General features: G+C 36.9%; 1 protein-coding gene across 1 annotated transcript; it reads right to left on the reverse strand.

Moving 5' to 3' along the window:
• Positions 1-11,101: 11,101 nt before the first annotated feature.
• LOC127125694 (enolase) lies at positions 11,102-15,472 on the reverse strand. The gene is made up of 17 exons (XM_051054497.1): positions 15,284-15,472; positions 15,068-15,131; positions 14,691-14,755; positions 14,463-14,510; positions 14,238-14,324; positions 14,069-14,149; positions 13,761-13,862; positions 13,588-13,668; positions 13,227-13,301; positions 13,068-13,130; positions 12,892-12,969; positions 12,129-12,323; positions 11,990-12,040; positions 11,803-11,891; positions 11,652-11,703; positions 11,499-11,555; positions 11,102-11,417 (listed from the first exon to the last, which is right to left on the reverse strand). Exons 1-17 carry the CDS (start codon positions 15,347-15,349, stop codon positions 11,337-11,339), a joined length of 1,335 nt encoding a protein of 444 aa, XP_050910454.1. The 5' UTR covers positions 15,350-15,472; the 3' UTR covers positions 11,102-11,336.
• Positions 15,473-72,089: the final 56,617 nt, after the last annotated feature.

A 72,089-nucleotide genomic window follows, 5' to 3' on the forward strand; every position in this document is an offset into this window, starting at 1 on the left:
TGAGTTGGCCCAGGTAGGTCTCCTAAAGCAACATGCACCAAGTATGAATGTGACACCATGAAGAACCATCTGATATACCCTTCAAAGTAGCTCCAGTCATTCACGACTATGATACTCCATGCCTCCTCTGGTACCAGATGACTCTCATAATCATCAAACATGTCATTTATCTGTCTACTTTCAAAGCAGAAGGAGCAGAGGCAATAGGATGTCTGTGAATGTTCTGAGTGTAGCCAAACTTCCGCATGAAGTGCTCAGGAAGATGAGGACCAGTGAGACGTGATTCATATGCTAACCATCTAGAGTATATCATTATCTCGTCAAACTGTCGTGTCTGATGGTGATCGACATAGTTGTTGAAGTGCATGTACTCAACAACCAAATGGTCAAGATACACTTTAAAAGGATTAGTCGTCTAGCTCCCTTTGAACATAGGAAAAGCAGTAGCACGTGACATATCCTCAATGAAAGTCTCATCGCTCGCCCAACCAGAGATGCACGAGAAGTGCTGGAGGATCCAAGCCTGAAATGAAAAGTTTAGATCACACGAATTATCAGTAATGGCTTTGCAAATATGAAATGAAAATGACAAAGAAACATTAAAAGACCAATAATTATTACCATCAGTAGTGGGACATTGTATTTTACCTGCCTCGTCTTCCATATATAGCCCTCTCGTAACTTCGAGTACATGTAGACCAAACAAGTGCCCCCCGGTTGTACTCATGGATCCGTTCGAAATCCTAAAAGTACCGTAGGTAGAGGACATCTGTATAAGTGGCACTTTTGTCCATAAAAGCTGCAGTTCCAACCAAATATAACATGTATGCTCTCATAGCATGCGCTTTGTGGAGCCTCGCCTGCTCATTATCACCTATGGCCTGATGTGCTATTTATAGCTCATTTACATATACCTTTTTCAGGTATTCAAATCTAGTATGAGCCCCACTGGTCCCATCCAACTCCTTATTCGCCTCCCTCAGGTCATCCTTCAGATGGTCTACCATCATCTCGAGTGTCTCATCTTTGGTAATCCTCCCATAATCTATGAGTCTCCCCTTGATTAGAAGATGTGGCAAACACGAGACATTATCGAGTGTGATAATCATCTCACCAAGCGGGAGACGAAATGACGAGGTCTCTGAGTACCATCTCTTCATGAACGCATTAAGCATCTCGTGGTTGACCATAGTATAATCGATCATGCATAAGTCCTTCAGGCCAGATAAGGACAAAAAAACCTGAAATCAATCCTCATTCGGCTGAGGCAAACCCGTAATCTTTCACCCGTGGTTAATAAACTTATGTGGATCACGCTCTTGAAAAAATAAAAAACAATGTCAAACATTTGTCAATTAAAATTAACGTAAATAAAAAAATGAATCCAATTAATGATTCATCTTCGTCTCAGTTATGTCTGACAATATGGTCTGGGTACAGAGACAATAATAACAAATATATAGGGCCTCATCCAAATGCCTCTAGCTATGCATCCACAACAGCATCACCCTTCGGAGGTGGCATTGTATCAGCAGCATCAGTAGTAGGAGGTGGCATAGACTTAGAAGCATCTAAAGTATGAGGCAACACTGGAGAGTTAGGTACCTCATGAGCCTGAATAGGGGAAACCTAGAACCTACAGGAGGATGGATTGAGTGATGAGTCAATAGGTGAATCCCGTCTCATACGAGAAGAAGATGATGAAGTAGCATAAGGAGAAACATGAGTCCCATAAGTATATGGCTCTCCACGGCCAGAGGGACCAGGAGCCTCTTAAACCTGCTGACTATTCTCCTACTGCACTAATGCGTGTTATGCAACCCTCATGTGCCTTAGTCTATCGTGTTTATCAACCATTATGCTTGTAAGTTAAAGTAAATCAGACAATTAGTGCAGGAAAAAATACCACAAGAAAGAAAATTAAAATTAAAAAAAAATACTGAGAACGTTCAAGAGATGCATCTCTAAAATCTGGGAAACTAAAACGTTAAAAAATTCTGGAGATGCATTTATGGAATTCTCTACAACTCAACAGTTGCGTCAACGGCCCCAATGTAACCATGCAATAAAAAAAAAGCTTTGATCATCCATTTCACCCAACAAACGTGTAATACACTATATCTAAATTATCATACATGCAATTTCTACTCAATTTTAACCTTAGTAATCAATTTCTACTCATTAACACAAACTCAAATACTTATCAAAAACTCAAAAAACTTACAAATTTCAACTTTCCTTCAGGGTTGAATGATGTTTTTGATGTTGATTGAAGTTTCCTTGAGCTTTATTGATTGATTTTTGAGTTGGTGATGATAAAAAAGTTAAGAGTGTTCGAAGTTGGTTTTAATCAAAATGAGAAATGAGGAACGAGAAGGGTCTGACGCGATTTAACCTCCAAAATATTCTGGAGATGTATCTCAGGAATATTTTAACGTAACTCAGCCTTGGGTGCGTCCGGAGATGCATCTTTGGAAACTGAGGGCAATTATATATTTTTGCATGGTGGCAAAGAAACATATATGATGCATTAAGAAATCCCATAAAATGAGCTCGCTCCATTGAGCATTCTTGTAAGAGTCCACTAAAAAAAGTTTAGCCGCTAAAGTTAAAATACATTTAAATCTTAAAAATTATTTTTTTACGATTAAGGTCATAATACCTTTTCTCTAGGAGATTTGTTGAAAAAAATTGGATTTTTACAAGTAATGTTTTCTCTTCAACTTTATGTATGTTTATCGAAATGTTTGCAATTATACCAAAAATTTCATTTAAAGTATACATTTTTACAGATTTTTAAAATTTGTTGGTATCAAATTTATAGAGTTATACTGAATTTATTAGGAATATATGATATAATTCAAAAAAATAATGTATTTTTACGACATTTCTCTAATAACATGGTATAAACACTATGAGTATTTAGTGGATTTTTTAAAATAGAGGATAAAAATACTTACTACATACCATATATTTACAAATTATTGATAAAACTATATAGTATGTCGAATATTTCAAACTTTTCGATATGTTTATGGCTACTAAGGTTTTCAAAATTTTGGTATAGGTACGAGTGTGATCGAATTTTTCAAAAACCTGGTAGCCAAAAAATGTTTTTTTTTAAAAACATTTTACTCTTTTTATGTGTGTTTAGTGAGAAAAAGAGGAAGATATGGAAAAATCATACCTAGATTGGCCGAGGGACCTGTTGTAGAGAGTTTTGGTGGAGGCGACGAAGATGATGGAGACAGTCATTTGTTGACTAGTGCGGGTAGAGTAATTCTCATTGGTTCTCACTATAGGAGGATCAAGCAGTCTCATGGATAACATACTCTCCAACATATAGGATGTATAAATGGTTGGTTCAACAAACATGATGTTGAGTCAAATGATGTTATTATTGATGATGTCGAGGAAGAGGAGTTTGTTCAGGATGATACAATGATGCTGATTCAAAATGATACAGGGGTGTTTGTTTAGGCACATACAAAGGTGTCGATTCAGACTGATATAAAGGTGTCTGTTCAGGCAGAAACGAAGGTGTTGATTCAGACTGGTGCAGAGGTGTTGTTCATGTTGATATATAAAAGGGGTTCCTTGAAGGTCCCTCTTACCCTACATTGCTCAATGGGTAATCTGGTCATGTGGCATTTAACTTATGGCAGGGGAAGGTATAAATACTTTAATTTAAGTAATTTATATTTATTAGTGGTTAATTTAAAGTAACTTGTGATTTATGCTTCATTTGTTACATGATCGCGCTCCATTGAATGTCCTCACTCATGAGTTGAAGTTGAAGAAATTCTCGAAAATGCAGATGTCTGATGAGGTTATGACGATTATTATTGATGATGGCTGGCTTCCGCTGGTGGATTGTTTGTTCACCATGCTTGACACTCCCTTTCTATCTGGTTTTGTTGAGCGATGACATAAGGAGACATATTCCTTTTGGTGATATGTTGATAACCCTGGATGATATCTCCAAGCTCTTCCATCTCCCTCTTGTTGGTAACTTCTTCACCATTCTGTTGCTGAACCATGAGATAACATGTATGGATGTTGAGACATATTTGAGTGTTAAATTGGGTATGGTATTGGAGGAGTTAAAGGTTAACAAGGATTTGCAATTATGTCCCTCTTAGCTCTAATATACTTATTAGTCACTGGTGGTTCATTCTATGTATGAGGCGGTCGCTAGGGTATACTTGTTATGTGGTATTTGGATCGAAATCTAGCCTCCATAAGGTTAGCTCTATGGTTCGACAAGTAGTCTAAGATGCACATGTTGTAGTTGAAGTTTGTTCTTGCATGCAGAAATATGTTAACTTGTTGTTTAAGTTAGCATGTTGAATTGAGCCGTTATGTTGGGCCAATTGTTTAGTATACTAGTTGAAAGTTAGGGTTTAGTTTTCTTATAAAGAACATATTAGTTCTCACTTCTCTATTAATCCCTAATAATACTAATCAGAGGGATAAAGTGGTGTGTTGAAATTCAATTGTAAACATTGTACCTTAATGTGTAACTGAATCAAGAATCCATTTTTTAACCACTTTGATTGTTCTTTCTCTTCTCTTCTCTCTTTTTATTTTCCTTTGTGGTTTTCTTATTAATCAAAAATCCGACCATACTATGTTTTCTGGGGCATTAATTTCACAACAAATTGGTGCGGTGAGCATGGAGAAGAAGATGTCGTCAACAAAGTATGAGATTGAGAAATTCACTGGTGTGAATGATTTTGGTTTGTGGCACTTGAAGATGCAAGCCTTACTGGTTCAATAGGGTTTGTTAGAAGCATTGAAAGGATCAAAGAAGATGGATGTTTCCCTAATAGAGAAGGAGAATACGATGATGATTGAGAAAGCCCACATCACCATCATATTGAGCCTTGGTGATAAGGTTCTATGGAAGGTTTCAAAGGAGAAAATTGCAACGAGTGTGTGGAGAAAACTCGAGGGTTTGTATATGACCAAATCTTTGGTCAATCGCCTCCACCTGAAGCAAGCTTTGTATTCATTCAAGATGAGTGAAGACAAAGTATTGGTTGAGCAGCTGGATAGATTCAAAATGTTGATTCTTGATCTTGAAAATATTGAGGTCAAGATTGATGATGAAGATCAAGCATTGTTGTTGGTGTTGTATGCTTTACCTAAGTCTCGTGCTCATTTCAAATAAACTTTCTTGCATGGAAGAGATTTGTTGACCTTTGAAGAAGTTCAATCAACCTTGTACTCTAAGGATTTGAACAAACAAAAGGAGCACAAGTCATCATTTGTTGGTGAAGGTTTCTCCATTAAGAGAAAATTCTCAAAGAAAGATGATAGGTTTGAGAGGAAGATGGGTAAAGTTCTACATAATTCTTATGGTGGTAATGCTCGTGCAATTAGGTGTTATCATTGTAACAAGGAGGGTCATACAAGAAATGTGTGCCTTAATCGACTGAATAATCACGGTGGAAAGGATAATGGTAATGCAACCATTGTGGAAGATGATTATGAATCATATGATGTCCTGGTGGTTTCAAAAATTATGAATTCAGAGTGTACTAGGGACATGACTCCAAACAAAGACTTGTTTGAGGAATTATGTGATCAAGATGATAGATTAGTGTTGTTGGGAAACAACAAAACTTGGAAAATTGCAACTATTGGATATGTGAGATTCAAGCTCCATGATGACTCAATAAGGCTATTGACTAATGTCAGGTATGTCCTTGAACTTAAGAGAAATTTGATTTCTCTTGGTTGATTCGATAAGAAAGGAAATGTTTTCAAAGAAGAGCGAAGTATCCTACGGGTAATGAAGGGGTCGAAGGAAGTCTTGAGAGGCGTAAAGAAATAAGGTTTGTATACCCTTGAGGTTGAGGTTGTAAGTGGTTCAACATATGTGGCATCCACAAAACTTATGTTGAAGACTGAGCTATGGCACAAGAGACTTGGACAAGTCAGTGAAAAAGGCTTAGTCGAATTGTCGAAACAAGATCTACTATATGGTGACAAGGTCGAAAAACTGGAGTTTAGTGAACCTTGTGTATCTGGTAAATCTTATAGGGTGAAGTTTAACAAAGGTAAACAAAGAACACATGGATCCCTTTATTACATTCATGTTGATCTTTGGAGGCCTGCAAGGAAACCTTCACACTCAGGTGCAAAGTATTTCTTATCCATAGTTGATGATTATTCTAGAAATTTATGGGTACTCATCTAGAAAGTTATAGGTATTCATCCAGAAGACTAAGGATGAAACTTTTGAAAATTTTAAAAGTTGGAAGACTTTGGTAGAAAACCAAATTGGTAGGAAGGTCAAGAGGTTGAGGACTGACAGTGGTCTTGAATTTTGCAATGAGGCTTTCGACAGCTATTGTGATGTGTCTAGTATTGCAAGGCATATAACTACTTCATGGACTCCTTAACAAAAGGTTTGACTGAAACACTTAATCGAACCGTTTTGAAAAGAGTGAGGTGCATGTTGGTTAGTGCAGGATTAAAGAAGGTGTTTTGGGTAGAAGTTGTTGTGACTGCAGAATACCTGAAAAATAGGTGTCCTTCAACTACTTTATGGATGAAGACACCTGAATAAGTCTGGTTAAGATATCCACCCAATCTCGAAAGACTTAGAGTATTTGGTTGTGTAGCCTATGCTCACATTAGGCAATACAAGGTCGAACCCAAAGCTATGAAATATATGTTCCTTGGATACTCTGAAGGAGTAAAAACTTATAGGTTATGGTGCCTATAGCCATGTCATCGGAGGTGTACCATAAGTTTATATGTAGTTTTCAGTGAAGTTGAGAAGGCGTTCAAGAAAACTGATGATGTTGGTCGAAATGCAAAGATCTCTACATAAAACCTAGAACAAGAAGAGATTTTTATTGAGGTGGAGCATAGTGATGCTGAATTGCATGGCCTAGATGAATTCGAAAAATAATCACAAGTTGCTGATGAAGAAGAGGAGACTGATAATGACTACCTATTATCAAGAGACATGTCGAGAAGAGTCATCAAGCCACCTCAAAGACTTGGTTATGTAGATCTCATAACATTCACCTTAATCTCGGCAAGTGAGGTCCTTGACGAAAAACCTAGTGATTACAAGGAGGTCGTGAGGAGTTGAAACAGGACTGGATGAATGAAAGCCATGGATGATGAGATGAAATCTCTTAATGATAATCACCATTAGGAGCTGATCGAGAAACATGCAGGAGCCAGTTTAGTCAACTGTAAGTGAATTTTCAAGGTTAAAGAAGGAATAAATGAGTGATGTCGAAGAAATTTAAGGCAGGATTGGTTGCTAGGGGGTTCACTCAGAAAGAAGGTGTCGACTTCAATGATATGCTCTCACCTTTTGTAAAGCACAAATCCATTCGAGTGTTGCTTGCTATGGTGGCAAACTTAGACATAAAACTTGAACAAATGGATGTGAAGACAACCTTCCTATATGGTGATCTAGATGAAATAATCCTGATGGGACAACCTGAAGGGTACACAGAAAAAAGAAAGAAGGATTATGTGTGCAAGTTGAATATGTCTTTGTATGGCATGAAACAATCTCCTCGACAATGGAATAAGAGATTCGACAATTCATGGCACACATATGTTTCACTATAAGCCAATTCTACCACTATGTTTACTTCAAATTTTGACCTGGAAATTCACTTGTTACTTTGTTGCTTTATGTGGATGACATCCTCATAACAAGAAATAATGTTGAGGATGTTATGAAAGTGAAGGTTGGACTCGATAAGGAGTTCTACATGAAGTATCTGGGAGCTTTCTCCAGGATTCTTGGGATTGACATCAGAGAGATAGAAAGTAGTCGAGATTATGTTTATCTCAAAATACATACCTACTGAAGATTCTCAAAAAGTTTAGTATGTTGAATTCAAAGACTGTGGTAACACCGACCAATCCTCAGTTCAAGCTAATTACAAATTAAAGTCCTGGTACTAAATTCGAAAACTCATATATGAATTTCATTTTATATGTTAGTATAGTAGGTTGTTTGATATAAGTTATGGTTTATACGAGGCCAGACATAGCATATACAGTGAGCCTTGTGAGCAGGTACATGGCTAATCCTGGAAAGGCACATTGGCAAGCATTGAAGTGGATTTTAAGGTACATAAATGGGTCTATAAGCAAATTTCTAGTTTATGGTGGAGTATGTGGTGATGATAACAAAGTCGAAATTGAAGGAGTTGTCGACTATGATTATGCAGGTTGTATGGATTCTAGAAAATCTATTTCTGAATATGTATTCACTATGTTTAGCACAACAATCAGTTGGAAAGCAACACTTCAGAAGGTTGTTGCCTTATCAACCACTGAAGTGGAGCATATTGCCCTCACTGAAGTTTTGAAAGAAGCATTGTGGCTTGAAGGTTTTGCTAAGAAGTTGAAACTTCAAGGTCAATTTATCACTGTTAAATGTGATAGTCAAAGTGGCATACATCTGCCGAAGAATTCAACCTATCATGAGCGAACCAACCACATCGATATGAGGCTGCATTTTGTCAAAGACATAATTGAGCATGGAGAATTCCAAGTGCTAAAGGTGTCGACTGATGACAACGCTATTGATATGATCACTAGACATTGCTGAGTAGCAAGTTCTTCCACTATATGCGGTTGATAAAGCTACTTTGTTCCCTTGTTAGATTAGAGTTTGTTTCAAGGTGAATATTTTTGGTATTTGGATTGAACTATAGTCTCGACAAGGTTAGCTTCATGGTTCGACAAGTAGTCGAAGATGCTCATGTCGTAGTCGAGGTCCGTTCTTGCATGCAGAAAATATGTTAGCTTATTGTTTAAGTTAGCATGTTGAATTGGGTCAGTCTGTTGGGTCAATTGTTTAGTATGTTGGTTGAAAGCTAGGGTTTAATTTTCTTATAAATAACATACTAGTTCTCACTTCTCCGTCAATCCTTGATAAACCTAATCAGAGAGAAAGTGGTGTGGTTGAGATTCAATTGTAAACATTGTACCTTAATGTGTAATTGAATCAAGAATCCATTTTTAACCACTTTGGTTATTCTTTCTCTTCTCTCTTTTTATTTTCCTTTGTGGTTTTCTATTAATAAAAAAACTTATCATACTTTATTTTTTGGACATCGATTTTACAACAACTTGCATCTTGATGGATGTACTATTTTAGCAGATAAGTATAATGTATACAACGATGCCAAATGCATATCTCTTTTTGCTAACTTTGAGTCTCTCTATTGGACATGCAGTTGTGTTGCTAAGACGATACTATATAATGTCATTGGAGAGGCAACTACCTTTGAGATGAGACAACTTGCAAGTTACATGAGTCTATTTCAGGTATAAATATTTTTGATGTTTTATTTATTTTGTGAGTATTTATTAAAGATATTTAGTATATCTAATTTATTGTATACTTATACATTTTATGCCAGTGTTGGATATACGAGCATTTCTCATCCATTTGTAAAGGCGTGATTGTGGTTTTATCACATATGGCTTCCAACAGACCATCAGATGGAGCTCAAGGCATCTTCATAAAGGTGATCTTCTGGAGTACAGACAAAAGGATCAATGCTTTAACACTGATGATGTCATCTAGACACTGTACACTGACCATATAGTGCATCAGAAGTTCAATGAAACTATCATTTTTTATTATCTACAATCAGAGAATGTTATTACTGCCTATTCACCTGAGAGGTTTTTGCGTCAGTTTGGATATGTTCAAGGCATTCCTATATCAATTTATGTTGTACCATTTGGGTTAATTGATAGATTAGTTTAGGCTAACGTTGTGAGCAATGCTCATGCTATTAGAGAAAATGCAATAAATGCGTCACACCCTCACATCATCCCACATATCAAGCTTGCAAATGTTACTGGACCTTCAGATGATAAAGGACATTCATATGACACACCACCGCCTTCACCTCCTCAACATGGTGTGACTGGCCAGCAACATATGCAAATGATAACACTTTTTCTAATAACATGATGTGTTTGATAAACACATATGGTGAGGTCTGTGTGTGTCAAGTCATTGCAGATACCACACAATACACATTGTTCGTGGTGGACTCGTTTAGATTTTTTTATGTTTGTTTATTATTTGTTATTTTTGACATATTTTGAGTTGTTTTGACTATTTTGAGTTTTATTGAGTTATTTTATTTTGTTGAGACTTTTAACTTGACATATCAATATATGAAAATTAATATATTACTTCAGGATGAACATAACTTAACATAATATTATGTAACATGAACATAACTTAATCATGGATAGATGATTCGGGATATTTCATCATCTTCAGAATATCGTCAATAGATCTTACAAGCTTCACATTCATCTCAATTGAACCATTCTTGTGTAATAATAAAATGTACTTCACATAACTCTTAAATCTTCATTCATCTTTAATTCAAATTTATTAAACGTAGAAATGAACGATACTTGATCTTGACCATCATTTGATCAAAGTAATTTTAATAGATGTCAAAAAAAATCTCTTTAATTTTAATAGATGTCAAAAAAAATCTCTTTTTAAATAGTTATAAACACATCCAATAAGATAATATGTGTGCATAAGTACTTTAGTATACTTAAATTGTACGCGTTACAGGTGGTGTTTTTTTTTTTTAAGATTTCAAATTTTTTGAAAATGGTGATATAAGATAATTCATTTTGAAAAAAGAATATGCACAGTAAAATATTTTTATACGAAACACAAATTCCACCGCATCACACTTTATCAATATATAATATTTTGAATGGATATAAATATAATATTTCTTTATTCTTTAATTTTGGATAATTATATTTTGATTTTTACAAAAAAAAGCCAGTAATTTGTGTATGTGTATTAGTGTATAAGTGTAACTTCAGTCAGAATGAGAATTGTATACAACAATTAACTATAAAAGAATGATTTCAGTTAAATATTTTCTGTTGAATTTGGAAAGCTCGAGCATATACAAAATTGAGCATATACAAAATTGAATTTGATAAATTGGTATAAAATTATACTTAAAATAGTATAGAAAAATAAATTGATAAATTTTTAAAAAAATATACTTGATAATAAGAATTACTCAGATTAATGGAAAGAAATTGAAAGTAGGCTGCAAGCATCATCGTAATATCATTATAAATTGAACAACTTTGAAAATCCAGGGCAGAATTTCTCAGCCCCGTAAATTAGAGGTCAAAATTTATTGGCATCAAGTCTTTCAAAAGAAGACTGACTAGCAATCTAACTATAGTTTATTCATCACAACTAAAACCCGCTGCAGCCAAATCTCATTGCTCAAAACTCAGGTTGGATATCTGGTTTTTCCCCTTTCAAAACCTTTTTAGTAGGGCTCAACAGGAGTACGGAAGTTAACTCCAGCATACACTGCTTCAGCACCGAGCTCCTCCTCAATTCTCAAGAGCTGTGAAATCAGTTACAAACATTTAAAACATGCTTAAGCTTAACAGTGAAAACTGAACCTATGTAATGAACAAACACTAACCTGGTTATACTTAGCTAGACGCTCTGACCTGCATGGAGCTCCGGTCTTAATTTGACCCTGTTCAAGAAACAATTAACAAAATGGGAAAGTTATTATATTGCACATGGTAACTATGGTGTGGTGATAGATGGTTGAGCTGAGGTAAGGCAATACCGTTGACAAACCAACAGCAAGATCAGCAATGAAGGTATCCTCAGTCTCTCCACTGCAACCAAAATATAAGAATTGTCAGTACTATTGTAAGTGATTGCCTTACGAAAAAAATCTTAACAGTTGTTATATATCATATAGGCAAGGTTCAAACCTTCGGTGGCTGGTCATGACACCCCATCCAGCCTTTTTGGACATCCTCACGGCTTCAATACTTTCAGTCACTGATCCAATTTGGTTCACCTGTTTGTTTCATGTATGTCAAGCAATAGTGTTTTAATATATTTATCTACCTAGGCCCAATAACTTCTGTAGAAAAAATTCACTAGTAGAATGAGTACCTTGAGAAGAAGAGCATTGCATGCTTTTGAGTCAATTGCCTTCTGAACCCTCTGTGGACACAATGGAAAAAAGCAAGTCAAAAGGACAATCTTTCTAGAATCCCAACCAAAATATAAAAGTTTTGTATAATATGCAGACCTTGGGGTTGGTAACCAAGAGATCATCACCAACAATTTGCACATTGGTTCCAATCTCACCAGTCATCTTGGCATAGTGCTCCCAGTCATCCTGGTCAAAAGGATCCTCAATTGAAACAATTGGGTACTCTGACACAAATGACTTGTAGAGATCTTTCAAAGCCTCTCCTGAGATCTTCTGTGAGCCGTCGTTGTTCTGGATTATCAAACAGCAAAATGCCAAAGAGATAAATAATCTAAATAGACATCATCATAAATGTTACCAGCTTATACTGTATGTTCATAATTACTTTAATAAAAATGATGCATCTGTCAAGTTGAACAAGTACGTGAAATGGCTACCAAGACAGCAAAATTAATAAGACATTCAATTCTTAACGAGGATTCTGATAGAACCCCTGGTACTAAGGTGTATATACTACATAAAACAGGAGGGGAGGAATAGGATCAGCAAGTGTGGTTTAGGGAGAGGACAAAATGGAGAATAATCAAGATAATGATCAGCCTCTAGAATGAGAAAGGGAAGTCTGATGGGGTAAGTTAGAATAAGTAATTTGGTAGAAAATTGTGTGAAGGTTTTCGAGACCTTTGAGCATATACATTTTTTTGCTATTTCTGAGTGTCTTTTTAATACCATGCTTCTTTACTGCGAGTCACTATGATGTGAATCAAATTTTGTAATTAGATATCAGGTTCCCATCACTTGACAACTAGACTAACATGTAGAACTTAGGAGTATTACAATAAAAAGAAAGGGAGCTCACATCTTCCTTGAAGTTCAAATCATATGACTTGTCTTCCTTGTAGAACTCGGAAGCTGCAACATCCATTCCAATGACAACCTAAGAACATTTAACAAAATGTCAAACTTCCTTAAATGAAGACATTTGAGAAGCCAAAGCACCAAAATAAAATTTTGGTAAGAGGGTAGAATTCTAACTTTGCCAGTGTATCCGGCTTTGTCAATGGCAGATTTTAGCAACTCCAAACCTTCTTTGTTCTCCTGAAAGCCAAAGAGCACATCAGCCACAGATCAAAAAATTGAGGCGGTACCCACATACAATGCATATAAGGAAATAAGTTAAAAACCATCATTAACCTGAATGTTAGGGGCAAAACCACCTTCGTCACCAACATTGATTGCATCTTGACCATATTTCTTCTTAATCACAGCCTGAAATGACATCAGCATAACCTAACTTTAACAACTACTAAAAATACACTGGTATAGCTCTACAATCAATTTCACGAACCATATGCAAATAGACACCAGGGCTGGCAGGCCATGATACAGGAAACTTTCATATGTTATGTTTCCGGTAAAAGCGCCCACTTAATTACTGGTAAAAAACAAAGCTTAGCAACAGAATAATGAAAAGCTTCATTTGGTACTATAAAGGTTCGAAAAGTTTTAGATGATATAATTTTATAAGGTAACTGCATGTAAGATGCAAACGGACCTTCAAATGGTGATAGACTTCCACACCCATCTTCATGGCTTCCTTGAAAGAGGAGGCTCCCACAGGAAGAACCATAAACTCCTGCATATGCATTATATATCAATTATTCAATGTGTGTTTTCTATCTCTTAAATTAATGCAAACAAGAACACAAGAGGTCTTTGAAATCATACCTGCATGGCAAGCTTGTTTCCTGCATGTGATCCACCATTAATGACATTGAAAGCTGGAACAGGCAAAACCAAATTCTTGTTGCCTGCAATGTTTGCAATATGCTGCACCAAAAGAAAGTCAGATACAATAATAGTAAATAAATATGTTTTTAAATGCCAAATATCAACAAAAAAAATGAATACAAGTTTGACGTAAAATAGTAAATATTTTCAATAATGAACACCTTAATTAGAATACCATGGTTCCATCATCTAATTAACAGAGGAAGCTAAATATAATTTAGTACCACAGTTCATGGATAAATTACCTTGTAAAGAGGGGTTTTTAGGACTCCAGCACCAGCTTTGCAGACTGCAAGAGACACTGCCAATATGGCATTTGCCCCAAGCTAAAACAAAAAAAAAACATTAGAATTATAAAATAAAAATCAGTTAAAACTTAAAAGAAAAGATTTACAAGCAGAGTATGCTAAGCACCTTCTGTTTACACCAACCCCACTCATTAACAGTTCCATCGAGCTGCTGAACCATGAAGTTGTCAATCTCAGTCTGCTTAGTTGGGTCCTGCTCATTGCAAAAAAAAAAAAAAATTAGTACCGGAATTGATCTTTAAATCTAAGATTTTAAATTCCCTAAACTATACAATCATGGTCATAATTAACTACTGGGGAAAACACTGTTGTTAAATAAATTTAAACAAACCTTGCCGATCAATGCTGGGGCAATGATGGTGTTCACATTGTCAACAGCCTGCAGGTGCCACAAAAGGAGATCAGGTGAGGATTTTTTTTACCAAAAGCTCAAATAAATTCCTAAAACACTAGTAATGATTTTGAAACAAAAATACTCAATTAATTAAAAATAAGTGAGGCTTATTTTGTTAGTATTTCACAAGTATGAAGTATAATGAATGAGACACGAGTCTTATACCTTTGATACACCTTTTCCAAGATAGTCAGATCCTCCATCTCTCAACTCAAGAGCCTCGTAAATACCTATCAATTCGTTTCAAAGATAAAGTTAAACAGAGTTTCACATATCTAATTCAAGTAAACAATTTATCATCAGCACCGGAGATATCACATCAAGAAAGCTACCAAAAATATTATTGAAAATTTCAAAATACATTTAATAAAACATTCCCAAACAAGCAAGATATCAAAATATTAAACATCACAGATAAAAAAAATCAATCGAAAATAGTTATTTTATTTTCAAACATGATAACAGCACCTTCTCAATTCTGACACAGAGAATAACAAATATGGTGATAAAAACGAGAATCGAGAGAAAAGAGTGTAACATACCAGTGGATGCACCGCTAGGAACAGCGGCTCTAGCGAAAGTGCCATCGGAGACAGTTATATCAACCTATAACAATCAGATTCAAATTCAATTTACAGAAATGAAAACGAAAACCTAAAACCACCGGAAAATAAACAAAAATAGAAATCGCGAAACCAATTGATAGATCGGAGATTAATCGAAGCATAGAAAGTATCGAAGTGGAAGAGAAGATGAACCTCGACGGTTGGATTGCCACGGCTGTCGAAGATCTGACGAGCCTTGATGGAAGTAATAGCGGCCATGGAGGAGGAGGAGAAATCGATGTGAGCGAGAAATGAAATTTGAGATCTGAAGAAGAGTGAAGATAAAATTAACGTGTTGTGTGAGAAACTCAGACACCAGTTTCGGGCTTATTTATAGTCCCGATTAACTCTCCTCTTGTTTAGGTTTAGACAACTTTAATCCCTTTTTTTTTATTTTTTTTTATTTTTGGTAATAGCTAACTTTAATATTTGTAGGTAAAATCAAAATAAAGTAACTAAATCTAATTATTTAGAATTAAATTCTTAACTTTTTTAATTTTGCTTTGTTTTTGATAATCGTGAGTCTTTTTGAGTTTTTTTTTTTAAAAACACGTGAAAACGCCTGTGGTTTGTGTTGAGTGGTTTGGTAGGTAGATGCGGCATCGTCGCATATTCGCATTTACAAAGCATATGGTTTGTTGAAAAGTTGAAAGTTCAAACATGCTGGTTTGGTAGTGTTAACGTGCTCACATGTGGCCCCAAACCAAATTAAATAACGGCTATAACTTAGGTAAAAGAGATAATAAGACCTGATTTTAATTAGTCTATAATTTTGTATGGGATTATTTACTATGCAGTTATGCACTCTCAGCTAAAAACATTTATAGTGTCTATTCATCATTATTCCCGTTTGAATTACTTTATAATATTTTAAAATAAAAATTATATTTATTTTAATATCCAACGTCTAAGATTAACTGACAGTGTAAAATTTTTTTACACGTGTATTTCAATTAAATCTATTTTTTATTATATAATTTTTTTATTCTCTAAATAATATATAAGTACATCTGTTATATTTTTATTTTATTGAAAAATATTAAAATCACACCTAAAATATTGTATCTAAATTTTTTTATAATGTATTCAAATAGTTAATAATTTTTACATATTATTTAAAATTATTTTAATTTTTTATTTTAAATTAAATAAATTTTATTTATTTTTGTTTATTTTTTTAACTAAACTTTATATCATCATAATTGGTTTGATAATCACTGAGATAACATAACCAACAATAAAAAAAAAGTATTTGAAAAAAAATAATTATTTATGTATTTGTGAATTTTAATATTATAAAATTATTTTAGGTTTAAATACATTTTTGGTTCTCTTAATTTTGGTGTTTTAAATAAGTGGTCATTTATTATAAAATTAGTGATTTTGATCCCTTAATTTTGATGGTCTTTGGATATTTGTGGTCTCCCTTGCAATCGTGACATTAATGATTGGGATAAAAAAATACTTTTTAATTATAGGTCATTGATGACTAAGATAATTTATTAATTAATAATTTTAATAAAAAAATAATTATTAATTATTTTAATTAATATTTTTATAATTAATTATTTAAAATTTTGAAAATAATTATTGGACTTAAGCCCAATTCATAACAACATTCATTTCAAACATGAGTCCAAGAAGATATTGGGTATTGTATTGTTGACTTTTACAAACACTAAAATTATTTATGAGAAAAACAATGTAGGACTCTATTTCGCCCTCTTCCTTGGCTTCATCTAGAACAATCATCACATCTAACAAGTGAAAGATCTTCTTTGTGTCCCATTTTCATTTCACCTTCTTCTTTGTAATGGGAAATCAAATTATAGTCAATTTCCTTACCTCATATTCAAAGGTCAAAGCATCATCTTGTTCTGATATGATTGATTAAAAGAGTGTCTTTTTTCTTTCCTTTTTTTGAAGTTAACGACAATAATTTCATATGTGCATGAGTTAAATTGCAAAGCATACATAGAGAAGAAGAAAAAATATCTCCATATTCATAATATTTCTTAAGCTAATTGTGTCAACCTCATGCACATCATTTATATGTATATACTGGAAAAGTGGTTGTTCTTGAACAAAGATACATGCAATTGTTCTTATTGATATTGCTCATGATTTTTAGGGTGCACAAGTTTTGCTAAAACAATAACCAATGCTTGTTGGTTTACTTTTGTTAGTATTTTCTTTCAAACTACACAAGGAAATCAAGCCATGTAGAAGGTACAACCGAGAGCTCCAAGCGGCCGGTCCATTCTTCTTCCGAATTAAGGTTATCATACTTTCAACTGTTGTGTCATCCACGCAGAGCATTTGCGTGTACTTTTCGTCTCTGAAATTCACTATTGACTTAGATTTTTTCTCCCAAGGTCCAAACAATTATGCATTATCAAAATCGACATAAATGGTTAGTTTTAGTTATGTTGTTGGTATAATGCCATATTACTTAAATTTTAAGCTAAAAGTTTTGTTAGTTGTTGCCAACAATGGACACTTACCAACATCTGAAAGACCCTCCTTTTGTATCACGAATGTTCGCTTCTTTTCATGATCTAGAACAACTACCATGTTGCAGGAATCAAGATAAACTCGATCCACCTAACGCATAGAGGAAAATAAGACCTTAGCATGTTAATACAATTTCAAGACTTGCTGAATAATTGAACTTGATAACTATAAAGGTTGGTTTGAATGAAAATTATAATCATTTTCCTTACCTCAGATTCAAAGGTCAAAGCATCTAGAATAGATTTTGTGATGCCAAAGAATGGTTGTTCTAGATGAAACAAGGAAGAGGGTGAAATAGAGTCCCACATTGTTTTTCTCATAAATAATTTTAGTATTTATAAAGGTCAACAATATAATACCCAATGTCTTCTTGGACTCATGTTTGAAATGAATGTTGTTATGAATTGGGCTTAGGCCCAGTAATTATTTTCAAATTTTTAAATAATTGAATTTTAAAAATATTAATTAAAATAATTAATTACTAATTTATTCTAATAAAAATATTAATTAAGAAATTATCATAGTCATCAATGAGATATCATTAAAAAATATTTTTTTATCCCAATCATCAATGTCACGTATGCAAAAGTGGAGGGAGACCACAAATATCTAAAGACCATCAAAATTAAGGGACCAGAATCGTTGATTTTGTAATAGGGGCCCATTGCTTAAAACGCCCAAACTAGAGGACCCAAAAGTACATTTAAGCCATTATTTTATTTAAAAAGTGATATCGTAATTTATGTACTCAGCTTCACACGAAGATAGGGCTACAATTGTTTCTTTCCTTGAGCTCTAAGTAACTGGTGCACCACCTAGCATAAACACATAAGCAGTTATGTATTTTTCATCCTTAACATCACCACGCCAATTTGAGTCAGTGTATCCCACAAGTTTGCATTCATTTCTTTCATTTGCTATAGAAAACTAAATGCCATGGTCTAGTGTTTCTTTGAGGTACCCCGATATCGTCTTGGTGGCTGTAAGATGAGATACCTTTGGCTTTTGCATGAACCTACTCACCATACATACACTCTATGCTATATCAGGTCTCGTGTGACACACATATCTTAATGGTCCAATGAATCTTTTGTATTGTGTTGGATCAACATCATCTTCATTTGAATCTTTCATCAATTATAGTATTAGTTCAACTGGGGTCGAAGTTGCATTGCAATCTTCCATCTGAAATCTTTTGAATATCTCACTTGCATATCTTATTTGGTGCAACATCAAAACTCTACTACTCTTGTAGAGTTCAATACCAAGGAAGTATGAGATGTTGCTCATGTCAGACATTTCAAACTCCTTGCTCATATCACATTTGAAGTATTCAATATCCTTCTTGCAGCTTCCTATTATCAATAGGTCATCTACATAGAGACAAAGTATGAGCAACTCACTTTTGCTTCTTCTAACATATACACCAGGCCCAGTTGCATACTTTACAAACTCATTGTCCCTTATAAATCCATATATCTTTTTGTTTCAAGCTCTTAAAGCTTGTTTGAGTCCATAAAGGGCTTTATGCAACATGTATACCTTGCATTATTAGCATTGCTTCACAAAACCAATTGGTTGTGCTACATTAACTTCTTCATCTAATTGGCCATTCACATTTCACACCCATCTGACACATTAGTTAGTTATTTATATTTGTTAGGCCAATAATCAACCTGATTATTTCAATTCTAGCAACCGGTACAAAGACTTCATCAAAGTCGATTCCTTCTTTTTGAAGAAATCCTTTGGCTACAAGTTTTACATTGTGTCCAGTTACTTTTCCTTTTGGATTCAACTTCACTTTGTACACCCATTTCACATTAATTTCTTTCTTACCATGTGGCAATTCCTTAACACCCCTTTTATACCCCAAAATACTTAACATATAATCAGAGTGAATAAGCACGCATATAAACAAAAGGGCGTCACATCGACGTTTTCAAAAACTAAAAGCTTTCAAAAACCAACATCATTCATCATCAATATACAATACACCTGGTCATTTAAAATAACACATTTCAAATATCATGAATATATAAGTATATGCGTTCACAGCGGAAAATAGTGAATATTCATGTATTTCATACAATGATTCATGTCCCATACCATGATCATCTCTCAATAATCTCCTCAAGATAAAATAAAACCATATCCAGAATATTTGGCACTATGGCCTCTCAAACGGCAAATTGCAATTAAACATATTCGCCAGTAATAACATAATACATGTCCAAAAAGATATGAGTTCAATACTACTAATCTACCCCGTGTTACATGACCAGAGCATTGACTCACTACCTAGTCTCTAAGCTAAAACACAGAAACTCTCCGGCTAAATCTCGAGTAAACTACCTTCCACTTACTTCAGCAATACTACTCTTGAATATCTGCATGATGCCCATGTAAAGGCAACATTCAAACAGAAGGGTGAGAATTCGAATCATTATGAAGAAGTATAATAAAGAACAATGATTAAATCAACAATTAAAGGAATTCATCACACCTTGTATAACCATGTAAATAATACTAACCAATATTTATTTCACATGTTTCAAGCACACATCAAAACTCAAGGAGTATAATATTAAAATCCAATGCTATATTCCCAAATATAGACATAACCATAATTATCACATAATCACATATTTTACCAAGTTATGTATCCAAACATCACCAAATTCAATTACCATATCTCATGCACACATAACAATCACACCAATGCATATATTCAATTATCACATAACTCTAATGTGACTCAATGCAAGACATGTGACTCTATGCATGTGGTACCGCAATGTGAACCCAACGTTTCACCGCTTTCCGATTCAATATCTAGAATCCAAGCCACGCTTCAGATCCGGACAAGATCAAAGCCACTACATCTATTTCCCATTTAAGGATCAACGTCTGCTACGCCTATTTCCATTTAAGGATCAACGTTTGCTACGCCTATTTCTATTAAAGGATCAACGTCTGCTACGCCTATTTCCATTCAAGGATCAACGTCTATTACCATGTGAACCCACAGTTTCACCGCTTCCACCATAAAGTCGGCTATGCCATGAATGAATGTACAAATACCAACAATATATGCAATTAAGATCATCTCTACCATCTTAACATTCCACATATAACCATAATTCAACTCTATGAATTATCCACCAATGGTACGTATACACATTCATAACAAATATACTATTCACATATATAGGCTCATCATCAAACACGCACACTTAGATTTTATTTCAAAATGGTTACAGCATTTAAAATCCTCAATTTTTCCCTTTTGCAACAGTGGTAACCGGTTAACGCTTTTAGGGTAACCCGTTAACCCGAAACAAAATTCAATTCCTGGGCAGATTTTTTCAGCATGTAACCGGTTAACACATTTTGGTTAACCCGTTAACACGAAAACATAATTCAATTCCTAGGCAGATTTTCAGCAAGTAACCCGTTAACCCATTTTGGTTAACCCGTTAACACGAAAACATAATTCAATTCCTAGGCAGATTTTCAGCAAGTAACCCGTTAACACATTTTGGCTAACCCGTTAACACGAAAACATAATTCAATTCCTAGGCAGATTTTCAACAAGTAACCCGTTAACACATTTTGGTTAACCCGTTAACACGAAAACATAATTCAATTCCTAGGCAGATTTTCAGCAAGTAACCCGTTAACACATTTTGGTTAACCCGTTATCACGAAAACATAATTCAATTCCTAGGCATATTTTCAGCAAGTAACCCATTAACACATTTTGGTTAACCCGTTAACACGAAAACATAATTCAATTCCTAGGCAGGTTTTCAGCAAGTAACCCGTTAACACATTTTGGTTAACCCGTTAACACGAAAACATAATTCAATTCCTAGGCAAATTTTTAGCAAGTAACCCGTTAACACGAAAACATAATTTTTCTTAACGTTACCATTACTGTAATGAAATTTAATAAACTAAGTGGTTTCTCAATCTATCCCTCAATTTCATCCATATATCCATTCCAAACGCAATTAAACATCACAAATCGAAGATTACTCATCAAAACCTAACAATTCCAAAATCATAAAAAATTAGGGATTTCAACCTAAACATATTTCTACCCATTGACCAAATTATACTAACCCATAATAAGAAGGATTCTCCCCAAGTTAATTAATATAATCAATTATTACACTACCTAACAACCAATTAATTAATTAACACTCCAAATAAATAAAATAAAATATAATAGTAATATAAGAAATAAATACTAAAAATTGGATTCTTACAACTCTCCCCCACTTAAAAGATTTTCGGCCTCGAAAATTTACCTCAAACGAACAACTCCGGATACGATTCCTTCATCTTATCCTCGAGTTCCCAAGTGATATTGTCATTGGCGGCTCCGCCCCATATCACTTTCACCAAAGCAATCTCCTTACCACGAAGCTTCTTCACTTCTCGATCTTCAATTCGCATCGGTGATGTATCAACCATCAAATTATCCCTCACTTGAACATCATCTAATGGAACAACATGTGATGGATCCGCAATGTACCTTCTCAATTGAGACACATGGAACACATCATGAAGATTAAAAAGTGACGGTGGAAATGCAATCTGATATGCCACTTCCCCTACCCTCTCGGAAATCTGATAAGGACCAATGAAACGGGGCGTCAACTTACGCGACTTCAAAGCTCTACCAACACCCGTTATTGGTGTAACTCAAAGGAACACATGCTCATCTTTCTCAAACTCAAGAGCCTTTCTCTACTTATCATGATAACTCTTTTGACGACTCTGAGAAGCCTTCATCTTCTCTTGAATCATCTTAATCTTATCTGTAGTCTCTTGAATCAACTCGGGTCCAACCACAACACTCTCTCCCGATTCGTACCAACACAAAGGAGTTCTACACCTTCTACCATAAAGAGCCTCAAAAAGTGCCATTCCCATATTCGAATGGAAACTGTTGTTATACGTAAACTCGATCAAAGGCAAGAAACTATCCCAATTTCCTCCTTGTTCCAAAACACAAGACCTCAAAAGATCTTCAAGTGACTGAATAGTCCTCTCCGTTTGACCATCAGTTTGCGGATGATATGCCGAACTCAAACGCAACTTCGTACCCAAAGCACTTTGCAAACCTTCCCAAAATCTCGAAGTGAACCTCGGATCTCTATCCGAAACAATGCTCGACGGAATGCCATACAAACACACAATCCTCTCGATGTACAACTTAGCAAGTCTCTCCATCGAATAATCCATCCTTATCGGAATAAAATGAGCACATTTCGTCAACCTGTCCACAACGACCCAAATCGCCTCACAATTACTCGATGTTCTCGGCAAACCCGAAACAAAATCCATAGAGATACTATCCTACTTCCACTCGGGAATAGATAACGGTTGCATCAAACCAGACGGCTTTTGATGTTCAATCTTTGACTTTTGACAAGTCAAACATGAATACACAAATTCCGCTACATCCTTCTTCATACCTTGCCACCAAAACATCTTCCTCAAGTCTTGATACATTTTAGTAGCACCAGGATGAATACTCGACCACTTCTATGCCCTTCCTCAAGAATTCTCTTTCTCAAATCCGCAACATCCGGAACACCAACTCGATCACGACACCTCATGATACCATTCTCATCAATCCGAAAGTCACCACCTTTGCCTTGATTAATCAATGTCATAACATCGACTAATTTCAAATCTAACTTCTGACCTTCTCTAATCTCGTCAAGAATGCCACACGTAAGCTTCAACATACCAAGCTTAACACACGAAGACGTCGCTTCACAAACCAAACTCAAATCTCTAAATTTCTCCAACAATTCAAACTCTCGAATCATCAACATAGACATGTGCAATGACTTCCTACTCAATGCATCGACTACAACATTCTCCTTTCTAGGATGGTAATTCAAACCAAAATCATAATCTTTCAAGAATTCCAACCATCTCCTTTGCCTCATATTCAATTCCTTCTGATCGAACAAGTACTTCAAACTCTTGTGATCACTAAACACTTCAAATCTCGATCCAAACAAATAATGTCTCCAAAGCTTCAACACAAACACAACGGCGGCCTACTCTAAATCACGCGTCGGATAATTCCTCTCATGAACTTTAAGTTGACTTGAAGCATAAGCTACCACTTGCCCTTTTTGCATCAAAACACCTCCCAAACCCAACAAGGAAGCATCACAATACACAACGAAAGGTTCTAACGGATCCGGTAAAATCAAAATAGGAGCCGTAGTCAATCTTCTCTTAAGCTCTTGAAAATTCGCTTCACACTGCGAAGTCCAAATGAAAGCTTGACCTTTCCTAGTCAACTGCGTCAATGGTAACGACAACTTAGAAAATCCTTCAATGAACTTCCTATAATAACCAGCCAAACCAAGGAACTTCTAATCTCAGCAATAGACTTAGGAGCTTCCCATTGAGATACAACTTCCATCTTCGTAGGATCCACAGAAATACCACCACTCGAAATCACATGCCCAAGAAAACTTGCTTCACTCAACCAAAACTCACATTTAGAGAGTTTAGCAAACAACTTCTTCTCTTTCAACACCGATAACACAACCTTCAGATGCTCGGCATGATCCTTTTCACTCTTAGAATAAATCAATATATCATCGATGAACACAACAACAAACTTATCCAGATAATCATGAAAATTCTATTCATATACTCCATAAATACACCAGGTGCATTAGTCACACCAAAAGGCATCACATAGTACTCGTGGTGATCATACCTTGTCCGAAAAGCAGTCTTTTGAATATCCTCAGCCTTTACACGAATCTGATGATACCCAAACCTCAAATCAATCTTGCTAAACACACAAGTTCCAACCAGCTGATCCATCAGATCGTCAATCCTCGGAAGTGGATACTTGTTTTTAATCATCACTTTGTTCAGTTGTCTATAATCAACACATAATCTCATAGAACCTTCTTTCTTCTTGACCAACAAAACAGGTGCACCCCACGACGACACACTAGGACGAATAAACCTCTTCTCAAGAAAGTCTTCAAGTTGACTCTTCAACTCTTTTAACTCGGAAGCAGACATTCTATAGGGAGCCGTCGATACAGGACTAGTTCCAGGAACTAAATCAATCGAAAACTCAACATCACGTTCCGGCGGTAAATCACTTATATCTTTAGGAAATACCTCCGCAAACTCACAAATTATTGGCAATTCTTCAATTGTCCTCTTCTCACGAATATCTAAAGTTGCCAACAACATAAACAACTCGGCACCACCTTGCACCGATTCATCAACTTACTTAGCAGACACAAACCAATCTTCCTTAGCACCAACCTCTAGAAACATAACCGTCTTCTCAAAACAGTTGATATACACCCGATTAAATTCTAACCAATTCATACCCAAAATCACATCAAGCTGCTCTAAAGGAAGATAAACTAAATCAATTCCAAAATCCCTACCAAAGATACTCAACGGACAAACAGTATCGATCGTGTCAGATACACAAATCAAATACAACAGGATGGAAAACATTAACGACTATTGACCAACTGGTCGACCATGCTCTGATACCACTAATGTAACACCCCTTTTTATACCCCAAAATACTTAACATATAATCAGAGTGAATAAGCACGCATATAAACAAAAGGGCGTCACATCGACGTTTTCAAAAACTAAAAGCTTTCAAAAACCAACATCATTCATCATCAATATACAATACACATGGTCATTTAAAATAACACATTTCAAATATCATGAATATACAAGTATATGTGTTCGCAGCGGAAAATAGTGAATATTCATGTATTTCATAAAATGATTCATGTCCCATACCATGATCATCTCTCAATAATCTCCTCAAGATAAAATAAAACCATATCCAGAATATTTGGCACTATGGCCTCTCAAACGGCAAATTGCAATTAAACATATTCGCCAGTAATAACATAATACATGTCCAAAAAGATATGAGTTCAATACTATTAATCTACCCCGTGTTACATGACCAGAGCATTGACTCACTACCTAGTCTCTAAGCTAAAACACGGAAACTCTCCGGCTAAATCTCGAGTAAACTACCTTCCACTTACTTCAGCAATACTACTCTTGAATATCTGCACGATGCCCATGTAAAGGCAACATTCAAACAGAAGGGTGAGAATTCGAATCATTATGAAGAAGTATAATAAAGCACAATGATTAAATCAATAATTAAAGGAATTCATCACACCTTGTATAGCCATGTAAATAATACTAACAAATATTTATTTCACATGTTTCAAGCACACATCAAAACTCAAGGAGTATAATATTAAAATCCAATGCTATATTCCCAAATATACACATAACCGTAATTATCACATAATCACATATTTTACCAAGTTATGTATCCAAACATCACCAAATTCAATTACCATATCTCATGCACACATAACAATCACATCAATGCATATATTCAATTATCACATAACTCTAATGTGACTCAATGCAAGACATGTGACTCTATGCATATGGTACCGCAATGTGAACCCAACGTTTCACCGCTTTCCGATTCAATATCTAGAATCCAAGCCACGCTTTCGATCCGGACAAGATCAAAGCCACTACATCTATTTCCCATTTAAGGATCAATGTCTGTTACGCCTATTTCCATTTAAGGATCAACGTCTGCTACGCCTATTTCTATTTAAGGATCAACGTCTGATACGCCTATTTCAATTCAATGATCAACGTCTATTACCATGTGTTGATTCTAAGTGTTGGCAGCAATTTTGGTAAAACAAAGAGTGTTCACAAGATGTCATGTGTGATGTCTTAACATGAGATATCCTATGTACCTGCTGGAGTTCAAGAACATGTGCATGCAGGATTGTTTCAGAATGCCACATACAATGACAAGGCTTCTGATATTGGATGTACCTGCTGGAGCTTAAATGAAAGACATGTTCATGCAGGATTGTTTCAGATGACATACACAATGTCATGGCATCTGATATGGTTGTACCTGCTGGAAGTTATAAAAGGAACTATTGGATTATGTAGGATTTTTCCAGGATGTCAGACCCGATGTCATGACATCCTGTACACAAAACATTCAGTATGAATGTCTGGTGTTTTGTGATTGCACAATTAATGGAAATCTTTGGATGATTGAAGATATGGCTAGCTAGCGCATTCAATCATGGATTACAACCAGATTTACTTATTTTCCAAGGAGATCTATACAGCTGTTATAAAAAGATTTGATTGGAAAATAGATTTAGGATTTTCAAGATGTCCAAGCCCAGCTGAGAGCTTCTATAAAAAGGGACTTAGAAAACCTGTTTGAACACACAACCAAGACTGAGCGAAATACAGAGAGAGAGCTAGGGTTTGTGTATGTTTAGTCGTAAGACTTGTAGGTCATTCAAGTCATCCATTGATGATTGAATTGGACTGATTTGTGGTTGTAATTTGTCACTCTAAAGTTGTTAAGCAAGAGTGTGTGTCTTCTTGATCAAAGATGTGAAGCAAGATCAAGAGTGTGTCTTCTTGATTGAAACTGTGAAGTAAAATCAAGAGTGTGTAATTGAAAAGTATTTTCTTTTCTCAAGGGATTATTGTTTAAAATCACTGATGTGTGATTGTAAGGGAAGTGAGTGGGTTCTCATATCTAAGAATGCTTAGGTAGAAATTGCACGGGTAGAGATTAGGTGAGAAATACTGTAACTTGTTGAAGTGTACGGAGAGTCTTTGAACTAATTCTATTTTAGTGAATTTCCTTCCTGGCTTGGTAGCCCCCAGACGTAGGTGAGTTGCACCGAACTAGGTTAACAATTGCTTGTGTTATTCGCTTTACCATTCTGTATGTTTTATCCATTGTGCGTTAACATATATTAGTTTCGTGAAATTACCTTTGACATCTTATATCTGACACCAGAATTTCAATTGGTATCAGAGCAGGCATCCTGCTCTGGTTCTGGGTGAGATCTAGGGGCAATACTTTCTGGTACAATGGAGAGAGATGGAGGATATGTTCATAGGCCACCAATTTTGGATGGTTCTAACTATGACTATTGGAAACCTCGAATGGTAGCGTTTCTGAAATCCCTTGATAACAAGGCTTTTGGAAAGCTGTGTTAACAGGTTGGGTACATCCTGTCATTACTAAAGAAGGAGAAGCCACCACTAAGAAGCCTGAAGAACAATGGTCCAAGGAGGAGGATGACCTTGCTCTTGGAAACTCTAAAGCCTTGAATGCCATATTCAATGGGGTAGACAAGAATATTTTCAGGCTGGTAAACAACTGTGAAGTGGCCAAAGAGGCTTGGGATATTCTCAAGACCACTCATGAAGGCACCTCTAGGGTAAAGATGTATAGACTTCAGCTGCTCACCTCCAAGTTTGAAAACTTAAGGATGAAAGAAGATGAAAACATTCATGATTTTCACATGAGTATCCTTGAAATTGCTAATGCTTCAGGAGCCCTGGGAGAGAAGATGACAGATGAAAAACTGGTAAGGAAAATACTCAGGTCACTTCCTAAGAGATTTGCAATGAAGGTGACTGCCATAGAAGAATCTCAAGACATTTCCAACATGAGGGTAGATGAGCTAATTGGTTCCCTCCAAACCTTTGAGTTGGGATTAAATGATGGTTTTGAAAGGAAAACAAAGAGCATGACCTTTATGTCAAATACAGAAGAGGATAAGAGTCAGGAGGATGATGAAGATCTTGTCAATGAAGTAGCAATGTTGGGAAGGCAGTTCAATAAACTGTTGAAAAAAATGGATGTAAGATCAAAGGCAAATGTCAAGAACATCTCATCTGACATCAGTAAATCCAACAATGCTGGAAGAAGAGCAAGATCAGATGAGAAGCTCAAAGAAGGAAAAGAGGTTCAGTGCTATGAATGTGATGGGAATGGACACATCAGGACTGAATGTGGAACTTACCTCAAGAAACAGAAGATGAGTTTTGCTGCCACTTGGTCTGATGAGAGTGAAACAGAGGAGGCTGCAAATCTTGTGACAGTGATGACAGGAAGATGGGGATCTGATGAAGACTCAAGTGATGATGAAGTAACCTTTGAAGAATTGGCCTCTACCAACAGAAAGTTATGTCACAAGAGTCTAGAGTTGTGCAAACAGGTTGAAAGCCAGAAGAAGGAAATAACTCAACTTGAGAATGAGAAGGCAGAATACTTGGAAACCATCTCCAAGTTACAAACAGAAGCAGTGGTTCTGAATGCCAAGCTAGATGAAAATCCACAAGTTGAAAATCAGAAGATAGCACAGCTGGAAAGTGAGAAGGCAGACCATGCAATAACCATCTCTAAATTGAAAACTGAAGTCATGTTTCAAAATTCTAAATTAGAAGAGATGACCAAGTATGTAAGAATGTTAAGCAATGGGTCTGATTCCCTAGACAAGATTCTTCAAACTGGACAAATAACAGGAGACAAATCTGGCATTGGGTATAATAACTCAAAACCTGAGAGCAGTTACACTGGTGTCAAACCTCAAGCCAAACTTAAGTGTATCCAAAAACCTGTGATGTCACATCATATGTCTCAACACCAGGGGAGAAAACAGTTGAAAGGGAAACACCAAAGATGGAGATGCCATTACTGTGGGAAACTTGGTCATCTGAAGCCTTTCTGCTATAAACTGTATGGCTATCCTAGGCCTGCTCATCAGGATCACTATCAATTCAGACCCAAATAGCACATGCCTATCATCGAGAAGCAATGGGTCCCTAAGACTAATGTCACAAGTCTGATAGCTCACATTCCCCTCAAAATCTCAGCCAAAGAAGAGTGGTACTTTGATAGTGGATGTTCTAGACACATGACTGGAAACCAAGATCTGTTAACTGATCTGCATCACCATACCAAAAGTCATGTAACCTTTGGAGGTGGAGAAAAAGGTGAAATCAAGGGAACAGGTAAGCTTGATTGCCTTGGAGTACCTAAACTTGACAAGGTTCTACTAGTTAAGGGCTTAACTGAAAACCTAATAAGCATCAGCCAACTATGTGATCAAGGTCTGAATGTTAACTTCACCAAAACTGAATGTCTAATCTCTGGCATAAATAGTGAAGTAATTATGAGAGGAATCAGGACCAAAGACAATTGCTGCATATGGAGCTCTCAATTGGATTATCCCTTAAAGTATTGGTTGAGTACAGATGCTCTCAAGAGTGATGAAAAACAAGGCTGGGGGAAATGTCACACAAAGATGTCACACCAGAAGATCAGAGGAGAAAAGGTTATGATGGCTCAAAAAACTGAGAGGTTAGATCAAGCAGGTGAACATATGACCAGTCATAGGCAAAATGGAACTGTTGGGACTAAGCAACAAGGGACTCTATGTTTATCTCGATGTAAAAAGGCCAAGGACAATATGAAGAAGATTTGGATGACACCTGTGAAAGGTAAAGAAGATGATAGCAGTTGGGCTCAATAGGGTTGGATGAAACTATTACTAATTATATATAATGTCACACACGATGTCATGACATTATATTATGACACCCTGAATGCTGAAACTAGGTCCAAAAATCAGAATCAGCACAGATGGATAAAGTACTGTTCTTGCTATTATCACCCCATTAGAAAATTTGTGGAAGACAAATTCAAAAGTCTAAAGCATGGACTGGAACTAGCAGACAAGGGAGCAAGGAATTTGGGTAAAATTAAAATTGAATATGAGGGAGGGAAATTAGGGATTTGTACTCTTGAGAAATTATGGCAGTTAAAGTGGAAAAATAAAGAAAATAAAAATAGTGTCTGCCCTTTTAAAAGAAAGAGCCACATTAATGCTAAATCATTCCCTGGAATTGAAAATAGTATCTATTCCCTTAGCACACGCTACCTAAACACATCAATCTCCCTCTCCATTCATCTTCTCAGAGAAGCTCAGCTAGGGCAAATAAACTTTTCTCAAAAGTCTTACAACATGTCTCAACATTCATCATCATCTAGTTCAGAATCTTCTCACCATGGAAAAACTCCCTCAATGGAGTTTGTAGATGAAGACGTGATGGACGTCACTCCTCTTTGCATGATACCAGGCGACACCCCAGGTCCCTCCTCCAAAGCTGGAGATAAGCAAGGCAATACCTCTGGTAACTCCTCTCTTCCAAAAGACATGCATTATGTTGATCGTGCCATAAGGAACCTAGTCACTAGGATTCTAAGAGAAAGGCATGAAGTCAAAGGGGTTTCTACCCCTCTATCTAGAAGGGACCCCTCTCCTGAGGAGGAACCTCATGCTGATAAAGATGATGACTCATCTAAATCAGAAAAAGAAGGTGCTACTGAAGGGCTATGCTCTCTAGGTAAAACCCTACCTAGAAAGAAACCAGCAAATATGTCTCAGGAGAATGTTATTGACCTAGAGGAAGAAAGCTCTGAAAAGGAGGATGATCCTTTGGTTAATCTTGTAAAACCTAGTGTTGCTGAGAAATTGAGAACTAGGCAAGGGAAAAGTGTGGCAAGAATGAGAACAGGAAGAGTGAAAAAGACTGCTGGTATAGGACCCTCAAAAGCTTGGAGCAAAGTTGAGGTTAGGAAAAGGAAAGAAAGAGATAGCTCTGACTCTGAGGAAGATGTCAAAGACGATGTCCCAGATATCTCCCCTGCAAAAAGGCAGGCTGTTCAGAAGTCTCCTGGCAAGGCTGATGCTGTGCACCTAGACAATATCTCCTTTCATTTGGAAGATGGGGCAGCAAAATGGAAATATGTCATTCAGAGGAGAGTAGCTATTGAAAGAGAGCTTGGACAAGAAGCTGTAGAGGTAAAGGAGGTAATTGAGTTGATCAAAAATGTTAGACTCATGAAGACTGTGGTAACTCTACCCCAATGCTATGAGGGGTTGGTAAAAGAGTTTATTGTTAATATCCCTGAGGATATTCATGAAAAGAGCAGCAGGGAGTTCTGCAAGGTGTTTGTAAGGGGAAAATGTGTGAAATTCTCACCAAGTGTCATCAACAAGTTCCTAGGAAGAGGAACAGATGGAGGAGTAGACCTAGAGACTACAGACAATGAGGTCTGTAGGGTTATCACAACTGGCCAAGTTAAGGAATGGCCTAGTAGGAATCATTTATCAGCTGGAAAGCTCAGTGTTAAATATGCCATCTTGCACAAGATTGGCTCAGCTAATTGGATTCCTACTAATCATGTCTCTACTATCTCCATTAACCTTGGAAGAATCATTCATGCAATTGGAACAAGGGTTAACTATGATTTTGGCAAGTTCATATTTGATCAAACCATTAGACATGCTTCTACAAATGCTGTGAAGTTACCCATTGCCTTCCCCTCCGTTATTTGTGGCATTATCTTGAGCCAACAACCAGGCATTCTGAGTACAAGTGACATTCCAAGTAGGAGAAAATCCCCTCTGTCCATTCATTATAAGCTGTTTGAGGGAAGTCATGTCAATGATGTCATGACATCTGCCAAAAGGGAGTCTACATCTCAAGGGAGCTTGGTTGATTAACTAAAAGAAACCTGCAAGGAATTGGAAAATGGTATAAGGGTGGCCAAGGCTAGAAAAGAAGCTTTAGAAGTTCTTATCTGTAGCCTGGAGAAGGAGAAGTAGAGAAGGTTGGGAAGGACTCAAATACAAGATCAAAATCCCAATCCAATGGAAGTTCTGGAAGCTCAGAAGACTCTGAAGGTGCAGGTGAAGATACAAGTGAAGGTGAAGATGATTCTTCTTCTTCTGATTAATGGTTCCTGGCTGAATTGAAGACTGGGAGGTGTGCTGGAAAGTTTGGTGGAAGCTGGTCTGCTGTTTGAAAGACTGATGTTTTTACTGTTTTTTATTTTGTGGCAGTCCTTATTGATGCCTGTTATGTAATATTTAGGGCTCTTAATGAGTTCCTTGAATTTGTTCATTATCTCAGCTATCAGCTGTGTATAATGATGGTGTGTACTTCCTGAATATTTTGTTTTAACATGCTTAATGTTATAACATCTGATCTAACATTCTCTGCTAGGCTAATAGACATTTATTTTGTCTAATTGGTCACCTTTGGTCAATTTTGACTAAAAAGGGGGAGAAGTGCTTGATATGGAAGCTGATGTGTGGAAGTTGTATATGGCTGGACAAAAGGACAGCTATTGTTGAAAGAAGTGCATAGGTGCTAAAACAGAATGGTGTTTTGTTTACAAATGTTTATAGATTTCAAAGAGGATGTCTGATATGGTGCACATGTGCTGATGTTGAAGCAGATGTCAGAATGACATTTTGGCTGGTACAGGTGCTGGAGTTACAGTAGCTGTTATTTGATGAATGCACAGATTTAGGGGGAGAAGAAGTACCCTTGTGCATTGTGCATTTGTGCGTCTTACTAGTTGCATCCATAACTAGTAATTATGTTGTTTGTTGCACAGATTTAGGGGGAGGAGAAGTACCCTTGTGCATGTGTGTATTACTAGTAACCATAGCTAGTAATTGTTTTGCTTCTGCTGCTGATTAAACTTCTGTTATATTGTTTAAACTGCTGATAGTTTACCTTGTGAACAAAAAGGACATATATATGTTTTAGCCAAAATTTGCTAAAGGGGGAGTTTGTTGATTCTAAGTGTTGGCAGCAATTTTGGTAAAACAAAGAGTGTTCACAAGATGTCATGTGTGATGTCTTAACATGAGATATCCTATGTACCCGCTGGAGTTCAAGAACACGTACATGCAGGATTGTTTCAGAATGCCACATACAATGATAAGGCTTCTGATATTGGATGTACCTGCTGGAGCTTAAATGAAAGACATGTTCATGCAGGATTGCTTCAGATGACATACACAATGTCATGGCATCTAATATGGCTGTACCTGCTGGAAGTTATAAAAGGAACTATTGGATTATGCAGGATTTTTCCAAGATGTCAGACCCGATGTCATGACATCCTGTACACAGAACATTCAGTATGAATGTCTGGTGTTTTGTGATTGCACAATTAATGGCAATCTTTGGATGATTGAAGATATGGCTAGCTGGCGCATTCAATCATGGATTACAACCAGATTTACTTATTTTCCAAGGAGATCTATACAGCTGTTACAAAAAGATTTGATTGGAAAATAGATTTAGGGTTTTCAAGATGTCCAAGCCCAGCTGAGAGCTTCTATAAAAAGGGACTTAGAAAACCTGTTTGAACACACAACCAAGACTGAGCGAAATACAGAGAGAGAGCTAGGGTTTGTGTCTGTTTAGTCGAAAGATTTGTAGGTCATTCAAGTCATCCATTGATGATTGAATTGGACTGATTTGTGGTTGTAATTTGTCACTCTAAAGCTGTTAAGCAAGCATGTGTGTCTTCTTGATCAAAGCTGTGAAGCAAGATCAAGAGTGTGTCTTCTTGATTGAAACTGTGAAGTAAAATCAAGAGTGTGTAATTGAAAAGTATTTTCTTTTCTCAAGGGATTGTTGTTTAAAATCACTGGTGTGTGATTGTAAGGGAAGTGAGTGGGTTCTCATATCTAAGAGTGCTTAGGTAGAAATTGCACGGGTAGAGATTAGGTGAGAAAGACTGTAACTTGTTGAAGTGTACGGAGAGTCTTTGAACTAATTCTATTTTAGTGAATTTCCTTCCTGGCTTGGTAGCCCCCAGACGTAGGTGAGTTGCACCGAACTGGGTTAACAATTGCTTGTGTTATTCGCTTTACCATTCTATATGTTTTATCCATTGTGTGTTAACAGATATTAGTGTCGTGACATTACCTTTGACATCTTATATCTGATACCAGAATTTCACCATGTGAACCCACAGTTTCACCGCTTCCACCATAAAGTCGGCTATGCCATGAATGAATGTACAAATACCAACAATATATGCAATTAAGATCATCTCTACCATCTTAACATTCCACATATAACCATAATTCAACTCTATGAATTATCCACCAATGGTACGTATACACATTCATAACAAATATACTATTCACATATATAGGCTCATCATCAAACACGCACACTTAGATTTTATTTCAAAATGGTTACAGCATTTAAAATCCTCAATTTTTCCCTTTTGCAACAGTGGTAACCGGTTAACGCTTTTAGGGTAACCCGTTAACCCGAAACAAAATTCAATTCCTGGGCAGATTTTTCAGCATGTAACCGGTTAACACATTTTGGTTAACCCGTTAACACGAAAACATAGTTCAATTCCTAGGCAGATTTTCAGCAAGTAACCCGTTAACACATTTTGGTTAACCCGTTAACATGAAAACATAATTCAATTCCTAGGCAGATTTTCAGCAAGTAACCCGTTAACACATTTTGGTTAACCCGTTAACACGAAAAGATAATTTTTTTTAACGTTACCATTACTGTAATGAAATTTAATAAACTAAGTGGTTTCTCAATCTATCCCTCAATTTCATCCATATATCCATTCAAACACAATTAAACATCACAAATCAAAGATTACTCATCAAAACCTAACAATTCCAAAATCATAAAAAATTAGGGATTTCAACCTAAACATATTTCTACCCATTGACCCAATTATACTAACCCATAATAAGAAGGATTCTCCCCCTTACCTCTTCAATTTTCTGGAAATCCTAGCTTCTCCCTTGTTCTTTCCCTCTTCTCCTTACTTTTTTCTCTTTCTTTCTCTGTTGCCTTGAAAATGACCAAATGAGTGCTACTTCTCACACTCCCCACCTCTTACTATCCTAGTATTATGTTTGGGCTTAAGAAATGATACCTCTAATTTAATTATTAGGCCCAATAAGACATAGTATTATAATATCTCTATTTAGTTCAAATAAATTCAACCAACACAATATACACACCAAGTTAATTAATATAATCAATTATTACACTACCTAACAACCAATTAATTAATTAACACTCCAAATAAATAAAATAAAATAAAATAGTAATATAAGAAATAAATACTAAAAATTGGGTTGTTACAAATTCGATTAGTGATTAATTTTTGTTGGCCTTTATGGATTTCAGTTCCTCCATCATGGCTTAAATCCACTTTGAGTCCTTTAATACCTCAGTTATATTAATTGGCTCGGTATCTGCATATAAATCATATTGTACCAACTCTTATTCATCATTGACCACATCATCTGATGTATTCACATAATCCTACAGCCTTGTAGGCATGCTTCTTGTCCTTTGAGGTCTGTTTATGCTTGCTTTAACCATATCTCATTCTGGACGAATTTCTATTTCAACTTCACTAGTTGGCTCATCACATAGGACTCTTACTTAATCCTTCTTGACATTGTCATTACAATCCCACTCCTTCATCTCATTTATGGTCACGTATTTGATGATCACAACTTGTCTGTTCACAGGGTCGAACCATTTGTCTCAATCAGTTGAGTGATATCCTATCAGGATCATTTGGTTTAACTTTTCATCAAGTTTCCTTCTCAACTGGTCAGACACATGTCTATGTGTTATGGATCCAAACACCTCAAGTTGACTTAAGACAAAATTGACACTAAACCAACACTCTTTTGGTGTGATTCATTCTAGCTTCTTGGTTAGACATTTGTTCAAGATGTATGTTGCAGTCGACACACCTTCAACTCATAACTCATTTGTTAGATGCTTTCCATTTAACATACTTCTTATCATGTTCATGATGGTTCAGTTTTTCCTTTCAACAATACCATTTTGTTAAGGAGCGTATGGTGTCACCACCTCATGCACAACCCCTTCTCTTTCACATAATGCATCAAAGTCTCTTGACACATATTTGCCACCACCATCAGTTCTCAAAGTCTTGATTTTATGGCCACTTTGTCTCTCCATCATATCTTTTAACTTGGTGAATACCTCAATCACATCACTTTTCTTCTTGTTCAGATAAGTCCATAATTTTCTTCTATAGTCATATATGAATGTAACAAAGTACTTGTTACCTCCAATTGAATCTACCTGAAGAGGACCACACACATATGAGTATATGACCTCAAGGGTGGATTTAGAATTACTTCTTGCATTTTTTTTGAAGTTGTTCTTATGTTGTTTTTCCTGAACACATTCTTCACACACTTCATTTGGAATATGGATTTCTAGTAGACCTGAAACCATATTCCTTCTCTTAAGATTATTGATGTCTTTGAAGTTGATATGGCCAAGTTTTTAGTTCCATAGCCAGTCATCCCTGTTAGATGCAGTTTCTAGACACATGTGTTCCATTACATCAAGTTCAATATGAAGGTTTTATTCTGAGACATATGTGTTTTCAAGATTAACTTGCCACTTAAGTCGAGTACTCTCATCATCTTATCTTTCATCAACACTTTATAATTTTTCTCAATCAATTTCCATATGTTGGGTAATTTGTTTTTCATGCCTGGTATGTATAATACATTGGAGATCACTAATTATTTTCCATATTTCCTCATGATCAATACATTACCAGTACCATCAACAACTAGGGTATTGTTATTTGCAAATTTCACCTTATTCTTCATAGAGGGACTGGTGTTGACAAACCAATATCTCGTTCTAGTCATGTCTGATGAGCATCCTGAGTCCAAGTACTATTGATCTTTGAATCTTTCTTCTTCTTTTGGTGTGACCATTAACAACACTTATTCTTCTTCTTGTCTTGCAAGTCTTGCTTCACTTTCTTGATTATTTCTTTTGTTTTCAGGACAATCACTAGCATAGTTTCGCGGCGGCAAAAATCACAAAGTTGCCACCATATTTTATTAATTCATAAGGAATAAGGGAAATAATGATAAAACCCTAAAGAAAAGGATAATATGGTCATCACAACCGAATATGGGTTCAAGAGTCAGTTAAGTGAGGGGAAGGTGTTAAGCGCCTGTCGTACCTCAAAAAATGAGAACACAAACTCGCAAAGTGCAATCACATGCTCACGGGATGGACTTAATAAAGTCGTCACTAAACTTTCTTTATTCTCAATGAGTTAAATAGGAAATATTGATAAAATCCCTAAAAGAAAGGATAAGATATGGTCATCGCAACCAATATCAGGGTTCGGGATTTGGTTACACAATGGGAGGGTATTAGCATCCCTCACGTCCGTTGTACTCAATGAGACCTTTTAGTTAGACTTGTGATTTAGAATTTTAGCTTGTTATTTGTTTTCTTTGAATTATTAAAAGTGAAAAGAGAAAAAGAAATGGGTGGCAAAAAGTTTTCTATTAATGTGCCTGACGAGATTGCGGGTCTCGTTCCTACGTATCTCCGGGTGTGATAGAGAACTCAAGGTATACGTAGTTATGGATAGAAAATGTTTTGTTTGTTGGTCGATTTTAGCAAAATCTATATTGTATTAATTGACGAAAAACATTGTTTTATCCAAAATAGGTGAGGAGCAGGCGTTTGCATCACATTGAATGGATTTACAAACCAACATTCACGGGAAAACGTCACTTGTCTCAACTTAAAGATTGTGGATGAAACATTGGTTTGCATCATCTTAAGACAAAATGTCTTTCATTTTTGAAAAGGTTTTTGAGATTGCATGGCGGTGAGAAAAAATAGTTTGATTGGTTTGATGTATTTTATAGGTGAATGACAAATGTTTGATGAGAACGAGACCTAAGGCTCGAAATCAATCATTCAGGGTTCCACCAGAATGCTAGATTCCAATGGTCTCATTTCATTCAAAATTAATTGAGAAAAGTGTTTGATAGACAGCGAACGGTTGATAACAATCAATTATTCAAATAGTTACACCAGAATGCTTGATCCCAATGACCCTTATTTGTCCAAGTTGATTTAAGTGTTTTAAGAGCGAAAAAAAAGAATGAACGGTTAACCCAAAATGAGTGGCTCGAGACCGATCATACGAGGGTTCCCACCGGAATGATAGATTCCAACAATCCTCTTCTTTCATGTTTAGTTAAGAAAAGATTTTTAATGTTACCTTCGATTTAGAAAATAGTTGAAAATGAATTGTATTTATCGATAATGGTTTTGAAAAATAGTTTGAAGTTATTTTTTGAAATGGTTATTTACATGTGTGAATGTAAGGACATGGATAGAAACATTAACTAATTAATCTACTAAACATATTGAAAATAATCAAACAATACACTTAATAAGAAAATAATGATTTAAACTTAATCGATCAATCGAATTAGGCATTTAATTAATCAAATAAATTTAAAAGCAAAAATAATTAATCAACTCAAGAATAAATCAATACTTGATAATAATAATAATAATAATAATAATAATAACATAATAATTAGTCAACCACATCATTTAAAATGAAAACTAATAAAAAAACAAGAGCAAGACAAATAGATATGAGCAGTAAATGAAGTGTATGACAAATTGGGCCTAAGGCCCATAATCCAAACAAACATTAATTTGTTAACAAAAAAAACGAAAGAAAAAAACAAGGAAGAGTAGGGTGGCGGTACAGTTTGGAACAGATGGATAGAATAACTTTTTATTTCAATTTTCAAAAGCCATTAATTGTGAATCGACATGGGGCAATGATTATAAAAAGAAAAGCAAAACTGATATTTCTCTCTTTCTCGTTTCTATGCTACAGAGAAAGACCAACAACAAACATCCTATTTTCTCATGCTCAACACAAAACAAAATAGAGAAAGCAAAATGATGTCCTTCTCCTCCTCAATCTCTCTCACTCAATGCTCAAACAATAAAAACTCGGTCAAATCCAAACTCAAACAAGACACATTCATATTTGAAAAGAAACAAACCAACAAATCAAAACCAAATATTCACAGTCTAGAAAAGCAATGGTAGATTCACGAAAATTGATTCACACAAACAAGCAAAGGAAGAGTTATCGAAAGGAAAAGTAAGGATGACATATGTCATTTGCTTCGACTTCGACTTGTACATTTTATATCTGTCAGACATGTTTCAACTTGGTTTATGTTCCACGTCTGTCTTGTCTGTCGAACCCCTTCGACCATGTTCACTCTTCCCGACGCTTCGTTTTTTGATTCCATACTTCTTACTTCGATTTTCCTCTTTTGCATAGTCGAAACTTGTTGGCTAACAAATTGCCCCCTAAAAGGCCAGTTTCGACTGAGAAACTTGGCGTTTTGTCTTTCCTAATTTCGATTGGGTGTCTAATCGTTGTTGACATCATGCGTAATGATGACACCTTTCTGCGCCATGATTTCCAAGGGGAAATGTCATCATTTACAGCTACTCCCCAGGTCGTCGGTTTTCAACCACCTTTACTAACTTTCCACTATAGCAGAAACTAAACAGTTTTTTTACCCTCGATTGTCTCTTAGTTGGCCTTAACTTTTGCTTACAAGTATCATTCTTTCCATTTTTTGTTTTCCTTCTTCTTTGTTTGCACATATTTTCTACAATTTTCAGAACAAGAATACTTTCCTCATTTCCCTTCCTTCTTTCGTTGCAATAGCCTCTTTTGTTAATGTTATGGATGCAATCACGTACAACACTAGTAACAACCCCATTGCTTTCAACCTTACTGAAGAAGAAAGTATAAAACCCATTCCTCAATCAGCTTCTACTGAAGAAGTTGTAGTAGAGATTTGACACGTCAAATGCTCATTCCCTTTGTTGTTACCGATAAACTTCTCGCTTTCCACGAGCCATATTCGGATACAAAAACGCAAATGAAAAATGTTCAATCATACTTTCCTTGCTTTACTCCAGCTGTTCCACCGACCTTTGAGAAGAATGGTTCCATCGACCTGAAGTTCATGGACCAAAAGGCCAGGGTTTTTAGGTTGATGCCCACTCTTGGTAAAAAAGAGTATGTGGCATGGCTGAATAAAGTCCAAAATAAACGTCAGGAATAATGGAAAACGTCTGACATCTTCAATGTCATCCAAATTTCGAGGAACGCCCATCGAATCAACCCATGAATGTTGCTTGCTTCGATGTACTTCTAAGAAGGTTCGACTAACACCTCCCAACTCCCTTGTGGCATGTTTACGCCTACCCTTTTCGACGTGGCAACCATCACTGGTCTCTCACCTCTGGGTGAAACCTTCGACCCAACTCTTCCGACGGAAAACACTTTTGCCTTCAATCGTGCAAGTTTTCAGAATTACGTTGAAGATCACTATGATCAAGACTCCACTGAAGTGTTCGACGAGGAACATATTGCTTTCCTAACTCTCTGGCTCTCATAGTATTTGTCTTGTCCTGGCTCTCAACAGATAGCTAAAAGCTATATAAGCTTGGCGATCCAAATTCATGAAGGTCGACAGGTTTCTTTGGGAAAACTTCTGCTAGCATCTCTTTACCACTTTCTAGGGCTTATGACAATGAAGCTAAAGCTTTTCCACTATACTTCTAAGGCCTTAAATCTGTCTGGCCCCATGTGGTTGTTGCAACACTGGGTAAATGCCACTTTCGAGTATTAAATGGGTTATCCTGTGTCGGAGCGTATGATGCGTTTGACCCAAGATCGACCTATAAAAGGCGTAAGACTTGCCTTGATGACCTGTCAGGAGACCCCCAACAAACTTATTTTCATGAAGTACATTAATATGTTCATTGAAGCCACCTTTTTTGTTCTAGGCATGACCCCTTTTGTGGATCAAAACTTTGGTCTTACATGGTTCAAAAACCCTTTTCCTGGTGACTTTCCACAAGTTGCAGCACTGTCAAACACTGTATGGAGGGCATTTCTGACTCCCACGATGTTATCCTTCAGGATAGAGACTAGGTCGAAGGGGTATGGATTTATGAACTATCAACCCAACTTGGTGGCTCAACAGTTTGGCCTGAGTCAGATGTTGCCAAAATCTTTGGTGTATCATTCAACTAATATTCTGTAGGTTGGTCGACAACTGAACTTTGATGGTCACAAACTTGCCTCAAATTTCACAAATCGACTAAGCACCTTGACTTACCCATTTTCAAATTTCACCAATCCTTCCTAACCAATAAAGACTTTAACAAGTGGTGGTCTGAATCCCAAAGCAAGTATTTCCCCAGTGCAGTCTTCCTCCAAAATTTGATCGACATTTGTTTTGCCCTTGTTGGAAAAACACCAGCTTCACAGCCGAATACTGACGCTCTCATCGAGAACATCTAAACTATTGATGTCGATGAGGACCAACCAAAGAAGGTAACTACTTCTCCCTTGCCTTTACTTTCTTTAAGAAGCAAAACCCATTAACCTTCTATGTATTTGTTTTCTAGGGTCGAAAGCAGGCTCTAGTTGTTGCGCCAACCCCAAACAAACACCCTAAAAAACAAAAAACATCTGCAACTCCGAAACTGCAGGTATTTCACGTCTTAATGTTTCATGATGTTTTAATTCGATAAACCTCTTACGTTTATCATGACTTAGGTTTATGAAGAAGTGCCTTATGTTGAAAATGAGGCTTCTTATGGTAGCACCGATTCTCATAATTTTCCTACCGTGAAGGCTCCACCATCTACTCCGGCAAGAAAAAAAGAAAATTCCAGCAAAGAAACCATCTTCGAAAACTGTTTCTTTGACTGCAAAGATGTATATCCCTGACGATCTTACTGAGACCTTTAAACTCATTGGTCAATAAGAACCTACTCCAACTTCCCCAAAACACGTAGCTCCCGAGGTATTTGAATATTCTTGTTTCATAACCTCGTGAATTATTCCTTGACATTGATCCTAACTTCTTTTTGTAGGGTAAAACGACTGATTCGACTCTTGTCAAGGCTAACAAGGGTCGAAACTAAAAATCCAGCTGAGACTGCCACCCTTTTGAGTCCCCAAAAAACTAATGAGTTTCACGGCACGTCGCTGTTGGCGAAGGCAATACAACCGCTACTGGTGGCGAAACCCTTTCCGTTGTTGCCAGTAATCTGACCGGCGAAGGAAAATGAAATCCCCTAGCCTCTGAAAAAAATGCCCCCTTGTGCAAGAAAAAAGTTCCAATAGTACTCTTACTCCGGAGAAGATTCTATATATGAAGTAGCAGTCCAACAGAGACTTTGAGAAGGTTGCAGAAGCTTCGCCAAGCATCGACTAATGTTCATCCCTCTAGCTCGACTGCCATGCCTATTTCAAAAATGGATGCTTCCGTTTTTCTCAAACTCAAACAGCTGAAAACATATTTGTTTGAGCGTGAAATTTTGGCCGTCATCATAAAGGAAGAGGCCTTAGGTGTCGATGTCCTCAAGATGCTTGACGAGCTTTCTCAACATAAGCTTCCTGCTCTTGTGGCCAAGTACCTGATTGAATTTGAATCCTTCTTCACTCAACTTGTCAAAGACCTCACTCTTTGTCGGCACTCTAACTTCCAAATTAAAATGAAACTCAACGAGAATGGACGAGAATGGGACTTCAGTGAAATTTGTGAGAGAAAACTCAATGATTTTGAGGCCAAGAAGCAAGAAAGTTTCAACAAGCAGCAAGCCTTCGACCAACAAATCTCAGACTATTAGGCTCAAATAGCTGAACTTACCAAGAAAATTGCTGAAGTCGAGGAACAAAAAGCTTCTTTGGACTCAACTAAAACTCTTCCAACTCAAGACATTATCGATCAGGAGATTCTCAAGGGAATTAGACATGGTGAGAAATCCCTTGAAACTAAAACGAGGATTAGCCAACTGCAGGAAAAGATGGACCTTCTCGACCACAAGATTGATTATGAGAAGACTCTTTTTGAAGGCTTTAAGTCTGATTTCCTTCCTAATGTATTTCTCTGTCGAGACAATGTAACTCCGCTTGGAGATTTTGTATGCCATCTTGGCTTTTTTCATTTTGGCTTTGATAATTAATGACAAGTTTTATTACTTTTGATTTGAATCTCTTGGAGCATAGGTTTATATTTTTCAAATATTTCCCAGTTACCCTTAAGATTCGTCGATCAATACCTAGCTCTTGAATTTCATAGGCATTATTCGTAAAATGTTTGGATTACTTAAAATGGTCCCTCCCAATTTGATGACCATTTTCCTAAAGTTCGATCTCTTTGATCCATAGGTAAGATCACCTTCCAAATGTAATCATTTATTACAAAGGTTTTTATCTTAACCTTTTTATTGTACGCTTTGGCCACACATGCTTTTTGTCATAACAACATGTCTATTGCAGCTAACCTTTCTTCGTCTAAATCAGTCATTTCGTCGAACATCAGTCTCTAATATTGTTCCAACGGAATGTCGTTTTGCCGCTGCACCCTAATTCATTGTAAACAGATTTATGCTGGTAACATGCCTAAATGTCAAATGAAAAGGAATTGAATTGGTTGCCTCCTTTGGGTATGCTCGACAAGCCCATAAAATTTGATCTAATGTTTTATGTCAATTCTTAGGTTTCTCGACAACATGTTTTTTGATTAACCTAATTATCACTTTATTTGTTGCCTCGACTTGGCCATTTGCTTGGGCGTGGTAAGGTGTGGAAGTAACCAACTTGAATCCTATTTCAGCAACAAACTCTTGCATCTTTTGACCAACGAAAGCTGAACCTTGATCTGTAGTAATGGTTTCAGGAATTCCAAACCTATACACAATGTGTTTTTGAATGAATTCGATTACAACCTCTTGATCCACTTTTATCAAAGGGATAACTTCTATCCATTTTGTGAAATAGTCTATACCTACCAGGATAAATTTTTGTTGTTTCGACGAGGTTGGTCGAATCTCACCGATGACATCTAATGCCCAACCTTGAAAGGACCAGGGCTTGATGATTGCATGTAACTCGCTGGCTGGCACATGTTGAATGCTTGCATGTATCTGACATTCTTGACACCCTTTGACAAAGTCAATATAGTCTTTTAACACACTTGGCCAGTAAACACCTTGTTGAAATAATAACCATTTCATTTTATGGCCAGCTTGGTGAGATCCACATATTCCACTATGTACCTCAGACATTGCTAAGTATGCTTCCATATCCTCAAGACACTTAAGCAACACTCTTTTTGGAGTTTTTTTCAATAACTCATTTCCCATACATACATAGCTTAATGCTCTATACTTGATTTTCCTGTCAGTGTTTCCGACTTGATTTTCTAAGTGTTGTACCCCAAAATTTGTCCTCCCTTTTCGCTTCTCATTTGACTTATGATTTGAGACTCATTCATGTGCATCATTCATTCATGATTAACACTTTCTAACAAGCATCATAGATTCAGGGTTTGTAGCTAATGAAAATCAGGGTGTTGGCTTGAGGATTATGGTTTTCCTCATCATATGGATTGAAACCTTGATTGCTTGATTATTTGAGATCTTGACTCTTGAAGTCAATGTCAGAACATCCATCTGGCCATATCGACCTTAATCCTTGATCTAGGAGGTTTGTAAATCATGTGACTTGCATTGAGGTGGTGGAAACCCTAGTGGTGGTTCATGGCATTGGTACACTACTTGTGTTGATTATTGCTTGGTTTGAAACTCTTGGTTATTGCTTGGCACTTGGACCTTTGACCTAGCAAAAACCCTAATTCATGGCTTGCTATAGGATTGATCCCAGATGACTATGATTGGTGCTCTTATTGTTACTTATGGAATAATATGTTGTGGATTTCAAATGGATGTTATTGGTCCCATGGACTATGGTTCTATTATGCTTGCTCATGGATCAACTCATTTTGGATTATTACTTGAAAAAGTGTGATTTAGTTAACTTTTAGTCAAAAGTCAACTATGGGAGTTTGACTTTGGTTGACCTATCTATTGGAACTTTCTTATTCAAGTTGAATCATGACTACATTTTAGGTGCATTTTGGAAGTGGAAGAGATTTAAGACATTCAAACAAGACTTGACTTCTGATCAATAAAGTCAACCATGGAAGGTTGACTTTTTATTGACCAAGTCATGTTGATTTACTCGTTACTACTTTCATTGGAATACATTATGGTCTCAATTGGATATTGATCCTTACATTCAAATCATTCAAAGAGAATTCAAGTTCAAATTTAAATGGCAAAAATGGAGGGAAATTTGCTTCATTACTTGAAAAATAAGACAATTCAAGATTCCAATCTAAATCTCACTCCAATTCTCAAAATACAAGGAAGTACACTCTAAAGTGGAAGAATATATTAAAAAAATCCAAAGTTTGACCCTAACTCCGATTTAACTCTAGATATATCTCTCTTTAAACTTCGAGTCCACTTCATCTTTATTCATCTTCAAACAATTTCACCATGTGTATTCCATGTCCAAAATCCGGACGAGTCTTGCACCTTAATTTGGACCACCAAACATAAATACTCACAATGCAACAAATGAGTTCACCTGTAATTCAACCTACAATAGGCCAAGTCAATAGCAGGTAAAACACTATGCTAGTAGGCCATTTCAACACATTGGCACAATCTACAGCAAGTGCATACAACATAAAACCACTTACTTTTCATTGATATCAGTCACATTCCAACTAAACTCCAGCATAATGTTTCGTGTGCAACCATGAAACCAACTTCCAAGCTTCCCTCCATGAGATGTGATTAGATGGATAAACTTAGTGTTCTTCATTCCATGATAAATCCTGGTTCGGTACACATCAATCATGCAAAGCGCAACAATTAGTAACAACGACCAGGAGACGTGTCATCTTCAGGAATCATCATGATACGCAGCTGGATTTGAAACCGCCAGTGAAGAACCCAAACACATTGCAAATCTCTTCACGTTTTTGAAGATCGAAACACAGATGATGAATTACTCAGGCAAAGACCAGTCCCGAGTATCAGAGCGAAACACAATCGAATTGGTCCAGAAACTACTGCCACTTCAAATCACCAATTTCGAGATTATGGAATAGAATGCATCACTGAGAAATAAGATGGGAACTAAAGTGAAGAGATTGGGGAGGATTTGTTGTGATTCCACATCATTACAATAGGTTTTTCCAAACCCAACTAGCAACAATGTCGTCACAGTCTCGTCCCACTGGCCCTGTTGACATCAAACAACAATGTGTGTCAATCGATATTCATGATAGGGATTAATCCCCTCTATTATATCCTAACAACAGAGGAATTCATCCAAACACCCATGACAGTATCGCAAACAAGCGAATCATGAAAAGCTCACCCTGCAACCTACCAAAACCTTGTGCAAAACCTGCAGTATGCAAACCTTGTGCAAAACCTGTAGTATGCACAGACCAAGTACAAACCAATGCTAAGTCTTGCAGCAAGCCATACATAGTAGTCTAATTATGCAGTGCAAGTCCCACATAACTAACCATAGAAAATTGTTCACCCGCCAACATTAATGATAGTAAATTCAATGCATAATATTGACAGCTAGCCTTACAAACCGATGGTATATCATGGCACCAACAGATACATTCACTCAGAAGGATCATGACAATGTGAATCAATGTTGCACCCATTTTTGCAAGACCTAACTGTAGCGGGGGTTTCGTCACCTTTATGTTTATTGACTAAACCAAAAGTAAACATACAATTCGAGTCGTCACCGCACTTTTATTTGTCCAAAGGAAAGGATAAAAAGCGAACAAAAACTGAGTAAGAAGCTTTTCAAATAAAAAACTAATAAAAATGTCATAGATCTGGGTAAGGGGGTTGGTTATGAAATGGGAAGGTTTTACGCATCCAAAACATCCTTAGTGCTCTAAGGGAACCCTTTTTGGAAATATGTGTTGTAGGTTGGTATTTGTGAAAAGATTTGTACAAAATATTGGGGGGATGAGAAAAGAATAGATTATATTTACAATTTTGTTGTTTGAATGGATGAACCCATTGCCTACGTACCATCACAAAGGAGGATCAAAACCTCGTAGTTCGGGGTAAAAATCTCAAAGATTGGTGAATTGATTTTAATCAAAAGCCTTAAAGTCTTTTGTTATCAAAGGGAGAAAACTCAACCTAAACCAACAATCCACCACGTGAGGAAGGCTTCAACATACTAGTGAGGGGTTAACCCTATAATAAGTATGGAAGACTTATAATCCAATCACTAAGGATGAGGTGAGATTTACATCAACCACTATGATAACTCAAACCTATGACTAATGTTTTTGAAAAGGTTTTAATAAGGTGGCCATTGAAACCACAAAATAACTTGAAGTGGGTTATATTTACAAGTTAGATGTATTTACAAAAATGAAGTCAAAGCAGGGTTTAAGATTCATTTACAATGAATATTAATGAAAAGATTTTGAAAAGTCAAAGGCATAAGGCCTATGTTTCTAGTTTGAAAACAATGTCAAAGTTTGAAATAAAAGATTTTTGGCTTGGTTAGAGTGGGGAGAAGAAGAGAAGGGCTAGTCCTAAAGCATACAAAGATAAGGGGAGAGAGATAAACCCTTGGAGTTCCTTTTCTTGAAATCATAGAGATGATTCAAGATGCTCCTTTCTTTTGGACTTAGCACACAATCAAGCAATCAAACAATTTGAATCCAAGCACCTAGGATCTCCATTTGGCTTATCTCTCTTAACTTGGCTACTCATGACAATGGTCCTCTTACACAATCTCAAGATGGAATCCCCATCACACAAGAGCAAACATAAAAAAGTTCACAACACAATAAGGGGAATGGACAAAGAATAAGATTAGATGAGAAGTCCTTTAAAGTCAACTTTGAAATTTAGCATTCTATAGGCATGAGGCCTAGTTGCTCTTCAACAAGTTTAGCATTCTAAAGGCATGAGGCCTAGTTGCTCTTCAACAAGTTTAGCATTCTAAAGGCATGAGGTCTAGTTGCTCCTGAACTCCTTTAAGCATGGGTAAATCCTAATATTAAGTCTTTTCTCCTCTTTGCATTAGGTTCACACCAGACAAAGACAAAACAATCACAAGACAACAATATATTTATATACAATAATGAGTTCAAATGAGCAAAAGAAAAATGACATAAACATAAAATATGTGCTCAAGTGAGCAAAATGAAAAGTAATATGAATAATGAGCAAGAAATAAATGACATTAAAAGTAAAGGGCAATAAATTAAATGTTCAAATTAAAGTTAGTAGTTAGTAAGGTTATGTTAGCTTGTCATAAGACAATGTAGCGCTATGTTAAGCAATCGTAAGTGGACTAATGTAGTAGTCACACCTATCTGAGGCTGGTCAATAAAACTATAGGCAAATAAACACAAGTTAGAGGTCATGACTAGTAAGCCAAGCTCCACAAACTTGTCATGCCAAAATAAAAGGGGAAAGGCCTTGTATGGACTTTAGGTTTTTTGCTTGACCAAGAAGCAACCTATCTTGGACACAAAACAACTCACTTGATCTTGGATCAAGTTGAGTTTGGTTTGGATCAAAGAAGGTTAAACCTCTCATTTGTCAAGACCAACCATAAGACATTAACTCATTGGCCAAATTATGAAAAGAATGAGATGAAGATGAAATGGATGGAAAGAGAATTCAAGTATCAAATCCAATTGATCAAATGTGAACCAAGTCATCACCAATCAATGCCAAACAAAAAAGAAATGAAGATCACAAGTCAACAAGTTAAACATAATTTTTTTGGTAATTTTTGAATTAAAAATAAATGCAAAATAAAATAAACAAAATATGGTCAAACCTCAAATTTAATTCAAATAAACTTCAACAAGTCCAATTAAATTCTCATTGGTCTAACATGATCAAACAAACTTTGACAAATTTTATCAACAATTTTTGAAATCAGAAACTATTTTAAAACAATTAAAAACAATAAAAAATAACACAATATGAATTAAAATCTCAAATCAAATAAGAAATCGATGAGACTATTTTTCATTGACTTATCATGATCCATAGGTGTTAGGAGAATATTTTTGGATTTTTCAAATATCAGAAAGTAATTAAAAATGAATTAAAACTATTAAAAATCAAATAATTCACAAAAAATATTAAATGAAGTCACAAAAATAATTAAAAATCAAAATATGAAATTAGATTTTTCAAGAAATTTTTTGGCATTGGTCTCATATTTTTGTGACTTCAAATAAATTTTTTATGAATTTTTAGAAATAAAAGAAATTAACTGAAAATAAAAGAAAATAGGAATAATAGAAAAATTCAGCGCCACAGGATCAATTCATTAAATGACGTGACAAGGGATCAAAGGCTCAAAGGCGTGGATGCATGGTACGCTGGAGTCAAACGCGTGACATGTTGCATTAAAATGAGTAAACATCAAGAATGGTCCAGATTAGAACGTGGCCAATCAATCCAAGGGCTGGAAAGTGCACACGTGGTGATGGTGGTGGAAACCACCATCTTCTCCGGTGAGATACCAAATTCCGGCCACCACGCGCAGGGAAAATTTTTGTAATGAAAATGAAATATAAGGACATCAAAATGAAGCTCAGGTGATGTACATCACCACTGTAACCATGGATCATCCTCACCCTTCCTATTTAGAGAGAAATGTGAGATGGAAGATCATGGTATGTCCACTGAAATGACACGAAATAAACAATTAAGACCACCACTGGCCTGCCTCAAGTGAGAGGACTTCAGAAACCCACATAAACCAAAGAAAATCACATTGAATTGCAAGATCTAAATCCAAAAAGTTTGAGGTTCTACCTCTGAAATGAAGCTTCTAATGCCACGAATTCTTCAAGATCTTGATCTACTTTTGCTCTGGAAGTGTGATGGAGATGATAGGTTAAGGAATTGAGCTTTGAAAATCAACTAATGATGTTGAATTTCAAGCTTGAAAACGAATGAGAAATCTGAAAATTCCTTTAGTGAGGGTTGAGATTTCAATTCTGCAGCACTTCAGGTCTCCACTTGGTTGAAAAATGAATGGGATTGAGCTCTTATTTATAGCTGAAATGTGACTGAGATCATGCTTCCCTCGTGTGCATGGGATTTGAATCTTCCTTGCATGGGCTTGTATAGGCGCATGTAAGGCTCAATAATGGGTGACAAACCATGCTGGGATCAACTAGAATTGAATTGGACGTGTAATTGAAGTGGAATTGGCTTGCACATGAAGTTTCAACATGAAATGGAAAAATGAACATAAAAAGAAAGCTCTTCGAAACTTACACATCGAAAGTCCAAAAAAGTAATGTGAGTAATGGTCAGAAAGCCCTTGAAATAAGGAACAAAAGTCATGTTGGGGAAAAATTCATTTGGCATTTGGAAATTACTGAAAACTGGCTGTGAAAGTTTGGGCACAAAACATGTCTAAGTCACCCTTTGAAAATTTTCACCAAAAACAAGCCTCTTCAAGCCCCTCCGTTTGCATGATGAAAGCTTCAAATGATAAAATCTCCAACATAAAAGTTGTAGATATTTTTAAGATGATAAATTTAGACTTAAAGGTTTCATCATTTGGATTTTTAATGAAAAAGTTATGGGCATTTGAAGTTGGGCATTTTTCAAATTCAATGACTTAGATCCAAAGTGACCTATAATGTTTTGCATTATCACATGTATTTATTTTAGGATTATGAAATTTTGTCCAACATAACATTTGAAGTATACATCTTAAGCCTTCCAATGCATTTGGTCTCACCTCAAAATCATAAAAGTTAGGGAAGTTAGGTCCTTGGGAAGTTGACCTAAAATTAGGGTTTCAGTCAAAATGACCTATAATGTTTTGAAATGAATGATGACCTTCCAAGTTTAAAATGGATTTTTGATTAACATGAAAGTTGTTCATATCGTTCTTAAGAGCACATTTTCTCTTGGGGTCATATTCATTTGACAAACACATTAAAAGTTGTATTTCAGTGATCTTCAGTTTAGTCAGATGACTTGACTAGTCAACTTTTCAAGGCCAAATTTCCAATCTTGATGAATAAATGATTGAGGGGCCTCACATAGGCTCATGTATGCATAAAATAATGAATTAAAGAAATTACCTTGATTTAATTTGATCATAGGTTGAGGTTGCCTCATGGGCAAGGCACAGTCAAAGCACAATTGAATTAGGGTTTCCCTGGGAAACAATCCTCAAGCCCTCTGGGTTATCTTGATCAAATTGGAAAATTGAGATACTTAGGAGACATATATGATGATTAGGAACTTTGTGGACCATTGTCATGCTTCTTCTCATTTTCATTTGGTCATTTCATTGAGCTTAGGAGCCTCCTAGGGGCATTGTGGCACATGATCACTTGAGCTTCAAAATAAAAAGAGTTAGTGACATATTTTTGTGCTTTTGGTTAGTAATCAAAATAAGAAAAGCAATAATATACAATATAAGCATGCTTGGTGGTCTCAAACCACTCACACAAGTCCCCCCTAGGGTTGAGGAGCCAAACATGCTATGATTCTTGAGGCAATGCACTGAGCAATGATATGATGCCATGAGGGATCATAGGGTCAAAATTAGGGTCTTACAGATGCCCCTATTTAAGGTCATTCTAGCCGGAGATATGAAGGTTAAAATCTTCGCCTCGACGAGGTAGAATGGGCCTAAATAATAACAAAGAGACGAATTTTGGTCCCTAAGAGACCTCATGATGCAAAATGTATGTATGCAAAAATAAAAATCTTCATGGTGAACGATTGCCACGAAGGAAAAGAAATCATAAGGAACTAAAAAATACACAGGAATAACGCACTCAATAGGGAGATAGAGACTCTGGGGAAAAGTAAAAATGTGTGAGCAGGCCACGACTTGAAAACTTGCTGGGAGACACATAGGGATTCCACGAAAATAAATCGATGGAAAGACTCGAGCTGACGCAAAGAGGCATGTATTGGGGAATATGCCAATATAGCAGAACCCTCCACAAAGGATATATCAGATAAAATATCTGGACTTAGACAGAAATGCCTTCGAAGGACTCAGCTGATGAGGAAACAAAGAGACATTACCGGTTACTGGGTAATAAACTCAAAGAGAGACATGTCATCAAAACACCGGTTACTGAGTGAAAGAACAACATGCTCAGGGAGAAAGAATATCTAAGACCGGTATAAGGGTGAGAGATATCAATCATCCAAAACATCTGAGAAGGACCCAAAAGGCACATTTCAACTCAGGAAAATCTGACTCCACAAGGGACAAAAAGTCATAATAGGGAGTAGAAGGAAGGAACACCATGGATACCGGTTACTGGGCATATAATAGGTGACCAACCAGGTGTGAATTGGGAACATATCCAAGACACTCATCATCCGAAAGGAGGGCTGAAAAAGCAAACTCAACATACAGGATGGACATTCGATTCCACAAGGAAATACGAATCTTACTCAACTAGGGAAGAAGAAGACTTCGACTGAAGAGCGCATGAGATATATTATCTATTACCGTCATAACGTAGATAACATACTCACATGGAAGATTATCCACAACCGGTTACTGGGTTAATGAAGGATATATCAACCGAAAAGAAAGGACATCGGGATACCGGTTACTGGGTATAAAATGATGACCAATCAGAAGGAGAAACAATCATTACCAAACAAGGGTGAATGAAAGATGACTCGCTAGGGATAAATTACCTGACAAAAAGCAATTATCCAAGAGATATATCACCGGTTACTGGGTGGTATACTAAAAAACAAAGGAGTATCAATACCAATTATTGGGCAAAGATAACCAACAGAGAGGGGATTACATCTACCGGTTACTGGGTAGAAAACCACAAAAATAGGACTTACAATTACCAGTTACTGGGTAGAAGGCCACAAGATCCGTTGGGGAAAGGATGAACAATTACTGGTTATTGAGTAATTGAACCACTAGACCACAGGGAACTGCAGGGGAATAACAAGAAAAGGAAATCAATCCATGAACAAACTAGAGAGACACAATCAAACAAGACTCAACCCGATGAGGATATAACTCAGGGGAGTAATTCCATCCCAATACATACTTTGAGGGGGGGGGGGGAACTGGAACAATAATCATCCACGAGGACATAACTCAGTGGGGAATAAAGAAGGAAAGATAAACACTTTCTGCCTATGAGGCTGACTCTAAATAGAGAGATCAGACACAGACATCTGCTTGGGGAAGATCAATTTACCAATAGCAGGAGATAACAAGCAAAGATGTATGGCAAAGAATGCAATCATGAATATCTGAATGCCATGATTATGCATGTATATGCATGATTTGTGTATGGTTAATGCTGACAGACAGACATATCTAACACAAACAGGTTCAAGAGTCATGAACAGACATCCGACCTAACATCTCAACAAGAAAGGCGAGGCCTACAGGATAATTCAGCTCCGGTGGGGATGATCAAATACCAGAAGATATCGATCACTGCTGGGGATAGGCAAAGTCAATAAGATTCGTCGTAGAAGAAACTCTACTGGGGAGCACAGCCAAAGAAAGATGTGAAATTCCATGAGGAACAATCATCGACCAGATGCTCATCAGTCAAAACAAAGGGGAGAAAGAACAATTTGCTCTGCTGGGGAAGGAAACAACACATCTTCCTCATCATCCCTCAATACTTAGAAGAAATCTTCAAACATGGAGGGGATACAAATTATCAAACTTGGGTTAGGCAACCTGCCGGGGATAAACTGTAGGCAATTCTAAAAGGAAACATGCCTTGGCTAAGGGAATCGAAAATGAATCCTTCGTCAATACGTGACATGCTGGGGACGAAAAGAGAAACAGACTCTCCACCCACTGCTCTATACCATTTCCTGCTGAGGAGACAACATGAAAGTTGATGAAGAGGATATAAACATGCCAGAATGTGAACCAATGTCTTACCTTTTTGGAAATCCTACTATCCTTAGGAAAGCACTGAGGATATTCAAATTATCCTTTTTAATCATTGTGAATGTTCATTTTGTTTAAAACACTTTATAAAAACTTTATTTGTTTTAAAACAATGATATTTATCAACTAAAACATGCAAACCTTTGTTAAATAAAAACAAGTAAGAGTGCCAAGAATTGGATAAAGGCTCAAATTTATTTAATGGAATGGTAGTCCGCAAATGGCGAGACTCCATGGATCTTTACAAATTTGAAATTGGTGATATACATGGAAAAAGGACTACATTGAACATAATGACCGTTTCTCCACCAACTCTGAATCCACTGTATTTGAATCTTCAGTTGATGGTGACTGAAAGAGAATTTTTGACAGATGACTGCTGTAGAGCAAAGTCTTGTCAGGATGCAGTTACTTGCCAAATCCCTAATTTTTGCCTAGATTGCCCCAGGGTGAGGTACTCAATCTAGCGGTATATATATATATATATATATATATATATATATATATATATATATATATATATATATATATATATATATATATATATATATATATATATATATATATATATATATATATATATATATATATATATATATATATATATATTCATTTTTTTCATGTCTCTAACTTTTTCCTGGACTGCCCTTTCGGGTTTTCAATCCACCGAGACGCTCATTTTTGCCTAAGTCGCCCTTTCGGGTTTTCAACTTAGCGAGCTATTCTATTTTTATTTTAGGAGAATTATTTCTTGACTGCATATGAATTCACAAGACGAGTGAAATCCTCCCCATCCATAGTTATAAGCAACAAAGCACCGCCTGAAAAGGCTCTCTTAACAACATATGGACCTTCATAGTTTGGAGTCCACTTTCCCCTGGAATCGGGCGCGAAAGACAAGACTTTCTTGAGCATAAGGTCACCTTCTCGGAACACACGAGGCTTGACCTTCATATCAAAGGCTTTCTTCATCCTTTGTTGATACAACTGACCATGGCACATGGCAGTTAATCTCTTCTCTTCAATCAAATTCAGTTGGTCATAACGACTCTGAACCCATTCAGCCTCAGTCAACTTTGCTTCCATCAAAACTCTCATTGATGGGATCTCGACCTCTACGGGGAGTACATCCTCCATGCCGTATACAAGGGAGAAAGGGGTTGCCCCTGTTGAAGTGCGGACAAATGTACGATAGCCATGTAAAGCAAACGACAACATCTCATGCCAATCTTTATACGTAACAACCATCTTCTGAATAATCTTCTTGTTGTTCTTGTTAGCAGCTTCAACAGCCCCGTTCATCTTGGGTCTATAGGGAGAAGAATTATGATGTGCAATCTTGAACTTGCTACACAACTCTTTCATCATCTTGTTGTTCAAGTTAGATCCATTATCAGTAATGGTCTTGTCTGGCACACCATATCGGCATATAAGTTGATTCTTGATAAACTTCACGACCATCTGCCTAGTCACATTTGCATACGATGTGGTTTTAACCCACTTGATGAAGTAATCTATAGCTACGAGAATAAAACGATGTCCGTTCGACGCCTTAGGTTCAATCATGTCAATCATGTCAATTCCCCACATGGAGAAAGGCCATGGTGAGGAAATAACATTCAAAAGTGTCGGGGGAATATGAATCTTATCCGCATAAATCTGACACTTGTGGCATTTCTTCACATATTTGCGGCAGTCGGACTCCATTGTCAGCCAATAGTAGCCTGCTCTCAACATCTTCTTTGCCATGGCATGTCCATTGGAATGAGTACCAAATGAACCCTCATGGACTTCAGTCATCAACAGGTCTGCTTCATGTCTATCCACGCATCTGAGCAGAACCATGTCAAAATTCCTCTTGTAAAGCATATCACCATTAAGGTAAAAACTGCCAAATAATCTCCTCAAAGTCTTCTTATCTTTGACAGATGCCCCAGGTGGGTAAGTTTGACTTTGAAGAAAACACTTGATATCATAATACCATGGCTTATCATCTTTTACTTCCTCAACTGCAAACACATGAGATGGTCTATCCAAGCGCATCACAGTAATATTGGGGACTTCATTCCAATACTTCACTACAATCATTGAAGCAAGCGTAGCAAGAGCATCCGCCATCCGATTCTCATCTCGAGGAATATGATGGAAGTCAACCTTAGTAAAGAAAGTTGAAATCCTCCTCGCATAATCTCTGTATGGGATGAGGCCAAACTGATTCTTTTCTCATTCACCTTTAATCTGATTAACAACAAGGGCCGAATCACCATAAACATCAAGATGTTTGATCCTAAGATCAATACACTCTTCCAAACCCATAATACAAGCCTCATACTCCGCCATATTATTCGTGCATTTGAAAGTTAGCCTCGCTGTAAAAGGAAAGTGTGTACCTTGAGGAGTAATAATCACTGCCCCAATACCATTTCCATACTGATTGACAGCGTCATCGAACACCATACCCCATCGGGAACCAAGCTATGGTCCTTCATCGAGTGTGGGCTCATCACAATCTTTCATCTTCAAATACATAATCTCTTCATCCGGGAAGTCGTACTGCACAGACTGATAATCTTCAATTGGTTGATGTGCCAAATGGTCAGCCAAGATACTACCTTTAATAGCTTTTTGAGCTCGATACTCAATATCATACTCAGATAATAACATCTGCCAACGGGAAATCCTCCCAGTTAAAGCAGGCTTCTCAAAGATATACTTGATCGGATCCATTTTGGATATCAAGCAAGTTGTATGATTCAACATATATTGGCGTAAGCGCTTAGCAGCCTAAGCCAAAGCACATCATGTCTTCTCAAGCATTGAGTACTGAGACTCACAATCAGTGAACTTCTTACTCAAGTAATATATTGCATACTCTTTCTTCCCTGATTCATCTTGCTGACCCAAGACACAACCCATGGAATCATCAAGCACAATCAAGTACATAACCAATGGTCTCCCTTCAACAGGCGGAGACAGAATCAGAGGCTCAGACAAATACTCTTTGATACTATCAAAGGCCTTTTGGAAATCCTCGGCCCAATCATGACGCTTATCTTTTCGAAGGAGCTTGAATATAGGCGCACATGTGGCAATCATGTGGGATATAAATCTTGAAATGTAATTCAAGCGACCAAGAAAACCTCAGACTTGCTTCTCAGTTTTGGGCGTAGGCATCTCTTGTATTGCTTTGACCTTGGCAGGATCAACTTCAATACCTCTTTCGCTGACAATAAAGCCCAATAACTTGCCGGAACGAACTCCAAATGTACACTTGTTCGGATTCAGGCGGAGTTTGTACTTCCTCAAATGCTGGAAAAGCTTCAACAAGTGTTCTACATGTTCAACTTCCGTTTTCGACTTTGCAATCATATCATCAACATACACCTCGATCTCTTTGTGCATCATATCATGAAACAAGGTGGTCATAGCGCGTTGATACGTGGCTCCAGCGTTCTTCAAACCGAAGGGCATCACTCGATAACAGAATGTTCCCCAAGGCGTGATGAATGTTGTCTTCTCCATATCCTCGGGTGCCATTTTAATCTGATTATAACCGAAAAATCCGTCCATAAATGAAAAGACATTGAATTTAGCCATATTGTCTACTAACATATCAATGTGTGGTAGAGGAAAATCATCTTTTGGACTAGCTTTATTCAAGTCACGGTAATCCGCACACATTCAGACTTTTCCATCTTTCTTAGGCACAGGCACAATATTGGCCATCCATTGAGGATAAGTAGAAGTCACCAGAAACCCCGTATCAATTTGCTTATGAACTTCTTCTTTAATCTTCACTTCCATATCAGGATGAGTTCTTCTAAGCTTATGCTTCACAGGCACACACTCAGGTTTCAATGGCAAGAAATGTTGTACGATATCAGTATCCAGACTAGGCATGTCTTCGTATGACCAGGCAAAGACATCGACATATTCTCGTAGCAATTCGATCAACTCCTTCTTAACAGACTCTTCAAGAAGTTCCCCAATCTTTATTTCACGAATGCAATCTTCAGACCCCAAGTTGACTGTCTCCAGATTCTCAAGATGTGGCTGAATGATCTTCTCCTCGTGCTCAAGCAGACGGGTGATCTCATCAGGAATCTCTTCAACATCATCTTCTTTTGCCTCAAATACAGGGAACTCAAAGTTGGGAGATGGTGTCGTATCATTATGTTCAATGGGTTTGATTAACCTGCATAATGATTTTGAGTATAAAAGAGATTTCAGAATTCAAACAAAACAAATCATTATGCAAATGAAAAGATTGATTTTATTCTCTTTTTATGGTTTTATAGTGATCACCAATTTCATGCAAAAAGCAAAAAGGAAAAATAATTTTAGAAAAACAAACATTTAACATGCGATTATTGAATGAATATCATTGTATTAATCAAATTATACCAACAATGTCTTAACTTCTCCTTTTGGTATGTGAGAAGGGTTTTTGAACAAAATGAACACATTACGTTGACTTGTGGATAACTGTTGGAACATCAACAACAACCCAAATATTGCAGATTTCTCCGGGTATAACAAATTTGCCAAGGTCTTCCTCTTCATCATCTTCAACAATGGCAGCAACTTCCTGATCTTCAACGGTGTGGATGAAACCTCCACTCTGGAACAGCCCACGGTCATTGGAAACACTAGAAGAATACCCTATGCCAGCTCGGGACTTGTTGTTTTCCAACTTGATCATTTTCCCCAAACCAGTAGTTGCACCATGCTCAATGGCCAACTTCGCATCATTATAGGAGACAAATGAAGAAAGTCCTTTCCTTGAAGGCTCAGCAATAGATAAGGCTTTGAACGGAGTCCCAACCTCATCCTCAACGTCAATATAGGAGAAGGAAGATAAATGACTGACCAAGAGAGCCTTCTCTCCCCCTATCACCGCCAAATTCTTGTTCTTCACGAACTTCAACTTTTGGTGTAGGGTGGATCTCACGGCGCCTGCCTCGTGAATCCATGGTCTGCCAAGCAAACAGCTATAAGACGGATGGATGTCCATGACCTGGAAAGTGATCTGAAAGTCACTAGGTCCAATCTTGATCGGGATTTCTAATTCGCCGATCACAGTTTTACGTGATCCATCAAACGCCTTCACAACCACTCCACTCTGCCTCATGGGAGGCCCCTGATACGAAAGTTTAGCAAGAGTGGACTTTGGCAACACATTAAGGGATGACCCTGTGTCCACCAACACATTGGACAAGGCATCGTCTTTACAGTTCATAGATATGTGTAAAGCCAAATTGTGGTATTTTCCCTCCTCGGGAAGATCAGCATCACAGAAGCTTAAGTTGTTGCAAGCGGTTATATTTGCCACAATGCTATCAAACTGCTCAATTGTGACATCATGGTCCACGTATGCCACATCCAACACCCTCTACAAAGCTTCGCGGTGTGGCTCAGAATTCATCAACAAAGATAAGACGGATATTTTTGATGGAGTTTGTAGCAGTTGATCAACAACATTAGATTCACTCCTTTTGATGAGCCTCAATATCTCATCACCATCCTCTTTAAAAATGCCAGACTGGCCAACCAGGATAGGAGTATTATTATTCTTAACAGCAACAGGGTCAACACCATTAACAGCAGGAACAAAATTATCTGGAGAAGAAGTCCCCACGGGACCGGCAGGATTAACAACAATTCTCTTCATGACATCTTCATGGGATTTCGGTTGAGCCGAGAAAACACGTCCACTACGGGTCACACCACTGACATCTGAAATGCTCACTACAGAAGTTGAGGGCAACGACACCTCCTTTCCATCCTCTAGAATGACAGCGTTATATCGGTAGGGAACAACTTTGTCTGATACATACGGGATAGGGCCCGCTGACTTTATCACAAGAGCTGGAGATACCTTCTTCTTGCTACCATCATATTTGATAATGACAGGCTCAGGAATTCTAAACACAGGGGAGATAACATCAACTTCGTCCTTATTACGATTCTGAAGTATCTCAATCATCCCTTGATCTATCATCTCTTGGATGTCCCTCTTCACTTGGCGGCATTCTCTCTCATTGATAATGCACACCTGGCACCTATCATGATTATGCTCGTAGTGGCTGTGTTCACACAACAACTTATGCATCTTAACCAATGACTGCCTTATGTCATTCACATATAGGACTTTGTACTTGCCAGGGCATCCCTGGACCATATTAATAGCTGCTTTCCCATGCTCGGGCAATGGGTTCTTCTTTACATTTGGACCTACGTCCTCAAAAAACAATATCCCACTTCTCACAAGGTCTTGCACCTTGGTCTTTAATGGATAACAATTTTCCACATCATGTCCGGGAGCCCCGGAATGATACACACAATGAAGCTCGAGCTTATACCACCACTGAGGATTGGTTGGCACAGCGGGAGGATCTCGTGGAGTTATCAGCTTCCTATCGATCAAGGAAGGATAAAGCTTAGCATATGTCATCGGAATCGGTTCAAAAGTTACCCTCTTCCTCTCGTAGTTGCTGGTGCTGGTGTTACTATTGTTACGAGGTTGGTAGGCCTGTTGTTGTTGACGATGTTGTTGTTGTTGTTTATGAGCTTCTCTGAAAGCAGGTGCTATATGAGCCACCTGGTGTTGGTTGACAGTTGGACGTACATTCTTCCTCCTTACAGAGGGCCTTCTTTTGACATGAGAGGACACATCATGAGCCTCTCCCTCTTTCTTCCTAGCAAAGCCTCCATACTTCTTTGCTGAGGAACCATCTTCTCGAGATAAACGTCCTTCGTGGACCCCTTCTTCTAGTCTCATCCCCATATTCACCATTTCGGTGAAGTCTGAGGGAGCACTAGTGATCATTCTTTCATAATAGAAAAAGCTCAAAGTCTTCAAGAAGATCTTTATCATCTCCTTCTCTTCCAGGGGTGGCACTATCTGAGCTGCCAATTCTCGCCATCTTTGGGCGTATTCCTTGAAGGTCTCCTTATCCTTCTGGGACATCGCCCTCAGTTGGTCCCTATCTGGAGCCATATCCACATTATACTTGTACTGTTTCACAAAGGCCTCACCTAAATCATTGAAAGTGCGGATGCTTGCACTCTCCAGCCCCATATACCACTGGAGCGCAACACCTGTCAGGTTATCCTGAAAGTAGTGAATCAACAGTTGGTCGTTATCAGTCTGTGTTGACATCTTGCGAGCATACATCACAAGATGGTTGAGCGGGCATGTATTTCCCTTATACTTCTCAAAGTTAGGTACTTTGAATTTAATAGGGATCTTTACGTTGGGTACTAGGCACGACTCAACAACACTTTTCCCAAAGAGGTCCTTTCCCCTCAAAGTCTTCAGTTCCTTGCGCAGCTCAAGGAATTGATCTTTCATTTCAATCATTTTTTCATATACGTCTGGGCCCTCAGATGGCTCAGAATGATAAATGGTGTCTTCAACACGGGGAAGGGTGTGCACAACAGGAGGTGGCACAGACATGACCGGGCTAGATGCCGACATAGAAGCGAGGGTAGGAGCGAAACTCTCTGGCATGAAATTGGGAGGCATTCCCCAAGGGAACCCAGCTGGCATAGACGAAGCGAAGTGGGCTGTTGCAGCAGGTACAGTTGTAGTAGCTATCTCAGATATGACCGTCCTCGCGGGAGGAGTTGCAGGAGTTGGAGAAGCTTGACTTTGTACGGTAAGGACTGACTCCATCATGGCAGTCAACCTAGCAATCTCTTCCTTCAAGTCCCTGTTCTCTTGCTCGAGATGTTCCATTATCTTCGGATGGTTGGCTCTGGTATTATACCGGTGCGTCAGCTTATCTTCAAAATAAATGAAGAGCAAAGAGTTACACCACTGATCAAGAGCTTGGAACAAAACTTGCTTATGCATATGATGCGTGCAATGCTTGTGCATATGATTCGTTTTTAATCAGAGGAACTTTTTAGAGATCTATTTGCAGATATTTGAAAATATATGGAATACTAATAGTAATAATATTTGGGAACTTTTTACACCAATAAAATAATACAGTTTTGGTAACCAAATACAATACAAGGGAAAAGGAGAATGAACATCCTATGGAGCCCTAGAAACAATCGTCTAAAGCCTTCGAGATCGGAAGATAAGTTGCACGAAGCCTATTCACCTCCCTCTCATAAGTTGCTTCCATATCGACCTTCTCCTTGGCAAGCTGATCATACTTCCTCTTCCAAAACCTAGATGAGTGAGGAAGAAGAGAAGTAACCACATCATCAGGCTCATCGATAACCTGATGCTCTAGAAACTCTATCACTGCATCCTTATCTTTGAGCTGCTGAAGAAGTTCCTCACGCTCACGAACCCATGCACGCGACTGGTCTTCATCTCTCAACTCCTCTACTCCCTGGTTAGGGAGGGTTGAAGGCCCAACCATAACCATAGGGGTAGGTCTCGGATATTCGTACGACATGTGGTACTCAAGAGCTCTCTTCCTCACCCAAGCGGTGTAAGGTTCCAAAGCAATGCAATTCTTCGGACCAAGCTCATTCCTGCCTTTCCTATGAACTTTGCGCCAAGCGCGGACCATCCTATCCTTCAAGTTCTGGGGATCTTTACCCTCTTGAAAGAACAAGCCTTCCATCAAAAAGTTGTTAGGTTTATCCTTTAAGGGGAACCCAAGCTGACGGCGAGCCAAAGCAGGGTTGTAGTTAATTCCACCACATGTACCAAGAAGAGGTACATTGGAGAACTCACCACAAGAATCAATAATCTGAACACAATCATAAACACGATTATACCAAGAGATATCATCATTAGTGAGAGACATGAGTCTCACAGACCACCGTAGACATCCCTTGTTCTCCTTGAAGGCAAGCGTCTGAGGCAAGTGCAAAATAAACCACTTGTACAACAGAGGCAGACAACACACAATGGAACCACCCCCCTTTGCATTCCTTATATGCAAAGAGAAATAAGTGTCACCCAACAGAGTAGGAACAAGATTAAGAGAGGAGAAAATCCTAATAGCGTTCACATCCACGAAATTGTCGATGTTGGGAAATAACACTAGCCCATAGATGAGGAGTACAAATATGGCCTCAAAAGATTCCTCACTCATGGCCTTCCCAAACAAAGTAGCTTTGGTAATCAGAAAATCAGACGGGAGACCTTGAATTCCACCTTTGGCAGTCATATTGGCACTAATATCAGATACATCCACATGAAGCATATCAACAATCTCTTGAGAAGACGAAATCTTCTCCAAACCACTGAACGACAACTGATCAAGAATAGGCATACCCACATGATAGGCATACTCCTCAAGTGTAGGCAAACGCTGGAAATCTGGAAAAGTGAAGCACCGATACAGAGGATCGTAGAACTGCACCAACACACTCATCAGACCTTCATCCACCTTAGTAGAAAGAATAGACAGAAGCTTCCCATGGCGAGCTTTGAACTCCAAGGGCTCTAATACATAAGATGTCAAACTCCTTAACTCTTTCAAGTCGGGTTGTTGGAAACTGTACTTCTTCGTATTCCTTCTTTGCTTATCCATGTCTAAAAATTTGAAAATAGACCTCTTAAGTTCCTTGAAAACTTTTATTATTGATGATATGGATGTATATGAATGCATGAATGCATGGATGCAACAATCACACTCAAGGATCAAGAAAGTCACACCACACAAAGGTCACGGGATGGCTCACGTCATTGTCAATATCAATAATCCATTTTGGTGGATTATGGTTTACACCTTATCAACCCTCAAGTTCCATTGATATTGAGAATGTACGAGAACGGATCAACCGTGAATCAAGGGTTTATTGTAAGTCACGAGCATGGAGTCTCGGTTAAGAACCACCCAATGGGAGTGTACTATGGTTAAACCTGACAATCATGTTCTAAAAAGGGTCCCCATAGTCATCATCTCATCTTTTGGATATTATCGGATAAAACGACTACTCGTTCTCCAAAAATATTCTCAAGAGGGACTCTTATGAGTGTAGTATCGCGTAACAATCGTATCAAATCTTACACTTGAACGACCTTCGCACTACGTCCTAGAATAGGCCAAGATGGGCTAGGTATCTAAGGTCCTTGGCTTCTAAGGTTTATATTGGAAAGAATAATGCCTAACCACAACTACTCGTGTGACATTATTGATCCCAACAACACCTCCACCAAGTGAATGGGCTTGCAAGTCAACTTGTTAAGGAATAACTCCACACAAGTCAAGAAGACTATGCCATTCTCCTATCATAAGTGCACTCGAGTTCGGGTATAAAACTCATCTCACAAGAAACCACCAAGCATACAAGCAATTAATATATCAAACAATTCATACATTACAAACAATACAGTCGTAAGTAAGGTTATGTTAGCTTGTCATAAGACAATGTAGTAGTTAGTAAGGTTATGTTAGCTTGTCATAAATAATTCATACATTACAAACAATACAGTTAGTAGTTAGTAAGGTTATGTTAGCTTGTCATAAGATAATGTAGCGCTATGTTAAGCAATCGTAAGTGGACTAATATAGTAGTCACACCTATCTGAGGTCGGTCAATAAAACTATAGGCAAATAAACACAAGTTAGAGGTCATGACTAGTAAGCCAAGCTCCACAAACTTGCCATGCCAAAATAAAAGGGGAAAGGCCTTGTATGGACTTTAGGATTTTTGCTTGACCAAGAAGCAACCTATCTTGGATACAAAACAACTCACTTGATCTTGGATCAAGTTGAGTTTGGTTTGGATCAAAGAAGGTTAAACCTCTTATTTGTCAAGACCAACCATAAGACATTAACTCATTGGCCAAATTATGAAAAGAATGGGATGAAGATGAAATGGATGTAAAGAGAATTCAAGTATCAAATCCAATTGATCAAATGTGAACCAAGTCATCACCAATCAATGCCAAACAGAAAAGAAATGAAGATCACAAGTCAACAAGTTAAACATAATTTTTTGGTAATTTTTGAATTAAAAATAAATGCAAAATAAAATAAACAAAATATGGTCAAACCTCAAATTTAATTCAAATCAACTTCAATAAGTCCAATTAAATTCTCATAGGTCTAACATGTCAAACAAACTTTGACAAATTTTCTCAATAATTTTTGAAATCAGAAACTATTTTAAAACAATTAAAAACAATAAAAAATAACATAATATGAATTAAAATCTCAAATAAATCTCAAATCAAATAAGAAATTGATGAGACTATTTTTTGTTGACTTATCATGATCCATAGGTGTTAGGAAAATATTTTGGGATTTTTCAAATATCAGAAAGTAATTAAAAATGAATTAAAACTATTAAAAATCAAATAATTCACAAAAAATATTAAATGAAGTCACAAAAATAATTAAAAATCAAAATATGAAACTAGATTTTTTAAGAAAACTTTTGGCATTGGTCTCATATTTTTGTAACTTCAAATAATTTTTTTATGAAATTTTGAAAATAAAAGGAATTAACTGAAATTAAAAGAAAATAGGAATAATAGAAAAATTCAGCACCACAGGATCAATTCATTAAATGACGTGGCAAGGGATCAAAGGCTCAGAGGCGCGGATGCATGGTACGCTGGAGTCAAACGCGTGACATGTTGCATTAAAATGAGTAAACATCAAGAATGGTCCAGATTAGAACGTGGCTAATCAATCCAAGGGCTGGAAAGTGCACAGTGGTGATGGTGGTGGAAACCACCATTTTCTCCGGTGAGATACCAATTTCCGGCCACCACGCGCAGGGAATTTTTTTGTAATGAAAATGAAATACAAGGACATCAAAATGAAGCTCAGGTGATGTGCATCACCACTGTAACCATGGATCATCCTCACCCTTCCTATTTAGAGAGAAATGTGAGATGGAAGATCATGGTATGTCCACTGAAATGACACGAAATGAACAATTAAGACCACCACTGACCTGCCTCAAGTGAGAGGACTTCAGAAAACCACATAAACCAAAGAAAATCACATTAAATTGCAAGATCTAGATCCCTGAAATGAAGCTTCTAATGCCACAAATTCTTCAAGATCTTGATCTACTTTTGCTCTGGAAGTGTGATGGAGATGATAGGTTAAGGAATTGAGCTTTGAAAATCAACTAATGATGTTGAATTTCAAGCTTGAAAAAGAATGAGAAATCTGAAAATTCCTTTAGTGAGGGTTGGGATTTCAATTCTACAGCACTTCAGGTCTCCACTTGGTTGAAAAATGAATGGGATTGAGCTCTTATTTATAGCTGAAATGTGACTGAGATCATGCTTCCCTCGTGTGCATGGGATTTGAATCTTCCTTGCATGGGCCTGTACAGGCGCGTGTAAGGCCCAATGATAGGTGATAAACCATGTTGAGATCAACTAGAATTGAATTGGACGTGTAATTGAAGTGGAATTGGCTTGCACATGAAGTTTCAACATGAAATGCAAAAATGAACATAAAAAGAAAGCTCTTCGAAACTCTCACATGGAAAGTCCAAAAAAAGTAATGTGAGTAATGGTTGGAAAGCCCTTGAAATAAGGAACAAAAGTCATGTTGGACAAAAATTCATTTGGAATTTGGAAATTACTGAAAACTGGCTGTGAAAGTTTGGGCACAAAACATGTCTAAGTCACCCTTTGAAAATTTTCACCAAAAACAAGCCTCTTCAAGCCCCTCCATTTGCATGATGAAAGCTTAAAATGAAAACACCTCCAACATCAAAGTTGTAGATATTTTCAATATGATAAATTTAGACTCAAATTTTTCATCATTTGGATTTTTAATGAAAACGTTATGGGCATTTGAAGTTGGGCATTTTTCAAATTCAACGACTTAGGTCCAAAGTGACCTATAATGTTTTGCATTATCACATGTATTTCTTTTAGGATTATGAAATTTTGTCCAACATAAAATTTTAAGTAGACATATTAATATTTCCAATGAATTTGGTCTCACCTCAAAATCATAAAAATTAGGGAAGTTAGGTCCTTGGGAAGTTGACCCAAAATTAGAGTTTCAGTCAAAATGACCTATAATGTTTTGAAATGAATGATGACCTTCCAAGTTTAAAATGGATTGTTTATGAACATGAAAGTTGTTCATATGGTTCTTAAGAACATTATTTCTCTTAGGGTCATCTTCATTTGACAAACACATTAAAAGTTGTATTTCAGTGATCTTCAGTTTAGTCAGATGACTTGACTAGTCAACTTTTCAAGGCCAAACTTCCAATCTTGATGAATAAATTATTGAAGGGCCTCACATAGGCTCATGTATGCATAAAATAATGAATGAAAGAACTTACCTTGATTTAATTTGATCATAGGTTAAGGTTGCCTCATGGGCAAGGCACAGTCAAAGCACAATTGAATTAGGGTTTCCCTGGGAAACAATCCTCAAGCCCTCTGGGTTATCTTGATCAAATTGAAAAATTGAGATACTTAGGAGACATATATAATGATTAGGAACTTTGTGGACCATTGTCATGCTTCTTCTCATTTTCATCTGGTCATTTCATTGAGCTTAGGAGCCTCCTAGGGGCATTGTGGCACATGATCACTTGAGCTTCAAAACAAAAAGAGTTAGTGACATATTTTTGTGCTTTTGGTTAGTAATCAAAATAAGAAAAGCAATAATATACAATACAATCATGCTTGGTGGTCTCAAACCACTCACACAAGTCCCCCCTAGGGTTGAGGAGCCAAACATGCTATGATCCTTGAGACAATGCACTGAGCAATGATATGATGCCATGAGGGATCTTAGGGTCAAAATTAGGGTCTTACACTAACATCTTTTGAAGAAATTAACAACAAAGCATAATAGAGGAGCATTGAATTACATTCATTAAAACAACAGACAATTAACTCATAACAACTCATTCACCCCTAATTGACCAACCTCACTGTCAAGCAGGCCATGACCAAAATAGAACAAGGGAAATGAAATCCACAACCTGCAAGTTCCAAGCAAATAGAACAAAGCCGACAAACTTTCAATCTGCAACAACTAAAATAAACCTCCAAGTAAAAAAAGCGATAACAAAACTAATAATTAAATAACAGTAGTCTACTTTTCCATCCCAATTACACGTTCCCCTAAATTTCTTTACCCGAGCCAAATCAATGACTAGAATTCCATTTAACTAATCCTTTCAACAATATAGAAAACCAAACAAACTTTCAAAGTTAGGTAACCTAACTTACACTTCACAACCATTGGATCCCATCATGGTTCAACTAACCGATTCAGTTATTAATAACTAACTGAGTTAAGGATTCAACTCAGTGAGTGGAAATTAACTAACTCTAATCCTAGTCATTCCACCATAGCCTAATTCCTAACCAGAATAACTAACTCCAAAGTTGCTCTCTCGATTCCAAACCTCATCCCTATATAACTCATCCCCCACCCTCATTGTTTTTGGTCAGTACTTGCAAAATTCACACATCATTTCTCAACAAGTTCTCTCGACCCCCCACTCAACGCTCATATTCTACAGCCATTGAAGCTTCACATTCAAGCTTCAAGGTGCTCAAGCTAGACCCTATTGATTCATCTCTCTGGATCCCTCTCACTCTACGCCGATCTCAGAATGCCGCTTACTACGAACGAACACACAGAAAATCGTCATGTCCCTATAGGATAAATAAAGGAGTAGAAGCAGGAAGAAGGAGTGTGTGGTTCAACAGAAGAGGATTCTAAGAGTAAGAAATAGAAATAGGAGACTTACCTGAACTCCGGTCACTGACGCGTCGTCGTCGCCGGTGAGTATTCCATATCCATCACTGTTTTCTCCAAGCTCGTTACCAAAATATAGGTTTTAGCTAGGGGAATCAGAGCCCTAACCGCCATGGATTTGATTCAAAGGGATCGTGATTTAATTTCTCGAATTGTCTTTTAGGGTTCATGAGTGGTTTGTTATGATTCACACGATTAAGAAAGAAATGAGGAATTTCGGTGTGAGATTTGGACTTAGCGTGAGACGAGGAAGAAAATGTTACGTTTGATTTAGAAATTAGGACTCAGCCGCCGCCAGAGGTGACTGTAAGACCCTAATTTTGACCCTAAGATCCCTCATGGCATCATATCATTGCACTTTGCATCTTGCCTCAAGGATCATAGCATCTTGGCTCCTTACCCTTGGGTTGGGACTTGTGTGAGTTGGTTTGAGACCACCAAGCATGCTTGAATTGTATATTATTGCTTTTCTTATTTTGTTTACTAACCAAAAGCACAAAAATATGTCACTAACTTTGTTTTGTTTTGAAGCTTGAGCAATCATGTGATCCAAGGCTCCTATGAGGCCCATATGCTCATTGATATGGCCAGATGAAGTTGAAAGCAAGCATGACAATGGTTCCCAAAGCTCTCAATCATCATATATGCCTCCCAAGTATCTCAATTTGTCAATTTGATCAAGATAAACCAAAGGGCTTGAGGATTGCTTCCCAAGGAAACCCTAATTCAACTGTGCATTGACTGTGCCTTGCTCATGAAGCAACCTCAACCCATGATCAAATACAGTCAAGGTAATTTCTTTCATTCATCATTTTATGCATATTTGAGTGCCCTCAATCATTCATTCATCAAGATTTGAAGTTTGGACTTGAGAAGTTGATCAGTCAAATCATCTGACTATTTTGAAATCCACTGAGACCTAACGTTTGATGTGTTTCTCAAATGTAGATGACCCCAAGATGAAAAATGTTCTTAATAACCATATGAACAACTTTCATGTTCATCAAAAATTCATTTGAAACTTGGAAGGTCATCATTCATTTCAAAACATTATAGGTCATTTTGACTGAAACCCTAATTTTAGGTCAACTTCCCAAGGGCCTAACTCCCTCATTTTGAGATGTCTACTTCATTGGTTATGCTGGACAAAGTTTCATAATCCTAAAATAAACACATGTGATAATACAAAACATTATAGGTCACTTTGGACCAAAGTCATTGAAATGTGAAAAAGTCCAACTTCAAGTTCCCATAACTTCCTCATCAAAATTCCAAATGATGAAAAATTTAAGCAAAAATTTATTTTCTTGAAAATATCTACAACTTTGATGTTGAAGGTTTTGTCATTTGAGGCTTGCATCATTGAAACAGAAGGGCTTGAAGTTGGTCTATTTTGGTAAATTTTCCATATACATGTTTTGTACCTTGAACTTCATGGCCTGTTTTCAATATTTTCCCAACTCCAAATGGATTTTTGTTCAACATAACATTTGTTCCTCATGTCAAGACCTTTCCAACCATTACCCACATGCCTATGTTTCAATTTGGAAAATGGTATTTTCGAAGAGGAGAAGTCTTGGTTTCAATTATGCATAACATATCAAATTTCCATGCACAAGCTGATATCATGAAATCTGCACGTCCATTTTCATTTGGTTGATGATTAGCAGTCATTTGCAATTGCTTTTACGCCTCCCATGCGCCTATACAGGCCCATGCATGGAGGACCCAAGCTCATGCACACACGAGTATTTCCTTGCTTGCATCAGCCTTGCCTATAAATAGAAGGCTCCATTCACTTCAAACTTCAACCTAAAGGCGCTTGAAATTCTGCACAAGTGAAATCCAAACCCTCACTCAAAGGAATTTTGATTTTTCTCTCAATTTTTCAAGTTCAATTTTTAACTTCATTGGTTGATCTTTGAACTTCAATTCCTAAGCCTTGCTTCCTTGCTACCTCAAGACCAAGCTGCATCAAAGAATTGGAGTAGATCAAGCATTGAAAAGCTGCTCTTCAAAGGTTTTCCCTCCAACTGTTTTCCTTCGAAATTCCTTGGATATTGATAATTTTTTGTATTGCTTGGTACCTCTGAAGTCCTCATGTGAGAGGCAATTGATTTGTGCTTTTAATTTTACGAATTGAGCAAACTCAGATTGAACACCTCATTTTCTATCTCAGATTTCTCCTTCTATGAGAGTCTAGAGTAGAAACTAAGGTTACAGGGGTGATGTACATCACCCCAGCTTTCTAATGATGTATGGATCGTGAGTTTTGGTGAAGGTTTTGAAACCAGCAACTCTGGCCGGAACAATGAGTCTCACCGGAGAAGACGGTGGTTTCCACCACCGTCCCCACGTGGATGAGTTCCTGGCCATTGGATCCTTGTTCCCAGATCTAATCCTAGCTCTTGGTTTGATTGACTTCATTTAATCATGTGTGTTACGCATTTGACTAATCCACACCATGAGCGCGCGCTTATCAGCCACTAGATGCGCCACGTCAATTAATGAATCAAGATCTGACGCCTCTGGATTTTTGTTATTTTTAATTTCTGTTTTAATTTTCTTTTATTCCATTTTATTTTAAAAATTCATAACTTCTTTATTTGGAATCACAAAAATATGGGACCAATTGCAAAAAAATTCTCTTAAATTCTAGTTTCTAAAAATGATTTTTAATTATTTTTGTGATTCCATTTAATATTTTTTGTGAATTATTTCTTTTCTGGTTATTTTTAATTCATTTAAAATACTTTTCAATATTCAAAAATGCCAAAAATATTTTCTTAACATCTTTGGATGATGATGAATCTATGAAAAATATTCTCATCAATTTCTTAATAGATTTGAGATTTTAGTTTAATTATGTTATTTTTCTTCATTTTTTAATTGTTTAAAATTAGTTTATGTTTTCAAAAAATGATGAAATTTTTTGTCAAACCTTGTTTGACCATGTTAGACTTATGATGATCCAATTGGACTTTTCTAAGTTGATTTGAATTGGATTTGAAGTTTGACCTTTATTTGTTTATTTTAATTCAAGTATTATTTTAATTCCAAAAATACCAAAAATATTTTTATTGTTTCTTGACTTCTAAGCTTCATCTCACTTCTGTTTACCATTGATTGAGGTTGATTCCATTCATATTTGGTCAATGTGTTTTGCTTATGTCATTTGAATTTCAATTATGTACATTCCATTTCCATCTTCTTCTTCTTATTTTTTTCT

This window comes from Lathyrus oleraceus, chromosome 3 (assembly GCF_024323335.1).
Source record: "Lathyrus oleraceus cultivar Zhongwan6 chromosome 3, CAAS_Psat_ZW6_1.0, whole genome shotgun sequence".
Lineage (NCBI taxonomy): Eukaryota > Viridiplantae > Streptophyta > Magnoliopsida > Fabales > Fabaceae > Lathyrus > Lathyrus oleraceus.

Coding starts and splice junctions, on each gene's coding strand:
- LOC127125694 (XM_051054497.1), bottom strand. CDS start 15,349: ATGGCCGCTATTACTTCCATCAAGGCTCGTCAGATCTTCGACAGCCGT. Junction 13,863..14,068: donor TAAAAACCCCTCTTTACAAG/GTAATTTATCCA, acceptor CTTTTGGTGCAG/CATATTGCAAACATTGCAGG. Junction 13,669..13,760: donor GAAACAAGCTTGCCATGCAG/GTATGATTTCAA, acceptor ATGCATATGCAG/GAGTTTATGGTTCTTCCTGT.